Source organism: Phaseolus vulgaris, chromosome 8, assembly GCF_051622355.1.
Source record: "Phaseolus vulgaris cultivar YP4 chromosome 8, ASM5162235v1, whole genome shotgun sequence".
NCBI lineage: Eukaryota > Viridiplantae > Streptophyta > Magnoliopsida > Fabales > Fabaceae > Phaseolus > Phaseolus vulgaris.
The window spans coordinates 10,494,344-10,563,690 of record NC_143505.1 but is presented as its reverse complement, the minus strand read 5'-3'; the positions used below and the strand labels follow the sequence as shown (position 1 = coordinate 10,563,690).

The 69,347-nt window shown below is 30.6% G+C and overlaps 2 protein-coding genes, 1 long non-coding RNA gene and 1 pseudogene across 6 annotated transcripts; 2 read left to right on the top strand and 2 right to left on the bottom strand.

Annotated features, from left to right (window-relative positions):
* Positions 1–29,069: 29,069 nt before the first annotated feature.
* On the top strand, positions 29,070–31,773 carry LOC137826273 (trihelix transcription factor GT-3b). Of its 3 annotated transcripts, none has more exons than XR_011083471.2 (3): positions 29,070–29,705; positions 30,161–30,755; positions 31,432–31,773. XR_011083471.2 is itself a non-coding variant. In XM_068632181.2 (2 exons), the coding sequence occupies exons 1-2, from the start codon at positions 29,382–29,384 to the stop codon at positions 30,692–30,694; spliced, it is 858 nt and encodes a 285-aa protein (XP_068488282.1). In that variant the 5' UTR covers positions 29,235–29,381; the 3' UTR covers positions 30,695–30,821. The 3 variants fall into 3 exon arrangements, 1 of the variants encoding a protein (XP_068488282.1); XR_016515205.1 differs by having other exon boundaries at positions 29,227–29,705; positions 30,153–30,755; XM_068632181.2 differs by lacking the exon at positions 31,432–31,773 and having other exon boundaries at positions 29,235–29,705; positions 30,161–30,821.
* A 21,393-nt stretch (positions 31,774–53,166) lies between these two features.
* Positions 53,167–61,190, bottom strand: LOC150025407 (uncharacterized; annotated as a pseudogene).
* LOC137825950 (uncharacterized) lies at positions 59,304–59,865 on the top strand. 2 transcript variants are annotated; one of them, XR_016515171.1, is made up of 4 exons: positions 59,304–59,363; positions 59,448–59,541; positions 59,625–59,656; positions 59,764–59,865. It is a non-coding gene; the product is annotated as an uncharacterized LOC137825950 (long non-coding RNA). The 2 variants fall into 2 exon arrangements; XR_011083384.2 differs by having other exon boundaries at positions 59,304–59,541.
* Positions 61,191–61,338: 148 nt separating the features above from the next.
* Positions 61,339–62,677, bottom strand: LOC150025406 (uncharacterized). The gene is made up of 3 exons (XM_090294016.1): positions 62,235–62,677; positions 62,024–62,153; positions 61,339–61,968 (listed from the first exon to the last, which is right to left on the bottom strand). Exons 1-3 carry the CDS (start codon positions 62,660–62,662, stop codon positions 61,339–61,341), a joined length of 1,188 nt encoding a protein of 395 aa, XP_090150142.1. The 5' UTR covers positions 62,663–62,677.
* Between the last annotated feature and the right edge of the window lie 6,670 nt (positions 62,678–69,347).

Here is a 69,347-nt window from a genome sequence, read left to right as displayed (position 1 = left end):
AGTATTTTCTAGTGTATATATAGATATATATATATATATATATATAAAACAAAGATTAAATTTATAACTATTTGTCTTGAATAAGGAATTGTTCTAATATTTCAACAGATCAAAGAATGTGGGGATATTTTTAAATTTTATCAAACAGTTAAAGATTTTAATGGTAATTAAAAATATAATCATTTAACAGATGTGTCGTACAATATTAATGCAAAAGAGATTAAATTTAGTACTGTTAAATAAAACATTAAGTTTAAATAAATATAAGGTTAGTCAGAATCATAATGTGTTCATGAATGATTTCCGTTGATGGATTATATTTAGGTAGATCAAAACATAAGTAATTCTTATTAAATGTGTAAATTACTTTATAGAAGTATTTTAATTTAATTAATGGTTTTGAATCTCTGTCTTAAATATGTAGTTATGTTAAGAAAGAGAAGCTTGTTACTTATCACTTATAATAATCATATTCAACTTAAATAAAAGCATTTCAAATTAATGAAATTAGTTTTGATTCTTAACACTTCAAAATGACCCAATTAAATAATCCTATTGGAATTACTCAAAGTTCATTACCTCGTATAAAATACCTCAATAGTTTAGATAATCTTAAAAGAAACTAAATAAGTGGTGGAAACAAAAGATTTTCATAAATGAAAGACACAAATGTTTTTAATTATAATATAAATAGTTCTTATATATTAAAAACTCAACAATAAATTGCTTTCTATTATCACTGTTAAAAATAGAAAGAAAAATTTATGATAAAAGATAAAAAAAAAGTTAAAAAATAATAAAATAATATCTTCAACTATGTAATTATCAAATTAATTTTTTTTGAATATGACCCACTTTTCTATTTCATAGTTTCTTGTCAAATTTATGCCACCTCATTTTTATTAATTTTCATATAAAACAAAATCTTTTGTAACACTTAGATATACTCTTGGAAAAATTAAACTAAAAAAAAAAATTGTCCAACACATACAGTTTCTGCATACTTGCATATTACGTATGCTAAAATTTGTCTTTTATCTTATAAGATATCAGAAAGTAATTTTGAAGTGCATAGTAAATTTTGATGAACCTTCTTTTCTGTTTAGGTTTTTTCCAATTTGCTTGTGACCACATCTTGCAGAACAGTGCAAAGATCTGTTGAGCTATTTGTTTCTTGGTAAATGTTGCTACTTGACATTATCCTACTTGCTGTTATATTTGCCAAACATATGTACTATATAGTTTTCTAGTGGTGAAGAAGAAATCTTATTATACGACAAAATTCAATAATTGAGATGATAGTTTTATGAAATAAAAAATGTTTGATGCACTCAATTAAAAAAGTTGCATTGCTTCAAATTAACAGCAGACATGTTTATTGACTATTGAGAATGTGAATGTGCAAACAACATTCTACCATTTTAAGGAAAATGTTACTTTAATGAACATGTGCACACTTCCCTAAAATAAAGATGGTTTACTGTCCTAAGTACTGGAAGCATCTCTTAAAAATAACTATAAAGTGTCACACACTTGTCTGTATTTGAGACATAAAGATGAACATTGGAAATTTCACCAGGCTCCAATTCACACTAGCTACATGCAACTGTTTAGAAACATGGCTTAAGAAAATATTAATTCATTTATAACTATCAATATGTATATATCATTTATACTTTTTTAACAAACAAAACCAAATATTGTATATGCCCTTCTTTTTTTTCTTTTTGATGGTTCAAAGTGCCTAAAGGGACACCAAACCAGGGAGAAAATAAACTGCTGAAGCTGCAGAAAATGAGGAATACAACAAAAAGTTCTAATATCAATATCCAATTTTGTGTAAGATGTAAGTGCAATCATAAAAAGGAGATTAAAGAAAAAAGTTTAAGAACAGAAGTATGATTAAGGAATAGTTGAAGGGCATGAAGAATAAGATAAGTGATGGGATTAGAGAGCAAAATTGAGGAACAAAAGAAGAGTGGAAAAAATAAGAAGAGAAGATGCCATGTGCTGTCTCTTTAATTTACAAACACATGAAACCAAAGGGACCTTCTTGTCTGTCTTCTTTCTGTGTTTGTTTGTGTGAAAGAGCAAGTGAGTGGGTCTCATGGGGCATCTCTACCAACCAGTTTTTTCTCATTCTATTTCTGAAGTTGCTTGCATTGTTGGGGTGCTTGTTTTAGAAGCTTCACATAATTGTTGCTAAGCCTTGGATCACACCCTGAACAAAGGGTACCAAATTATGAGTCACCCCAACCTTTTCTGTGACCAAGCCTTACTATATTATTGGGTCCATTAATGGGGGAACAAGAGTTATTATGCCTCATTTTGTATTGATTATCTTCTCATTGGAAGCAGAGAACAAAGACAGATATTTCCAAACAACTAAAAGATAGACGACAAACATGGACACAAGAAGGCCAAATACACAAATCCTATTCAGATTTTATGCCTTGCTCAATTTCAGCATTCAAACAACCTTACAGTTTAATCAAAGCCTTCACAAGAATGGAATGAAAGAAAAAAAATATATATATTAGCAAACTAGTGATTTGCAACAGAGCTAGCTAGTTAGCATGCATCATTATATCATGTTTAGAGAACTAGTCAAATAAGGGGATTTTTGCTTGTAAAAGTGCATTTGTAGAAGAACTAAACTTCTCATTTTGTTGAACCTTGGTATTTCAAGCTTGACATTTCATGTGCAGAACTTTCCCTTTGAGTGTTGTCTCTATAAACAGACATCACACATGAGTATAGTGTAGAAAGAAGTAGACAAATTTTGAATTAGGGAAGAAGGAAAAATGAGTAAAAAGTTGATTCAGTGGTCGGAATTAAATATTAATAGGAGCCACCTTTTGGCAACATTGCAGCTTTAGATTAAAATTGTTAAATTGTACTAGTTTTCATTGGTGGCTAGTTTAGCACTTTTTTATAGCCAAACCAAAATCATTAGTGACTTGTTTTGTTAGGCCATTTAGTAGGTGCTGAACATTTTGCTAAATTTGGGGACATCCATGATTTTTTTTCTTGGTGCAATGTGACCTAATTGTCTAGTGGAAAATGGGTTTTCTTCTCCAAGTTCAGAAGTCAAATGATTATTTGTTGATGATCTATTCTCTCTTTTGCTTATCTTGTATACCTAAAAACCAGATCATTGGTCAAAGTTGTAGAAGGATTTTATTTTGAGAGTAATTATGAATTCAATATCTAGAATCATTTTTCTCTCACTTTATTTAAAAAAAGTTGTATCCAATCCATCCACATGAATGAACATGTGTTAAACCCACCAACAAAATGACTTCTTTTATCTACATATATTATGTTTGAACATGTGGTAAAAACTATAATATTTTCTGCATAAAACATAGAAATACAAAAAATTACTTCTAATTTCATCTATGCACGTCTGTTATTCTGAAACTAAATCTCAAACATGCATTAAAAAACTAAATTAGAAAAAAAAAATAGCATGACATAAGGTCAGAAAAAATAGCCATCAAAAAGAAATTTGTTCAGATTACATATTGTTTATCAGAAAGTTGTTGGGTATTAGGAAGTCCTGTATTTTTCTCCAGTACTGTAATGCCATCATTGTGTAAGTTATTTGCATTGTGGTAACTTGACTTCTAAACAATGATTTATCATACTAAAGAATCAAAGTAGTGCTAGAATATCATCAGTCATATTCCTTTAACTTAAAAAGAAAGGCATAAATCAATGCTGTGATGAAACAAATGAATCTATCAATTTTGGCAATCAATCCATAGAATTAGCAGGGTTCATCTCTACTCAAAACCCAACTTCACAATAGTTGAAAAATCTCAAACACCATAAACTTCTTGTTACCTCTGCCATTACCAGTTATGTCTTATAGAATTCTTGTTAAACGTGGTCATCTGCATAACAAAAAATCTCATCAATTCAATAACATATTTTGGAAATCCATAGGAAGTTATTTCTGCAACATCTAGACAATTTCATGTGAAAAAGTGAAAGTCCAAACACTATATATAAGTTAAACTTGAGATACATTCCCACAAATCTAACTCCTAGAATAAAAGCTATGCATAAGCATATATAGGGGCAAAATCACTGCCAACAATTAAAGTTTATCTGTTGAAGAACACAAGTCAATCCCTCCTTTTAACTTGGTGTTGTTTGCAATGATGGAAAATAGAGACCACAGTATGTGCAAAAGGTCCATTTGTCTGCTTTAGCTAACTAACATTTTTAAAGACTATTTGTTGGTTGAAAAGCAAACAGTATAATTGAAAATTAGAGATAGGACATATAATGTTGTTGGTTAAACTGTGGAAAGAAGATCATTTCCACAGTATCAACAGGCTCAAAGTCTTCCCCATGCAAACCACAATGTTGGTTCCAAAAAGAAATTTCATTGCAGACGGTTTCAATTTTCAACACTGCACAATCCATGTCAAAGTAAACAGTGCCTTCTTTACATTCCTTAATGTTGCTTTACATCTACTTAACTTTCAACATTAATTATCTATTCATGTCAGTTTTTTTATTGGTCAATGATGTTTCTGAATTAGGATATCTGAAACTTGAATGCTTGTTCCTCAAAATAGTTGTGTCTCACTATTTGATTATTGTTTATTTATCTGCTCTATAGTTGAATTCCATGCAAATGTACTATCAAAGGACAAACTTGATATCTTTAACTTCAAATAGTTTCCACTGATTTGATTTACACATTTGGGTGGTCTCTCATTATTTGATTTGATCATAAATAACTAAATTTTGTTCTTAACTTGCATGGAGAATTGGTAATTTGATTACTAGCACAATAAATTAAGTGTATTGGTTATGTATGTTTCTAATTCTTGTTTAGCTAGTTAGGACCATGAATATTCCAAGAGTATTTACCTATAGTGATGTTGTTTATTATAGAACAAAATTTATATAAAGTTCTTTTCTAGGAATAGAGGTGAATAGAAATCCAGCCCAATTGTTATAGCAAAGCACCCCAATAATAGAAAATGAAGTGTTGCACTTGCACATGATTTTGAAATATTATTGCATAAAAAAACTATCTAAAGCCCATATATCTAGTCCAAGTATGAAAGGAAAAAAATATAATTGAAATTAGAGATTTTTCTAAGGATAGTTGGTAAGACTTTTTCAAAAATAAATCGTTTGACATTAGATATTTATAAAAAAATGGCTAACAACACCTTCTTTTTAACATGTTTTTTGTAATTATTGAAATTAACAAATTATATACTTTTCAATTAATGATTTTAAATTTTCATGGATTAAATTTATAAATGATTGGTTGTTACTTTGTTACGTATCAATTTTATTTAATGCTTTTCTCATTTAATTGTATAGCTTTTAATAAATTTCAATTAGTAGTAAAATATGTGCTAAAAGAGTGCTACTAACACTTCTTTTACCATTATAATATGATAAAAAAATGATCCTTTGTTCGAATTGGCTCTTAATTGCAGAAAACACAAGATAGCACCCATTTTGGTAAACATGGTGTATATAGTGTAAAAAACAAACAAAAACATACTTTTTTATCCATTTCAAACTATTACATGTATATATCATAAATTTATTAATTTTATTATAATAATTATTTTAAATCTTGAATAATTAATTATGAGGCTCGGATACTTCTCTTAAATGGCGTATCCATGTCGGACACACGTATCGGTATCGACACTCGTAGGACACTTATCGATGAAGTGTTCAATTCAAAAAATATTTGTTGGATTTAAAAATTCTAGCACGGTTTTAACACAATTTTAAAATGTATAAATACAATAATTTTTCAAAACTCAAATTTATTGTATAAATTTTTATTATGATTATAAAAATAAGAAACAAATTCTTTTGAACTAGTCATGAAAAATATCTTCTTATTTCCAATATAATCTAAAACATACTTTTGCACATAAATATTTATTTTTAATTTATATAATTCAAAATTATATAATATATAAATTCGTGTCTTCGTGTCCTACATTTTAGATATTATATGTATTTCTGTGTCCGTATCCGTGTCGTGTCAGTGTCCGTATCCGTATTTGTGCTACATAGATAATTAATAATATTATTTATTTGTTAACAATATAAAAAAATATATTTATCATAACATGCTTAATTATCTAACATTACTCAAGGAGTACTTAGTTTGATGTTCTTTAAAATAGTTATTTATTTTATCATTTTTAAGAAGAAGAAAAATGAAAACACAAGAAGTTCATTCTCTACAATTAATCATTACCAAATAAGGGTCCAAAACAAGTGTGACTTTAACTTAGTGCCCTACTTCAATGAAAGGATTAGAAAATGATGTGACCCATGGTGTTGATGTTAGCAAAATTCACACCAAAGGAAGAAGAAAACAGTGTTCCATGGTCAAACTTTTCACATGTAAAAATGTGCTCATGTTGGAGGAAGATGTACTTTTTTTTCTTTTCTTAGTTTCTAAAACCGTGAGATGTGTGTATGTACAAAATACACACGTATAAGAACCCTAATATTATATAAAATTTTGCATGTGGGAAGATTCTATAAAGATATGCCACATGTTAAGGCTTATCAGAAGGGTAATTTTGAAAGAATTTAGCAATATATTATGTGGAAATTTATAATTAATTGATCTGTTTCATTTCAAAAATTGATTAAGCTAATACGAAGAATTAAGAATATCCATGACATGAAACCTAAAGTCAAAAGCTAATATGAACAAATATTCTTTGTCCTCTGTAGCTTCTCACAGATTCGCGGTAACGTTGATATTGGTCTTCCATTTATTTATATTATTCTGTATTAATAATTAATATCACATTATTATTACATTGTTTAATTGGTATGTTGTGAAAAGACAAAACATAAACATGACACATATACTTTTGCTTTTTTGGTTGGCTTGATTTCTTATACCTTAAATACGTCACTATTAAGGCTTTTGTTTGTAACCGGGGATAAAAAATATTTACCACGTAATTGTATAAAGAAAATGTAATATAACTATATTTTAAACTTGGAAATTTAAGACACTTTTGTTTTATTTCACTATAAAAAAAATAGTATTATATACAAATTTTTACGTATAAAATCTAAATTAGTACATAAATTTAGCATTATCTAAAAATAATATATGAATTTTATTCTAAAACTTAAATCCTAAATTCGTAGGTGAATTCAGCATTATCTAACTATTATTATCTATAAATTTCTATTACCTACCAACTATTATCCACAGATTTCTATTACCTACTAATTATTACCTACGAATCTCTATTACTTATCAACTATTATCCACAGATCTCTATTACCTACCAACTATTCATAATAATTTTGTACATAATATTAAAAATATTGTTATAATATAAATAATTATTAAAATCATAACTAATATTCATAAATAATATTAATAATATTTAATAATATTAGCGGGAACACGGACGTTGTGCATCCGCATTTTTTATTTTATTATTATATGTATACTTATATTTATTTAAATAAAATATAGATTTATGTGTATCTGTATGTATGAAAAACACATAAAGTATGAGAGACACCCAGAGAGCATGAGATTTATGTTATTAAATTTCAAGAGATTTGAGAAAGAAGAGAGATAATGAGAAAGAGAGAAGAGAGAAAAATTGTTATAAAATCCCAAAAATTAAAAATTCAAGTATTAAAGTAGCAACCGACCGTGAAAATTGAATAAATAGAGATATATTTTAGAAAATTAAATTAAAAAATAAATAAAAACTGTTGATAACTGTTTTAATATGTTTTAGAAAAAATAAAAAATGACGCAATATCCATAATATAGTAATAAAATTAATATTGATATAAGGATAAAATAGAAAAAAGAATTGATAGTGGTTAAAGAGGGGAATTCCCTTTTATATATAAGTATAGATTAATAATATTAATAATTTTTAATAATATTTATAATATTTAATAATAATCCTAAGCAACAAGATAATATCAATAAATGAAAATTGAGATAAACCTAGTGAATATCGTGAGCTAATTTTTTCGTGCTAACTTCAATAAAAAAAGTAGCATTGATCAATAATTACTAAAAATATCACCAACTTATATTTTTGAGTTGTATCGGTCAGACCCAAATAATCGAGGATCGGGTCAAATAACATTTACAACATAATAAATATGTAATAAATAAGCAGTTACAACTGGACTTGCATCAGTCAAGGACACGTTCCAAAATATGCGGGTAAATATCTCAAAATAACGATAACCTAAAAGATACACCACCATGGTTTCAGGGAACCACCACACAATGAACCGATTATCCAGCTCACACAGGTAAGGGCCTAAGTCAACCTATAAATAGAACTTTTGGAGGGGAAAAATGTACGTTATTTATATCCTACTAGAACTCACCAAAAATAATAGCACTGACTTGAGCGTCGGAGTGCAATTGCAGGTACCTCCGACCCGCGAAGCACACACAACGAGAGGAAGAACTTCAAGGAGCAAGGAGACTACCGACACGAGGACAAATTGTGTACCCAATGAATAGGTATTAGACTCCAACATTCGTACTGGTACATGAGTTAATATATATTATTTAATATTAAAATAAATTTGTATATTTAGTGGTGATTGAAATAGTGTCAATTTTTTTTCAAAATTAGATGTGTTGGTGCACTCTCACTGTTATCAAGGTAAGCTTATGTGATATTTTTTAGATAAGGGTTAATTAGTATCCTTTCTCATAAATTTGGCACAAGAAAAATTTCGATTTTGTATCTTTATAGCAGTTTATATGCAATGTGATAAAGAAAAAAGATGTTGATGAATTGGTGGTTTTGTTGTGGTACAAGTGGACATATGGTGTGGCTATGGAGTATTAGAATAAAAAGGTATGAATGGGGCCTAATGGGTCTTAGATTGGACCTTTTAACCCTTTTATCTCTCTATGGCTCCACTTCCCCACCAAAACCCATTCATTTCAGACATGCTTTCTTTTCCACTCTTTATTTCATATTCTCATAATTAATCTCTGTCTACGCTTAATGCTTAATTATTAATTATTAATTATTATCGTACCCTAAATAATGTAGATGAAAGCACCAATGATGGGTGTGTTTCACACTTAGCTGTCATTTGTATCAATGTGAGGTACTATGTTAAATCCACACTATTCATCAAATTTTCCAATATTTTAACTTTTAAAACTTCCCTTCCACTTATCTACAACTTATTTCTCACACTTTTTTTATAATTTTCATATCTTTTACATATAACCTTAAGTCCAAGCCGACATAAAAGTTGACATAATATTATTATTATTATTACTATTTTATTCTTTTTGTGCGTCTCGTATGTGTTGGAGAGTCTACAAAACACAATTTTGCATCAGTTTTACGTGAATTTGATTAACGAAAATAACGTTTATACTTAGTCGACATAAATGTGACGCATTTTCTTGTAGGATTCATAAAACTCTTTCTGAATTAATTCATGGAAAGAGAAACATATAAAAATCACTTTATAATGAAATAAATATTTCGTTTTATCACTTTTTTTTTCAATAAAAAATAACTGTGATATGCAAGAAAATTAACTTTTTATAAAATAAAATTGATAATGTATGTCAAATTATTAAATTAATGGCAGTAGTAGTTGACTTTATCTTTTAATGAATTGTTTTTGGAAAGTAATTTATTTTTATAAAGAATTTGAAATATTTTGAAGTATTTTGAAATAAGGTATATTATTTAGAAGAAGAGTTTTAAAAGAAATTAAAATTCTAAAACTTTATTAGAGTAATTTAATTATTTAAAATTAAAAAATCAACTAAAATGTAAGATTATTTTTATACTCTCTTTTCTTCAAATTCTGTTGTTCTTCATTTTTTAATATACATCAATGTTATTTTTCAATTAGTCTGAAGTTAAGATTTTTTTTTTAATACTAATATTACTTTTCTAATGATGTTAAATGCAATTTTTTTGATAAATATTAGAATTGTTTTCAATCAACATCAGTTACAACATAATTTAAGATTATTTATAAACCAATATTAATCAAGGTTATCTTAACAGAACTATCTTCCGGTCAATGTCAATTAAATTTTTTAGTAATTATTTTTTTTTTCATCAATGTTTATAAGATTACATTAATTTTTTTTATTTGATGTGAATGAAAAAACTCTGTCTAAATAAGAAAACTAAAATGAAATTATTTAATCAAAACAAAATATTTAAAAATTAAATAATAATAAATAAAAGTAATCCAAAATCAATACATTTAAATTTCTTACAAATTAAAAAATTCTCCATAGAAACAAATTCACTTGCTAGCTAAATCACTATGGGGAACAAATTGGTGATGTCAAAAAAGCAAATGCAAGGTTAAATAAAATGTTGATTGAGTTTAAGAACTCACATCCCCAACCATAGGATCAAACTAAAGTAGCAAAAGCATCATCAATAATGCAATATATGCACCCTACTATTTCTTGTTCCTATAAAACTATATGTAGTTAGTTTGATACATTTGTCATTTTCTCATTAGGGATGAAACAAGCACATACACATACATGTGTGATCATGGTGCAACATACCCCAATAGTAATACCAATGTTCACACACAGAAATGCAAAAACGACAGCCACCAAGTAGTTTAGGGATAATACAGCACCAAAAGGTCAAACATTATGATAAAGTTTTGCAGAATCTAGACTCTACAAGACACTAGTGACGAGAGATGTACCATTAAAAGGACACCAAAGACCTGAGAAACAAATAGACAAGAGATAGACAAAGACATCTACACTTGACTTCTCATCTACGTTAACCATCTCGTCATACAATTATTGTCAAACACCTCCATGCTCATAATTAGTTTAATGTATTTTTGTGGTGGTTCCAATGTATGCTTGCATTTGTGCTTGAAACACAAACATTAATCAGAGCAAGTGTGGGATGATTACTTTTGTATCCTACTTTTGTTAAAAAAGTTTAGGTTGACACCACTTCTAACCTATGTTTTTATTCGAGAGAATTTGATGCGTGCAAGAGAAACCAATTTCTATGAATTGTCATGGTTTAGATTAGATTAGATAAGACTGCTCTCCATTTTAAGGCGTGTTTATTCAAATCTCTATTGGAAGAAAAACATATATTAGTACCGTTATTTATAAATTCAATATAATCATACATACATAGTTTAGAATCGAGAATAAAAATAATTTATACACATTTTTTTTATCTGATATCGATTAGAGATTAAGAAATTCATTTAACAATATATAAATGAGTGCAAACCTCACTTTATAAGTCAGGTTTATAAGGTTAAATTAGACTTAAAATTCATTTTTTAATATGGTATCAAAGTCATTTTGAGTTTATCCAAGTGAGAGTTTGTTGGACTTATCAGACCACTCACTATCGGACCACCCATAATGTATAATCTCACGCACGAGTTGACAGACACGACGTGAGGAACAATGTGCTGAAGATCTTACATTTACTAGATATTATAATATTTTATAGTATATAAGTGGGTATAAATCTTACCTTAAGCCGATTTTATAAGATTGAGTTAAACTTAAAGTTCATTTTTAATTGTTTCCTTTAATCTTCCAATACACATTTTTTAAGGAAAAAAAGTCATGAAACTCCCAACATCAAAACGAATATTTAATACTTTAAATGTGGTGATTGACCTTAATGAATTTATTTCAAGCAACGATAAATTTTGAAAAAATTTATATAATGTCGATGCATAGGTATATTTAAATATATCTTTTTTAAGATTAGCTATTTTAAATTTATTTAATTTATAATATGTTATTTTTGAATAATTTATTGTATGTATATTTTTATTACATGATTTATTTATTTTAAATTTTAAATATTTTTAATATTGTAATAAATATTTTAGTTTTTAATATTTGTTTTGGAGTAAAATTTAAATATTGATATTAGTTAAGTTAAATTTATTACTTATACTTACTAAATATGACCTTCAAAAGAAACTGACGTTTTCCAAATGAAGCACTTAATAATGTAGTAAGTTTTGAGTCATGAGATGACACATGTGCAATATTCCATATAAGTGCATTAATACAGTTCTCCAATGTACTAAAGAATAGATTCCTAAATTTAGCTTCTTTTATTGTATGTCATTTACATCCTATTAAGCAACATAAATGTTGTACCACGTAAAACAATCTTCATTGCATGAATAATAGGTCTTTGACATGTAGTAATTTTACTAGACTTAGTTCTTAATTATGCCCTTATATGATTTCATATTTTTCCAGAGCATTTCTATATGACACTCTCTTTCCCAATAATAATAAATCTAACATATATAACCGGATTTCGATTGAGTTCGGTATAAAATGAACTTAGAATCATCAGATTTTGGATTATAAGTTCATAGTCATAGCTCATTGTCATTTTGGGTGGAGCATGTGTACTATTTTTTATTGTAGTTAGTAAGGTAAGAGTTGAACTAAGAAATAAATTGTAAAAGCTAAAAAAGAGTATCTTGAACAATTTCAATAACAAGGTTCATTGATATAAATTAAATTATTTTTTTATTTTCGTTATATAATTTTTTTAAAAATTCTATTTGAGTTTATGAAGATTTAATTAAATGTTCAAAATATTATGAAAATGGTAAATTAAATATTTATTAAATTTAGTGATTTATATACTTTTGAAAGAATTTATAAAAATATAAATTTATATATAATTTTTCTTAATTATATCTTGAATTTTAATAATTCATTTAATTTATGTTGGGGTTGGCGTCGGTCAACTGATGCAAAATCCGCACCTTTGTGCATCAGACGGGGCCGACACATACAATGTGATATTTAAATCGCACATTTCGCTGCCCCTTGCTCAGTTCTCTCACTTTCCCAAAATTGAGAAACCCTAATTTCTTCTCACTTTGAAACTTACTCTCCTCGCTCTCCCCCTTTCACACTCACATTCTCTGCATTTTAACTCTCCGTTGTTGTGTCGTCTGTCGTCACTGCTCTGGCTTGTCTTCATCGTCGGTTTGCTTTTGCTTCTCCGTTCCTCATCTCTTCTCTTCTCTTACTTTTGCTAACATTTTGATCTTCATCTTCATTTGAGCTTAAAGTCCACCGTGAGTCTCCCGCCTTCGCTACCTCCGTCGCCTCACCTCTTAGTTTCACTGCCCAGTCTCATTTCCATCATCGTTGGTTGTCTCTTCTTTTTCCCTTTTTCTTCTCTATATCTTATTATTTTTCTTAACTTCTTTTCTTCTTCTTTATTTCAGCTCCAAGGTGCCTTCACCATTGCTCCACCTCCTGCTCGAAATCGTTCTTCCATCCTTCTTCTGGGATAAATTTTTAAAATTGTTGAGTTTTTTATTAATTTTTTATTTGTGATTACTGTTGTTTATGTGAATGTTGTTTTTTATGTGATTGTTGTTGAGGTTATCTGAATGGTTTTACTACGAACATAATTTTGTTTTGTAGTTTAAATCAGAAACTGTAATGGAACACCTTAGAACGTTTATGTGCGTGAAAGTGGGAAGAAGAAACTTGTTGTGTGTGTACCCGTTATCATAATGCATATGTTAATTCTATTAAAAATAAATTGAATGCTGATTGGGATTTGTTACTCTGAATTGTGAATATGTTGTAAATTATTTTATTTATTTATTGGGGATTCTGAATGTTATAGGTAAAAATGACTAGAAAGAAAAAGTAAAATGGTTTTTTAAAGCATTTATGCGATTAAGCCCACGCAAAATATTTTTAATTTTTTTTTCCGCTTCCATTTATGCGTGTGCCAAGCCCACGCAAGTTTTTTTTTTTATTTTTTTCTCAAGATTTCCGTCGGCTTGGTCAACACAAAAAAAATCTGATTACATTTTTATTTTTTTTCTTTTCTTCGTCGGCCAAATAGGCGCATACACGTTTTTTTGATACATCTGTATCGATTTGGTTCACGCATAAGTCAACAATATTATGTCGCTTTTATGTCGGACTTGTCGACGACATTCGCGTTCCTTTTACGTCGGCTTGACCCACGCAAATTGCATTGTTCGTGCTAGACAACGAAAAAAGCACTTTGCTTCCACGTCTTTTTGGTCCGATGCTTGGGCAACGGAAATCTGACGTCTTACATCAATTTTAGTTTATTTGTGTCTGTTTTTTACCCACAAAATACAATGTTTTTTCTTGTAGTGGAGAGAAAAATATATATAAAAAATTAGCCATTTGTAAGTTAAAAATAATTAATAAATTTAATTAAAAATTTATTAAAAAATATTTATATAAATTAGAATAAAGTAATTTTAACTTGTAAAAAGGTTAATTTCATTTTTCTTTTTGTTTGCTAAAATTTCAGAAATGTCTATCTAATAATAGAGTTGCACAAAAAGGCATTAAAGTTGCTACTAGGGGATATCCTGGTCTTACTACTTGTGGAGGTATTTTTCGTGGGAGTATGGGGGAATTTATTGGAGTTTTTTCTGCATTTCTTGAAGTTCATACTGCTCTGGTTGTTGAGTTTTATGGGGTTATACATGCTATGGAGGAAGCTCAAAAAATGGGGCTTACTAATGTCTGGCTGGAATGTGATTCTGCTTTGGTTTGTGCTGCGTTTACTGCTAGGACAAATGTTCCTTGGATGTTTCGTAATCGATGGAATGCTTGTCTTAATTACTGTGAGAAAATTAGGTTTATGGTTACTCATATTTTTCGTGAAGTAAATGCGTGTGCTGATAAGTTGGCTAATTTTGGTATAATAGCTTCCACCTTGTCTGTTCTTAGAATTCTTTATTAATAGGTATAGTCTACCTATGTATCGTTTTTGTTAACATATGAGTTTTGGTCTAGTCCCCCGTATTTTTGTATTTTCTTTCTTTTTTCTTTTGTTTAATAATACTTTTTTATGTGATGGTAAATGATTGTTGTTACTTGAGGTGTCAGTCTAACTCAGATCTTAAGTTGCATAGTGATGCCTAACATGAAAACTTTTATTTAAAAAAAAAGCATTAAAGTTGCGGGCTTTTTTACTGTTTCAATTTTTTCTATGTTTTTTATTTTTCTTCAATATTAAGATTTAAGTATATTGTGATAATAGATTTATTGAAAATTTTATTTTAGTTAATAAATAAATAATTATGTTAGGCTTAATTATGTTTATCATTGTGTAATTTAGTATTTTTTATATTTTGTTCTTGTAATTTATTTTCCTAGCATCTTATATATGTTCAAATTTTTAATTTTAGTACCTGTCGACTTCAACTTAAAAATGTTAAACTATTGACATCATATTGGGTTGCGTTAAAAAGTGAATTATTTTTACAAGGACTGAAATTGTAAAAATAATTTATACAGAAAAAACCATTTACAATAAAAAGAAATAAGAAAAAAAATCATTTACAAGAAAAACGTGTGAAAAAAATTACATTAAAATAAGAAAAATGCATAGACTAAAAAGTCAACATATTTGCTAGCAGAAAAATAATTAAACTTTAAATATAATGTATAAGTTTAATTGAAAATTAGTATAGAATAATAACTTTCAATGATATTATAAGAATAACATTTTCTCACATTTTTTCCTTTGTTCAACACTAATGTCATATATTAGGTTTTTTAAGAATCTTTTGAAGTATAAAAAGTTTAATGATGCTCTCTCAATATACAAGTTAATTTTAAATAAAAACATACATGATATTTTTCAATTAAAAATACACATTTCGAATTAAATTTACTTAACATACACACTTTAATGCCTTTTCTTCTTACTTCAAATGGTTTTTTAAAAACCAAATCTGATCTTTTCAAAGAAACTTGTGCGACCATGTCAGACTTTATCAGTGTTAGGTCATGGGCTCCTGAAAATTATATTTGACTTATCTTCATCTTCTTCTTCTATGAATAATGATAAAAATGAGAGAACATAAAAAAGTATGTAAAAGTATTGAGGAAGGAAAAAAAATATTCATTAATGCGATCATGTCAAGAGTTTCTAGAATGTGTATTTTTTTTATGAGGCAAGTAAGTATGAGAGACAGGATTATTGTATGATTTGTGAAAGAATATGAATCCACTTACCATTTTAAAACACTAAATAAATTTTTAGTTTTTAAATTAATTTTTATTATTATTAAATGGTTTCTAAATTGGTATCTAATTACCAATTAATATTTTTCTACCAAATTTAGAATTTAAATAATTGGTAGTTAAGCTAATTATATATCAATTTAGTAACTATTTAACAATAATAGAAACTAATTTAGAAATCATTTTTGTTTAGTTTCTAAAATGGTCTCTAATTTAGTTACTATTGTAACTAATTATTTTGGTATCTAAAAATTTATTTTTATTTGATGATTTTTTTTGTAGTGAACATTCATGTAATACATGAATAACCTTAAATGTCTCACAAAGAAAAAAAGGATAAAATAAAGTTTAAAATGCAATGATTATTTAACTTATTAAATTTATATTATATATTAAATTTTCATTAAACTTATACATTATATTTAAGATTTAATTATTTTTCATATAAAATAAGTAAGTTTTTTTTTATATATAAAAGTTTTCATGTTATGTATCATTATGCAATTTGACATCTTAGCTAGGTTGACTACTCAAGTAACAACAATCATTTGCCATGGAAAAAAAAAAGTAGTTACTTTTCTTTTAGTTTATTTTTAAAATAATCATCCCTTATTTTTTTCTACCACTTTTAGTTCATTTAGAGTGTGTTAATGACTTAGTTTGATTTGTGTTTTTAGTAAATAATAATTTAAATTAAAAAAAAAATCAAATATAGCGCAATTTAATTTGGTATAAATTTAATCTAGAATTTGAATCAAATCATATTAATGTTTTATTATTTAAGAAGAAAAGTTCATTAACACAAAATGTATAAACAACGAATATTTATTTAATGCATTTTTATGGTTAGTTGTTGTCATTCAAAATGCGGTGACATTTTTGAAATTATCTTCATTTACGAATGCGGCTATTAGTAATAGCCTCATTCTTAAATCACACGTTTTAATTTACGAATGCAGCTATTTACCCTAATTTTGAAGCGCACTGGTTACGCTTTCATACTTTCTTTCTTCTTGACGTTTCGTGTTTCTTTTTTTTTCTGCTCTGGTGTTCCTCTTCTTTTGTGAGTTTCATTGTGTTCTCGTGTCATTGTAAGTTCGTTTCGATCCGCTCTCTTTCTTCTTCACCAATGGTTTATAAATTTTTTTCGTTTCACTTATTTATTTGTTTTCTTGCATTGGCGAATGGTTCTTTGGCGCTTCGTTTTCTCTCTTGTTTATGCTCTCGTGCTTCCTCTCGTCTTCTACGAGCCTTCATTGTCTTCTTTATGCCATTGTAAGTTTGTTTCGAGTTCTCTTTCTTCTTCACCATTGGTTTATATATTTTTTTCGTTTCTTTTATCTGTTTGTTTTCTTGTATTGGCGAAGGTCACCACTGCTTCATTGCCTACTGTTTGGGTTTTTGCTATGTCGTATTTGCTCCTTTGTTGTTGTCGCCTCCGCTGTTGTTGCCTTAGGGTTTTATTTTTTATTTTTAAATTAAATAATAATGCGGTTATTTATCATAGCCGCAGTTATAAATCCCATTTACGAATGCGGCTAAATAGCCGCATTCTTATCTCTTCGATTTAAGACTACGTGTACAACAAATACGACTATATAGTCATTGTTGTAAATATAAAATAGTCGTCGTTGTAAACCCTTTCTGCACCAGTGGTTTAAAAGAAAACATTAATAATATGAAGGAAAAATAATACTAGAAATACGAAGGACATTAGAAGAAAATGTATAAAATATTTCTCTCAATATTTTCTCTAATTTTTCCTACAAATGAAAATGTACAAAATATGTTTTCTTTTTTTAAAATAGAATTGTAAGACACTTTAGTTTGGGCATAAGGCTAGGTGTAAAAAATAAGAATATTGGTTGGCAAATCATGTGTAGCAACCAAATAATTTTTAGACTTTTCATATTTCATGGAAAAATTTGTTCAACAAATACTTTAAGTATTTAGAACTATCAATAGATAGAGAAGATAAGAAAGGAGAATACCTAGTAGGATAGACACTATTTAATTTCAGATAGGTCAACATTATCTTTTTGATTTGTATGGTGAGATGATAAGACCGGTTTTGGTTTTATTACTTTCCTCACTTTTTTTCATTTTCTCTTTTTTTTCATTTTTATTTGATCCTTATTAACTTCTTTTGGAGATAGAGGTTCATGGAAGTTGAAAGAATTTTTTTTTGGTATGACCATCATTTAAATTTTTCTATCACATTGTCAAGGCATTCCCAAAAGAACATGTGTTGCTTCCATTGGCACAACATCACACCAAACTTCATCCTTATATTTCCCGATGGCAAATGTTATGAAGACCTAGTTGACCACAATTTCACCCTCTTCACTAAGCCATTGTAATTTATAGGGCTTTGTATGAGAGATAGTGGGTAATCTAAGTTTCTCCACTACTATTGTACTTGTCACATTAGCACAACTTCCCCATCTATGATCATGGAACATAACTTGTTGTTGATAAGGCAACGGTGAGTTTCATCAAAAGGTTTTTGAATTTTTTTCCAACATTCGTCTTACCACTAACAAATCAACTTCACATGGTAACTTGGGGTTTTTAAAAAGGAATAGGAGTTAGATCTAGAATATTGTGAGTTATGATCACTTACTGCTACCCCCCCCCTCTTGACCATCATGGTTCTTTTACTAGAACAATTTGTAGTAATGTGTCCAAAACCTAGACATGTAAAACATTTTGTACTTGAAGTTTTGGTAGAAGATTCAGGAGTGCAAGTAGAAGGGGTGTCCTTAGAAGTTCTATCTTGTGGGGTGGATTCTCTTAAAAAATTGGAAGGAGTAGTTTTCTTTGGAAATGTGTTTTTATCCTTCCAAGACGATTTGTAAAAGCCATCATTATGAGTTGTGGGGATTAGTGAAGAATAAATGTCGTCTGGAAGCATCCATTGTTGAAAGATACATTTTAGAAGAAGTTATTGAGTTCTGTTCTGAGTACATGTCAAAAGCAAAATCTATAGGAGTTCCTAAAAAATGTTGACACTCTCGTAGATTGATAAGTAAATATTCAAAAAGTGTACATGTCATAAGAAAATCTAGAGAATAGGTTCTACAAGCATATTTGTATATCCTGAATAACACTGATGAGGTGTTACCATACTTAGATGCACACAAAGACATTGCCAAATATAAGAATCCAAGGCAATTAGAAAAATGGGTCTTAATCGAGCATAACAAACTTTCATGTCATGGTTTAAGCAACAAATCATGAATGATCCATCTAAAACATTAACATGGCTTGCAAACGATCTAAAGTTTGATGTTTTATGTTGTTTTGGCTATGAAGTAAACAATTTTTTGTTTTACATAAAGTCTCAAGATGATAAAAGTACAGTGCAAAATAGTGGAGTCACTTTAGAGGCAGAGTCCATACAATTTTCAACTTAATAAGATCAAAATCCTATTGTGGGATCAATGCCTTATTATGGTGTCATAGTAGAGATTTAGGAGGTTAATTATACTAAGTTTTATGTACCTATTTTAAAATACAAGTGTTGATATAGAAACTGATTTTACCTACGAACTTTATTCACAAGTTGAATGCCAATGTTAGAATGTCATTAATTTCATTATGTTATATTCTTTTTAATTATTGTAAAAAGTTTTATAGAAACATATTATAAACATAGTTGGTTATAATTTTTTATTGTATTTAGAAATTGTTGATGTTAGACAACCTTGCATTCAATGTCAACACTATCAAGTTGAACTCTGATATGAAGAAAGAGCTGAAAAATTAAAAAGATTAACAAAAGTTGAATTCTCTATATGTTACCAAAAGGAAAAGGTACAACTTCCTATATTACAAAAACCTCATTTACTTGCAAGTTTATTATATAGTGAAGATCATAGAAACAAACACTTTTTACAAGACATTAAAAGTTACAACATCATATTTTATTTTACTTCTATTGGTGGTAAGATTCATTCTTCAATCAATGAATTTGGGTCTCCTTATTTCATTCTTAATAGATAAAATTATCATTGCAATGAAATTTTGTTGACCGAGAATTACGAAGTTTGAACATTTTTATATATATGATTCAAAAAATGAGATGACTAATACAATGGGATATGCTAACACATTTTCTTTTTATAGTTGTTACAAGAGGTTTTAGTGGTTTAATGAGAGAAACTATGACAAAAGGCCTGTATAAAGGCTATAAAATGGGTGATGGAGGTGTTAAAGTCAATTCAGTGTAGTTTGATGGCAATACAATCTTGGGGGAAACTTATTTCAATAATGCGTTGGTCATCTATGTTAAGGAGTCTTGAGTTTTCATCAAAACTCAAAGTAACTTTTTTAAAATCATGTGGGACAATTCGAGTGGAGGAAAAGAAAGAGTATTTGAAAATGTGTAGAATTGTAAGATTCTACCTTTTTTCCCTTTTTGTTTACATTTGAGAACCTCTATAAGTGTCAACTTTAGAATAACTAAGAAATGGAGTATAATCATAAAGAAGTTTGAGAATAGATTCTCTATGAAAAAATAAAGGTCTTTCTTTTGTTGGTAGAGTTTACTTGATAAACTATTTTTGCATCTTTACCTTTATTTGTCATGTCCTTCTTTAAAATTCTAGGTGAGGTGGTAAAAAGATAATGAGTATATAGATTGCCTTCTTATGGGAGACAAGAGTGATGAGAGGAAGACTTCTAGGACATTTATGATTCTAGAAACATGAGAGAGTTAGGAATGAAAGATGTTAGGATCTTTAACAAAGTACTACCAACAAAGTAGGCATAGTACATGTTTTACTATAAGGATATTTCATGTGGTGTAGGGTGTTAGAAGCAATGTATGGATGCAGAAAAAACATGAGAAAAGAAGTGTTAACAACTTTACAACTAAAGAGGGACAAAGGAGATTCACAATGTGAGATAAAAGCTCCTACAAACACTTTAGTGTGACATCTACATACTAGTTTATGTATATGATTTTGTGGGGAGTTGAACAACATGTCATACGTCTATTATTCAAAATTTAGAACTTAAAGATCCTCTTTAAGGCCCTGTTTGGATTGGGGTGGAGATTTGTGGGGAGGGAGTGGATTACAGAGTATTAGAGGAGATGTGTGAGGTTGTTTGGATTAAGGGATGGTAGCATGGATTTGTGAGGATTGTTTATTGAAATTTGTGAGTGATGTGATAGTTAGAAGATAATTTAGAAATTATTTTAAAAATATAAAAAGTAAATTTACAAATTTATCCTTGTCAATAAAAAATATTTTAATAATGAGTTATGATATTTTTTTTGTGAGTTTGAGTTAATTATTTTTTCCAATATATAATATTCATAATTACTCTTATTTTGTAAAAAATAATAATTTTGTGTAAAATTCAAATAAATTTATATATATTAAAAGTATAAATATAAATATAATAAAAGTATAAATATATTTTTAAAAATTAAAAAAATAAACAACAAAGTATACAAATATAACAAAACAAATGTAAATACAGTTATTAAGATTAAAAAAGTAAACATATAAAAAAACATAATATATATATATATATAAATTATAAACAATAAAACATAGAATGAAAAACTAAACAACAAATACAAAATAATAAAAAATATAAAAACAGTAAAAATATAATAAGAAAATAAAAATAAATTTATAAAAGTTAATAACAATAAACACATCAACAAATGTAAATGTATTTATAACAATTTAAAATAGTATTAATAAAATTAAAAATAATAAATACATAAAACGTATTAATAAAAAATGACATTAAACACATAATAATGTAAAAAATAAAAATAAATAAAAATATTAAAGTTATAAAATAAAAACTAAACAATAAATATAATAATAAAAACTGTAAAACCAACACATAATAATGAAATAATAAAGAAAAGTAAATACATTTAGAAAAATAAAAACTGTAAACAATAAACATATATAAAAGAATATAATTATATTTATTAGAAATAAAACACAGTAAACATAATAAAAAAAAATAGTGACTACACTTAATAAAAAAAATTCTAAATAGAAAAAAAATATTAAAATTTTACGTGAAGGATGAAGGCACTGGAGAAGAAGACTAAGAACAAACTGGAGAAGAATAAAAACAAACTAGAGAACAAAAAGAAGAAAGTTTGTGATGAACAAAATCAACCAAAGAACCATTGTTCCAAGATGAATCTGAAAAATCGATTCTGCGCCATTTGGAAAAATCGAAAAATCGATTCTGCACCATTTCGAAAAATCAAAAATCGATTTTGCACCAATTTACAAGGATAGGAAAATCGATTCTGCACCATTTGGAAAAATCAATAATCGATTCTGCACTAATTTACAAAGAGACGAAAATCGATTATGCACTTCCAAAATTCGGAAAGAAGAAGGAAATTGTTGCATCAGTTGTAATAAAGAACCCTAAAACTCACTGATGCCCACATTGTTTAATATTAGAATTGATGAAAGGGTAGCAATGTAAATGTCTATTTGTGCCTCTACAATCAGCGCAAATCTTCTCAATTTTGCGAGAAGTGAAAAAATTACTGAACCCGCTCGCTCGTCTGCACCCACGCCCTCACATACCCTGATACAAACAAAAGTTCTTCCCGCTCGCCCCTTCCTCATCCGTTGTCACACCTAGAAGCAAACAGAGTGTAAGGTTAATCATTTTGTTTGGATGTGCGTACAAAATAAGATTCTTACTAAATAAAATATGTACTAGAGAATGATAATGAATAAGGATGAGGTGAAATTTTTTGTATGCCTAGAAAGATTCAATGGCTCACATTTTGTACACTTGTGCTAAGGTGGACAACAACATATGGAAGCTTTGTTACACATGGTTGGATAGGGTGTCTTGTTTTTCATGTGACATCATTATCACTTTAGGCAACATGAATTTTTTTAAATCAAAACTTTCATGTTAGACATCACTATGCAACTTAAGATCTCAGTTAGGCTGACACCTCAAGTAACAACAATCATTTTTCATCACATGAAAAAAGTATTATTAAAAAAAGAAAAAAGAAAGAAAATACAAAAATACGGGGTATTAGACCAAAACTCATATGTTAACAAAAACGATACATAGGTAGACTATACTTATTCATAAAGAATTCTAAGAACAGGCAAGATGGAAGCCTATTATACCAATGAAAAGATTCTTTAAGAAAAAAATTCTAAATTAGCCAACTTATCAGTACACACATTCCCTCTACGAAAAATATGAGTAACCCTAAACTCAACATGAATTTGAAATGCAAAATAACTCCATAAAGAAAATATGGTATGTGATTTGGTGTAGATTCATATGTTTATATGGAATATGAGAAATGAAACAATGTCTAAGAATAAAATATGGGATGAGGAGAAACTTATACAACAACTCGGCATGGCAATGAATTTAGATAATGATAAAATCAACTTTTCTTTTATTATATAAAATCTTATGATTTTTAGTTGATTAAAAAGGCGTATGAACCAAGGAAAAAAATAAATAGTTTAGAAAGTTTAAATTTAGTCATAACTTTAATTTATGATAGAAAATGTACTGATAGGCTAAAACCGAGAGGTTTAGGCCGAGAATAACATGCTAAGTAACCAAGAGATGATAAGGCTAAAACCGAGAGGTTTAGGCCGAGAGCATAAAAGATATACATAAAAGAATAAAACAAAATATAAATATTATTATAAAAATGAAACCCAATTAAGATAAAAACCTGCATGAGGGGTGTGTAAATAATAAAAATGTGTAGAAAGAAAGTCCAAAAGTAAAGAAGAAAGCCCATTAGAGAAACCCTATAAATAGGAGTTCAGAGTAAAGAAAAAGGTAAGAGTGAATTTTACCTGATAAACATTATATCGTTTCTGACTTTGGCATCGGAGCGACTTGCAGGTACACCCCCCATCTGTGGAAAGGAGAAGCTGAGAAGAACCTAGCAGAGTGAGAAGCCGAGAAGAACCTAGCAAAGTGAGAAGCCGAGAAGCACCCAGCCAAGTGAGAAGCCGAGAAGCACCCAGCCAAGTGAGAAGCCGAGAAGCATCCAGCCGAGTGAGAAGCCGAGAAGCACTTAGTTGAAAGAGAAGCCTAGAGTACCCAGCGTGAGGAGAGGTCCAGAGTATCCGGCCCACGAAGAAACAAAGAGTCCAACCCAAGATTAAAAGACTTACAATTAATCTTGTCAACCTGCTTCGAGTGTTCTTGGTCCCTGTTATAAGAACAGAAAATAATGAAACGAAACTTAAAAAAAAATCTTGAACTAATTTAAAATATCTACTCATTTTTCATGGCTTTCCAATTCATAATACATTGTATTCTTTCTTTTATTGTGTGTGAAGAAGAAAAACTAGGTGAAGTATAGAAGATTCTCTCCCAAAAAAAAAACTCAAAAGTAAGATCGGTTAGATAACTAATCAATACAAGTTAAAATTATAAAATGTATTCTTTTTCAAGCATATGATATAAATCATAAATATGAGTCTCTTTTTGCTATTACCTTTCAAATCGACCTTTTTCAAAGTGCTTTATCTATTTACTCTTCTAAACAATAAGTTCACACGATCCAGCACTGTACCTTATTTAAACTATTCTCACCACTCATCGCCCAAATAAAAATTATGCTTTGCATGTTCAGAATCTCATACACCAAAACATACCTATATATGTATAATCCACTATCCCTGTTCCACGTGGCTTAGGATTCTCACATACGACTTTTTCAATCTTCAAAGCTAAATTTTTGACGAACTCATAAAACATATTCATTGTTAAAGCTATAAAAAATGAGACATGCATATATGTTTCAAACTTTGGAATCACTGTTTCTTTAATTTTCTTGGTTTTGCAGCAATGGTCCAAATGAACGTAATCAAAAGAATGTCATGAATGAAGCTGCAGGGAAAATTACGTAGAAGAATGGGTCAATCACGTTGTTACCAGCTGGTCCTCGTCAACACAAAAGGAAACCAAACAACTATTAATCTCAATTTTCTCATCTTCATTATCCACACTTATCTTTCCTTTTCCTAATTTATAAAATAATTTTTATATTAATATCTCACCATTAATTATCAAGATTTTAATTACTTACTATTTATATTAATAATTAAAAAATAAATAATTAATTTAAATAGCAATTTAAAAATTATTTTATACGTTTTTATAAATTTATTTTACTCAATAATATTAATATTTTTTTTAGTGTTTTACGAAATTTATTAATAATTTTTAAAATAATAAATAAAAATATATTTGATGGCATGAAAAATAATTCTTTCAACGTTATGAAATAAAAGTACCTTATGTGTGGTGCGAGAAGCTTCCATATCCAATTCGTGTAGTAACGAGCCACGCGTCAATCTAACAATGTGACAGGTGTTTCACCAACCTTAACCTACACACCCATGGAACTCCAACGTGTCGTCTTTTTATTAGTCCAAAGAGACGAGGTAGCTAATGTACTTCACCTCCTACAAATTCTACCATGGTCTACGCCACAATTAATGCATTTTTATTTTTATTTTACTATTCATCTTTAATAACTTAGGTTTAAAACTATTATAAAGGGTATTATCAGGTTGGTTTATCAGAGTGTATGAATTGTTGTTGTAAATTTTTGTTTAATTTTGAAGAATAAAAACTTATAAATTTCTCAGTCGAAATATTTCATTAGCAACTATAAAAGTTTATTTTTGTTTGTTTGTATCATAATTAAATGCAAAAATAAAGAAAAATAATATTAAATTTCAAGTATTAAAAATATTAGCGTTGGATAATAATTTAAGTGATGAGTAACTTTAAATATCATTGTATAATTTTGCTTTATTACATGTCTTCATCATTGAATATTTGGAGGAAAAATTAAAGTAAAAGTAGAAAATAATTCGACGATAACTTATAAAACAGGTATACAAGAAAAACTAGTGATTTACTTTTTTTAAGATGTCATTAGTATCTTTTAATTATTTTTATAAGGATTTCCCAAACTATTAAATTATATTAAGACGAAATTCTCCATTGAGTCAATATTTTAAACATGAATACAGAAAATCAAAAATCAACCCCATCCATAATAATGATTTATTGAATCAATAAATTTAATTTTTTAATATTAAAAAATAAATTTGAATTTAATTTAATCTTATAAAAGAGATTCCTTTAAAATATTTGTTCTAAATAGTTTTAAAAATTAATTTAAGTTTAATTCAATTTTACACATGAGGATTTAAATCTAGTTATATATTATAAAATGTTTTATTTTTAATTGATATGAGATTTTCAATATTTAAAAATTATATATATATATATAATTAATGCTTTTATTTTTTTTATATTGTGAAACTGTTTATGTTTTATAAATTTAAGCAATGTGCATTAGGTTTTATAGACCATGAAAGGGAACTTGTTCAAAACATTGACCTAAAGTGTACTATTACATGAACTAATATTTTTATTTTAATATTATGTATTAATTTATTTATGATCTAGCTAGTTCATTGTTACGAAAGTTACGTCAAAATAAAAAAGGTTAAAACGTTGAACCGATCCGAAATTCTAAAGAATACTGTCTAAAATAGCTGAATACACTTTATTCTCCATGTAAATGGTTATGATTGGTGTAAATATTTTTTTATCGATAATAAATAAAAGGATAATAAATAAAAGTATTTGAAGGATGTTTTTGATCTTATTACGAAGTGAACTTTAAGCCTAACTCAACCCCATAAAACCGGCTCAATAGGGTGAGGTTTGCACCCACTTATATACTATGAAAGACTCAAATCTCTAGTCGATGTGGGATCTCCAACAAACTTTTCACAAAAATTTAGGTGAGCTTACAAAGAATACAAAACAAAGTTAAAACGAAACTTCAATATGTAACCATATTAGAAACATCAAACTAAAATATATATATATATATATATATCACTATTAGTATGGATATAATATGATTAATACTGAAATAAATAAATAAATAATAATGGGTATCTAAGGTTTGTGCATTCATAATACCGGATAATCAAGAGTTTAGTTTTTTCATTTTGGGTGTTTGTAGGTGAAAGGATACTTGGACTTAGTCTAAATTAAGTTGGTTATTAACCTAAATTATTAACCTAAATTCCCTTTAGTCACTTCACAATAGTGTGCTAATTGCTAGTGTCTTTTCTTGGTAATTTTTTTTTAAAAAATTTAGTAGATAAATGAATGATAATAATTTATACACATTATTTTAATGATAACAAAATTGTATATAAACCTAGAAAATTGACAAAAATGCCATGGTTTTCCATATTCATGACTATATATATAGTGCAAAAAGATTAAAAAAATGGATTTAATCTAATATTTCGTAATGATGTTTGTATTCAATGAAAACCTAATTCTTCTTAATTGTTTGCAAGTTTTACTATTGAATTGTAGTGATATTATATTGAAAAAAGAATTAGATTTAATTTAATTAGATTCAAAATTTAAATTTGAATTCGAGTAAAAATATTAAGTGTTATATTATATTTGTAATTAATTTTTAAATATTTTACAGATTTGAGTATTTTTTTTATTAATTTTTATAAAAAAAATAATCGAGAGTTCAAAATATATTTTATTTTCGTTCAAGTACTTTGCTGTTTTATTTTTACCATTAATAAAACGATATGATTATTATTTTTATCTTTCCGTTTTCAACTCGTGAGTTAATTTGTATTTTTTTTTATATTCTTCATCTTTAATTTTTTTTTAACTCGTCAATCAACTTGCTTTTATAAAAAAAATAAAAATGAACTAATCAATAAATTAGAAGAGATAGAAAGAAAAAGAAGTGAATCAATCAATAAATAAAAAATAAAAAAGATAAAAATTTTCATTTTTTTTCATAAAATCCTAATTAAATTATATAATTTATGAATTTCTTAAATTTTAATTAAGTGAATATGAAGTTAAAAAGAAAAAAAGAAAGGCGCGGGGTAGTTAGGAAGGAATAGTTTTTGAATTTAAAGTGAAACTTTAGAATTTTGGAAATCCATGCAAAAAATAAAAAATAAAAAATTGTATGCTAAATTTGAGGGTTAGATCCTGCTATTACACTCGCCAACTCCTTTCTATGTCACCATCCCACGAGGGCCAAAAAAGAACGCGCAGAAAGTTATATAAAGCATTACACAAAACACAATAAAAGCAAATGCAAGAACCTTTAATATTATTTCTTTAAACATAATTAAATTAAATCTCTCATTGCACAATAATACTACAAATATACATTAAATAAATACCATCAAATCTATCATTTATTTCTATTACGATAAAAGGAAAACTCATTATAGGTTTTCACTCTTTTTTCATTTTTACATTCATTTTATAATTCAAACAATTATTGTTTTATTAAAAAATAAGAAAAATGCATTTTTCCAATTTCTTAGTGAATAGTAAATATGTATTAAATAAGCCGCGGAGGGATACTTTTGGTGTCAGCGTGACGAAACTTTGACGCAATGGGAACGCAATAAAATAAAGAAAGTTTAATATAAAGCGAAACAGAGACAGTTTCCGCGTAGAGAGATGAGTCTCATAGAATTCAAATTAATAAAATAAAATTAAAAAGAAGAAAATTTCATTTTTTTAAGCATCACACGCCTAATTAATCGATTAAATATCGATTATAATAATTTTTTGTGAGATTAGTAAGTCCTTTGAAGAAAATGTTCCTAGTTTATAATAATTTTTTCTAATTAATCAAGTGTTTTGAGATAATATTGTTAGATGATATCAGTTTTAAAATTTAAAATTTATGACGAGTTTGTTCTTAAAAGATATATTAATTAATTAAAGAAAAAAATGTATATATAAATTATTATTAACTTTGATTTTAAGGCATATGAGATTATTAAAAGTGATATAAGATTATTAGAAGTAGCTGAAGCAATCTTGGTGTTATTATTTAGGAATAAAAAAACAATATAGATAGCTTTAATTTTTTGATTTCTAAGATTTCGTCCTTGAAATAAAGAAACACTTTGGCTTGGACAACTAAGCTAAAGAAAATCTCTTTGTTTTTTTTTTCTCTTCTTTATTACGCGATTCACACCTGATGTTCACACCACACCTATACCTACATATATATTCTCCTCATCTTTTTCTCTCTCATCTTTTGCTTCTCTCTCTCTCTCCTCCATAACCAAAATACACTCTTCAATAACTTTTTTCTAGATCATTCAGAGCCACCTCTTCTCCTTCTTCCTCTTCTGTATTGGATTTGAGTCTCTCGATCTTTAGTTTTTGTTTTCGTTTTCAATTTTTCATGGAGGGTCATCATCTCCATCACCATCACCATCACCGGCAGCAGCAACATCAACAGCAACATCAACAGCAACAGCAGCATCACCACCCTCACAACATCACAACCAGTGCTAACGTGGATGCCACGGATAGGTTTCCCCAATGGAGCATCCAGGAGACAAAAGAGTTCCTCGTGATCCGTGCGGAGCTGGATCAGACTTTCATGGAGACAAAGAGGAACAAACAGCTTTGGGAAGTCATCTCCAACCGGATGAAGGAAAAGGGTTTCCATAGAAGTGCAGAACAGTGCAAGTGCAAGTGGAAAAACCTCGTTACCCGCTATAAGGTATTTTTATAACATTCATCCATTCATTTATACATGTCATATTAATCACATCAACCCAAATAAAACTCATGTTCTTCTTCTTAAGAATCGCATATCTTTGTCCTTTTCTATCCTGGCCTATCACGTGTTTATAAATTCTAATCAGTATCTGGTTCAAGACTACCACATGTTCACGATTCTGATTAATATCTGGTTTAAGACTACCACGTGTTCATGATTTCGATCGTTGTGTGGTTTAAGACTATCACTTGTTTATGATTTCAGTTGATATATATCTAGCAGGTGGGGATTTTCAAGAATTTAATAGAATTCATTTGATCGCTGGTTTAATTAATATATGTATATTTTGATTCAAAAATGTGTGTTGGCGATGTGGTTTTTATACATGTTATGAGTTTTTCTTAATGGGGTTTGTGTAGTGATAGTACTACTTTTTTTGTTGTTGAGATTTAAAGGGGTGTGAAGCGATAGAGACAGAGGCGATGAGGCAGCAGTTCCCGTTTTACAATGAGCTTCAAGGGATTTTCACATCAAGGATGCAGAGAATGTTGTGGGCAGAAGCAGAAGGAGGGTCGAAGAAGAAGGGGGTGCAGCTTTCATCGGAGGATGAGGAAGAGGGAAATGAAGAGAGTGAGGGAGATCAGAAGGGTAGCATGATGAAAAAGAAGAAGAAGGGGAAGATGGTAATTGGAGGTGGTAGCAGTAGCAATATGGAGAGTTTGAAGGAGATAATGGAGGAGTTCATGAGGCAACAGATGCAGATGGAGGCACAGTGGATGGAGGCGTTTGAGGCGAGGGAGAATGAGAGGAGGATGAAGGAGATGGAGTGGAGGCAAACCATGGAGGCATTGGAGAATGAGAGGATGATGATGGACCAGAGATGGAGAGAGAGGGAAGATCAAAGAAGGATTAGGGAAGAAGTTAGGGCTGACAAGAGAGATGCTCTAATCACAGCTCTTCTCAACAAGCTCAGAAGAGAAGAGATGTAGTATATTAGCTCTAGCTTTTATTGTCTTTCTTCTTCTCTTCAACCAAAGCTTAATTTAAGAGGTTTGTTCTAAGAACTCTCAATTTATATATCTTCACCATTAATTTATATCCATACTTTATGCTTCTTGTGCTTGGCTTTACCATGTTTATCATATATATATATATATCTCATATTCTTTATTTCAATTACCTATTCAAGCCAAAGTAATGAAAAGAATCAACAACAAAAAGAAGAAAAAAAATTGGTTGTAGGATATTCTTGCTGTTTTTATTTCGAAATAGGCAAATAATTATGTGTTACTTTTTTATTTGTCATGCAATATAATTGAGAGAGGACCAATGTTGATCCCATAATGATGCTTTCATAGAGATTCTATTCTTGTAGTAGGTGTAGAGAGATAAAAATATTTTATATATATATAATTTGATGTTCCTAACTATAACAACCGAAAACGGGAAAAAGATTCACAAAACATGTCACAAGATAACTCATCATAATGTCTATCCATATATGTGGAGAAGCTCAATTTCAAGGTTTGCTTAAATGAGTCACTATTACACAAAGTGGTTTTCATTCACTTTTGGCTACTAAACAAAAACACTAAAAAATGGTTTTTAATATATAATATATATGTATATGTATGTGTATGTACGTAAATATATACGTGATGCTACTCTCCCTTATACATATTTACACAATGGGTGTGAAGCTGAAGTAGGGTTTTTTTGATTTAAGTGATGAATTGTTGTGAACTCGTGTTCATGAGGGTGTCGGTGCAAGCATTATAGCCCAGCCATGTGTCCCAGTTAGCTTTGAAAACGACGTTATGGTTGAGATTGATCTCAGAAAATGAAGAGAGGTAGATATCTATGATGATTGAATGATTCTTGTGGCATCACCTCACATCATAGCTACCAAGGTTGATCATAACACGAAATTGTACAAAATATGTGAAGCGTGCGTGAGTTATGTAAATCTTTTTCATTATTTTTCCAAGGACTTGATTGTGTATTACTGATAGAACATACAGACAGAAACTACAAAAACAAAAACAAAAAATCAGTTTCAGTTGAATCATGATCATCTTCAAGTTATGGATATGGATGTGAGATTTTGCATTGCTAATTAAGTAATTGATGTTTGCATGCAAGAGTTCATATGCGAAAAGGTTACTCATGACATTGACCCTATGTGCATGTGAGAGAGCTAGCACATCATCATGATCATGTTAATTAGTATGCTGAATTTCAGGTTGGGTATGAACTTATGACTTTAAAGTGGTAACATTCTTTAAGCCGTGTCTTCTGTGAGAGTTGATTTTTTTATTAATAAAATAATTTAAAGATAACAAAAGGAAGATCACAGAGATCAGTAATAAAAAAGGAAGTGTTTGTTCAAAATAGAAAAGCTAAGATTGCATGATAACTTTTTGTCTACAAATTTATGTGCGTGCGGTGTGTGTAGGGTATATGTGTTAGATATCTATTAAAACACTTTTTTTTTATGTGGCTTTTATTCTGAATGACATGTGTAAGTGTTATTTAGTTTTTTAAATGAGAGTTTGTAAATATAAATATAATACTCTCATATACTGTTCAAATATGTAAAAGCTATAGTTGAAATTTAGTAAACGATAAGTGCAATTATATTTTATATACATCGAGATGAAATAATTAATTACAAATTAAAGAACCAAAAGCTATTAAAGCATTTTTTTTTTCATCTCACAAAATTTTATTTGATCGTTTTACAACTATGTGTGATAATATTAATTTTGATTGCTAGAGTTGAACCAGATTGTTAACCTATCTATAACTTTCTCTATAAATATTGATATAAAAATATTTAAAATATATTATTATTTTTATATGTAAGTTAAAATTAGTTTTATATATAAATTAATTGATATAAGTTTCCTTATATAAATTTTAAGAAATTAACTTTTAATTTTTGGATAAATTAATTTTAATTTATAAACAAATAATTTAAATGTAATAATGATTTTTTTTATTGACAATAAAAAATTTAATAAATGAGAGTTATAAGGATACTCCGAACCGCACAAAAAACATTCAAACCATTGAGTCATAACCTCAAGCTCATAAAAAAAATCTTGTATCTAAGCTTAGGTGTCTTTATACAAATAGGAGATTTTCTCAGTATAAAAACATTAACAAAATACGCTTCTAGGAGCAATCCTCGCCCCACAACAAAAACAAAATTTATATAGAGACAAAATAGTTAAGAAACATACTCACAAGATTCTTCCAACACATAGATGATGACCGGATCAACAAAAAAACATGCAAAAGTCATAGGGCTAGGCAAACATAACTCATGAAAACATAGAATTATTACTGGTTCCTTGCACATGAACCTGAAGAGGAGCCCCTGATACAGCACAAGACATCATGTACCCAAACAAGGTCCTCAATACACAATCTTTAACACAACCTGCAAAACCAAAAAGCTACCACAAGCATAATATAATCAAAATACCCAGGTTTGGAAGCATAGTCTTGCCCATCTTCCTGACCAACCACAAGGGGCAGCCAACTACAGAGTCGAACGAGAGCAGAGCATAACCTATCTAAAAAAGACATGAATGACCCATACTAGCTCGAAGAATCACCTAGAAACCGCACCAATGGATTACTTCATAGATTTTAGACATTCTATAGGATTAAGGCATCATTCAGGATAGGAGAAAAATGTATTTGGGTATATGTGCCACAATGAAGTTTTCCTCTCCTTCTAAAAATGAAATTGTTTATGTGATTCCATATTTCCTGTATTACAACAATGCACATGCATCTCCAAATTTCGTTTTCTTTTTCCCTCAGAACACATATATTAAATTGATTAAAGTGTTGATTTGGCATATTGTTATGCGTAAAATGTCTACCTATCCACTTATCACTTAGTTGCCACACGTTGGCAGCAACCTTACAAAAAACAAACAAATGACTTCGATTCTCCAACTATGTCTTACATAAGAAGCAGAGCCCTTCACCTACCTGAATTCCCTAGATTGTAATTTATCATAAATGACAATTCTACCTATAATTACACGTCATATAAAAAAATGGGTTGAGAATAGAACTTTTGATTTCCAAAAATCTACAAAAGAGAACTCTTGCTCCTGGGGATATTGTAAAAGAAACTTTAAATATGCATATTTAACTATATATATTTTAGAATTGTCATCATCCCTTCAAAGCCATTAATCATTCCCTTGATTACTCATTTTAACTCTTTCTAGTTTATTCATAAATAATGTCACCATCTCATGCTTCCATTCAAACTACTCTCTTCTCCAAACTACCTTCCATTGTTAATGGTCATCACCCCCAAGTTCCAAATTTGTCTACTGCCCTTCTTTACTTACCGAGTATGAATATACCCTAAGGTAGCTATCTTTTAATGATTCATCACCTAACCACAAATCTTTCTAAAACCTTATTTTGTTCCCACTTCCAATTTTTCAGCTTCTATTGATATCAAGCCAATTATTTGAGTCACCCCCACACATCTTTCTAATATCTCTCCACCACCATGAGTCATGACTTGAATCATGTGGTTCCTCAAGCCCTCTCCAAGAACCATATTTGGACTCAAGAATAAGTTTCCATAAACTTTGTTCCTCCCCTCCTAGTCTCCATTTCTATTTTTGTAATAAAGCCATGTTAAAAAATTTTAGGTCCTTTATTTGTAAGCCCCCTCTGATTTTGTTTGCACAAATTATCCCATTTTACCTAAGCAAGTTTTCTCGTTTCGTATATCCCCAACCCCATAAGAAATTTACTCATATTCTCCTAATCTCTTTGTACACGCCAATTGGTAATTTGAACAAAGACAAATAATAAAGGAGTATAACATAAATTACGGACTTAATGAGAGTGACTTTGCTAACAAAGGGAGGATGTTTTCCTTTCCATAGGGAAAATTTCTTTTTGACCTTGTTGACCATTTCTTTCCAAAAAAAAACTTGGATCTATGATCCCCCTTACTGGTACCCCCAAATATTTAAACATTACTTCCATAGTGATGTAGTTTAGTATCTCAGAATACTTGTCTACTCTCCTATTATCCATGTCTGTAGCAGTTATTTTATTTTAATAAAGTTTACCTTAAGGCAAATTCTAATCCAAAGCATCTCAATGTGCATTTCTTTTCTTTTCTTTTCTTTTTTTTAATAAAAAGCTATCATTAGACATCACTATGAAACATAACATGTCAATTTGCATGTAATAAGCATAATATTCTTTACATATGCCTTACAGAGAAAGATGAGATTGTTTGCAAATTGTACCATACTAACATTGACTTGATTAGTTTCCCTCCCCAATTAGTTGGTAACTAAAACTTTGGCACCTAATTAAATATCAATTTAAAAATTATTTATTATAAATAACACTAGTAAAAAATATCAATAAGACGACTCAATATATAGACGGTTTTTACAAAACCATAGTTAAAAAAAGTGTGGTGGCAAAGTTGTAATTATTTAGTTATTTAAACAACGGTTACTCCTTGAACTATCGTTATAAGAGTGTTTGGGTTTTTAATGACGGTCCAACCTGAACCGTCGTTAATTGGTTGATTCTTAAAATCTCGCGCTCCCACTTCTTCGTTTGCGCCTTCATTCTTCTTCACTCCTTCATTCTTCTTTGTCTCGCCTCCTTTCTTCTTCACGTCTTCACTGCACCTTTGCATGCTGACAACACCTAAACACTAAACCACTATAGAAGGTTAGTTAGAATTTTAAATTTATTTTATAATAAATATTTGAATGTTATGTGTTGATTAGTTAGTAGTTTAAGGTATGTATCATCACTAAAAAGAAAGAAAGCAAGACTCATTTGGTTTGCATAATTGAGACAATATTGTAAAATTCATTAAAATAGGTAGAAAGTGATTTTTGATCCAATTTTTTTTGTGGAAACTTCATTTAGTGGATATTTGATGGAGGAGTCCTAACATTGAAGAGAAGAGTAATATATTTGGAGTTGGCAAAAGTTAGCATAAAGAAACTTCAAACAACCATAACTTTTGATATAGAAGTTGGATGGAAACGTGTAAAAAATGAAAGTTGTTCAAAACGAGGTAACAAATCAAGTTGTCAATTCATGAGGAGGATTAGGGTCGACCAAAAATCCAAAAATCCACCATTTAGTATTGTTTTTTTAAATTTTTAAGTATTATTTAGGTCTTTTCAGGTATTTTAAGTTTTAGTTCTCATACTTTCACTTGTAAATTCTGAAATTTTGCATGATTTCCTAGTATAAATTAGAGATTTATCAAACTATTATAATTATGATTATATTACATTCACAAATTTATTATACATTACATAATGTTATCTGTGTGTTTTAACATAAAATCTTATTATTTCAGTGTTTATTTTTTATATAACATCTTTAGTGAAAGGAGAAATGCAACTGCAAATGCAAGGAAACTCATTTTGATGCACCTTAAGGTAACCATATATAACACTTTAGAATGACATAAAACATTTTCATATAGTTATAGAACTTTTTGTACACATTTATATTTAAATTATGATATTACGTGCATTATTGTTCTGAAAAATTGATGTTTTATGCAGGATTAAAATGAGTATACAATTATAATAAATTTTTTTAAAAAAATACACTTATAACGACGATTCTCACTCGAACCGTCTTTAAAAGTCCGTCATAACCATTTATAACGACTGTTCCAAACTTATAAGTGTGTTTTTTTATTTGTTTATTTGTTTGGCAAAATGACAGTTTTTACACGTGTGTCGTTAATGTGGGTTTATAACAACGGTTATAGAATCGTCATTATAAACAACTTATTTATAACGACACCCGCAATAACGATGATTCGAGAACCGTTTTTATATGATCTTTTTAACCGTCGTTAATGAGCTATTTTGTACTAGTGTAAAAACTACTTTAAATACCAACAATATTGTTAATCTCTAAAATAATATCTAATTTGGTGAATATAATAACTAATTACTTTTTGTTTCTAAAATTAGTTTCTATTTAATGATTTTCTTATAATGTATATTAATTATAGTAATTGATATATATACACTACAAAAAAATCATCAAACAGAAACAAATTTTAGAGACAAAAAATAATTAATTGCTATATTAACTAAATTAGAGATTATTTTAAAGACTAAACAAATTTTTGGTTTCTAAATTAGTTTCTATTATTGTTAAATAGTTTCTAAATTGACATCTACTTAACTACCAAGATTTTAACTACCAATTATTTAGATTCTAAATTTGGCAAAAACCCGTTAATTAGATACCAATTTAGAAACTATTTAACAATAATAGAAACTAATTTAGAAAAAAAAATAGTTTTTAAAATAGTATCTAATTTAGTCAATATAACAACTAATTATTTTTTGTCTCTAAAATTGATTTTTATTTAATGATTTTCTTGTAGTGATTTATTTAATGTATATATATATTATATATATATTATATAATACTTAATTAATCTCAACTAATCTTTTGGAAAAAAAAATCAATTTAATAACATATTCTGACTTTTTATAAGTATATGTGGCAGTTTTTGCCATTAACAATGTGATGTTCTTTTTTTAACGATTTTGTTTTAAAAATTAAACCGACCATTTATGAATAAGAAAAACATGGACCATTTAGATAAGGCAGGTAGATCGATTGGCTAGTAATTCATTAATTCTCTTATTTATTACGTGGACCAACATAATTAAATTGAGCTAATTGAAACGTGTTTTAACTAATTAATAAAGTTTTCTGCTGAGAATGATTTTAATAAAAATATTTATTTGAAAACATTACAAGTTTGAATGTGTAAATACCTTAATTAGGTTTTTTTTTTTTTTCAATTTTGGTTTGATTTTATCATGAAAATGAAGAACTTAAATGAAATAGAAAGAGCGTGGATTTGTCTCTGGACTATGTGTCTCGTCTAGATCTGCCAAGTTTAACTTTAAATTGAAATTGTGGGATATATTTTTCCCTTTTTCTCCAATAATAACTATTTTTCTGCTTATAGTGAAGTCCTTTTACTATAAATAAAGGCATTTTTCCCTATATAAAGTACTTTTTGGAATAGTTTTATAATGAACAAGGTTTTTATAGTGGTTAAAGTTCTGCCTAGATTATTTCCCATATGAGATGAACACACATCTAAAAGCAATATCAATTATAGATGATCCTGCCGGCAACTCGAACGGGGAGGAATCGCTTCGTAGCACTCTCTGCCCTGTCTACGCGACTGCGTCTTCTGCAGAATCACCCTCAGGACCTTCTCTTGCTGTTCCAAACGTGACCTGCAAAACACACAGACGGCGCCTCTAGCGGCCGTTTGCACTCTGACGATCAAGTTAGTCCACAGAACCACCAAAGACTAGAAAACTGGTAATGTGTGTGTGAAAAACTCTTGCACTCTGTTTTTCGTCTCTCTTTTTTTTTCTCCTCACTCTCCCCTGATTCTCTCTTTTATCTCTCTTTCCCTGCTTCTGGGCATAACAGGATTCTGTTATGCTTTTCTGGCATGTGTCAGAACCCTGTTATGCTTTTCAGAGAAAGCGTACCTTCAGAATCAGCAGTGGGGAGCGTGAGAGTCTGCGCATGTCTGCACGTCTCTGCGCTTGGCTGCGCCTGTCTGTACCTTCAGTGGTACAGAGTGCTCTTTTGTCTGGACCGCACCCCTCTCAGATGATGACACGTGGAGGCCTGCAACTCACATCTAACCACACACGTGTCACTTACTGGAAGGGCTCTAGCGCCTCTCTTTGTGTGCCTAAGTTACGCCCTTGCGGAGTAACTCAGGATGTTTCTCTTATCTGGGTAAATCGCATACTCTTAGGAAAACGTCGGGTGTGGCTGGTCTAGGCACACTCACCAAACGTTGCTTCTCTGCGTAGGCGACTTACCCTTCACGATGCCACGCACGTAATGGGTTGAGGGAATCACCAATCACTGATTGGCTTACTAGTTCCCTCAGGCCACTCTCGTGCATGATTCCCTGAGGGGTGCTCATGCGAGATCCATGCGTAACGCTCTCGCTGGGAACCTCAGTCCCAGTTTAACTGCGTGTAACACGAGACCCCGATGACAATACACCCGATGACTGATCAGTGTTTATTCGCTTCTCGCGCTCTGCCTCCAGGCGCGAGTCTGGGAACTGGTCTGCTGGTGGCCACTTGGCTACTGACCACCGATCACCATTCTGGGTGATCTATCCCCCGACCTCTCTGCCGCCTGATCTGTCGGTGGTAACTTGGTTACTGACCACCGATCACCGCTCTTGGCGATCGTCCCCCTGACCTTTCTGCCACCTGGTCCACGTGTCACCCTTCGAGTGGTCCACGTGGTTCTCTGTTGCTGACGTCATCGACCACCGATGACCGATCGGATCACAAGCCCCCCAGTCTCGAGTCGAGAACTCGTTCTCAGCGAAGAGACTAAGTGGTCGTGCCCTCAGTCCACGTGGCAAGTGGGGCCGCCTCACGTGCCACCTCATGTGCTGCTTCTTTAACGTTTGGACTTCCTTTCTTAATTTCGCGACACGTGGCCCCATCAACGGCCAGCGCTGTGCGTCGCTAGCGCTTCTCTTATTCAAATAGGCGCGCGTTTTCACTGCTTCATTTTCTTCTTCAACACACATAAATGTGCACATGGTTTTGCTTTTATCTGCTGTGTAATCATCTGATATAACTGACTAACTCTTGCTTTGAAGAAATCGACTTAGCGCCAACTGGTGCTTAGCTCTGTGAAAATCAACTTAACTAGACAAACTATTAGTTTATAACAATAACATTCAACGCAAAATCACTTACTAGGCAGTAGGCGTGGGTCAGTCTTAGTATCTTAAATCTAGCTCGCCTGATCTGCCAAGTGACATGCGCACTTCTATGTCATCGCCTCAAAATCTGCTAACTTAGTTCTCGCCGCGTACTTCTTCTTTCGAGTTTCAATCACAAAGCCGTGGGCTTCTTTGGATGCTATTTTCCTTTTTATCTGCTAAGGCGTCCTCTGGGGAGCGGCCTCGTTCCTTGAGCTACCAATTCTACTCATTCTGGGAGGAGAGTTGCCTTTAACGGACCTCCCTCTGCCTCCCCTGAGCCTTTAATTTGAAACAACTTGATCTGGGTAGTGAGGCGTCTTTTACGAACCTACCTCAGCCACCCTGTGACTTCTTCCACCCTGATAACTTATCTGTTGTGCGATCACTGAGCAGTAGGCGGGAGTCATTTTTAGTATCTGAAATCTCGCTTGCCTGATCTGTCAAGTGACATGTGTATTTCTAGGTCATCGCCTAAAACTTTGTTGGCCTGGTTTTGCACTGAAAACTTTCGAACTTGCCTCAATTTGCTTACGCAAAGAGGTCTTGTATTCTGTTCTGGCCTGCACCCGCTCTAGGCGAGGATAATTTATCTCATAACTATTTAACTGACCTCAGCTTCGCTCGAGGGCGAGGAGGATTTAACTGATAACTATTAACTGACCTCAACTTCGCTTGAGGGCGAGGAGGATTTTCTCTGGTGCCTCAACCTGCCCAGGGGCTACATCCTCTTCCCCTGGATGCACTGAAGACTTTCGAACTTGCCTCAATTCGCTTAAGCAAAGAGGTCTTGTAAACTATTCTGGCCTGAACTCACTCGAGGGTGAGAAGGACTTTCTCTGGTGCCTCAACTTGCCCAGGGGTTACATCTTCTCTTCCCCTGGATGCACTGAGGACTTGCAAACTATTCTGGCCTGAACTCACTCGAGGGTGAGAAGGACTTTCTCTGGTGCCTCAACTTGCCCAGGGGTTACATCTCCTCTTCCCCTGGATGCACTGAGGACTTTTAATCTCATCTCGTACCGGGGCTAGCTATTCATACTTGAGGAGGGGGCGTCCCGAAGGAATCCCTTAACCCCTGCTCAAGGACTAGACGCCCGGATTTTAACTGTTATCTTGTTCTGAACTCTCGCCTATACTCGCTCTAGGCGAGTAGGACTTCTTAATATGTTCTCGCCTACGCTCGCTATAGGCGAGGAGGACTTCTCTTTCTCGCCTGCACTCGCTCAAGGGCGAGGAGGACTTCTTCTCTATCTCGCCTGCACTCGCTCAAGGGCGAGGAGAACTTCTCTTTCTCGCCTGCACTCGCTCAAGGGCGAGGAGGGCTTCTTCTCTATCTCGCCTGCACTCGCTCAAGGGCGAGGAGGACTTCTTCTCTTGCCTCAAAATGCACGAGAGCGCTGAGGGCTTTTTGCACTACTGGTACCTCCGATCGCCAAAAGACGATGAGGTCTCTAAAACTTTTAACTACTGCCACCGATCGCCGTAAAACGATGGGAACTTTAAAACTTTAACTACTGCCACCGATCGCCGAAAAACGATGGGGGCTTTGAAACTTTAACTATGGGGACTTTAAAACTTTAACTATTGCCACCGATCGCCGAAAAACGATGGGGACTTTAAAACTTTAACTACTGCCACCGATCGCCGAAAAACGATGGGGGCTTTCAAACTTTAACTATTGCCTTAAATCTCATAAAAGCGAAGGGGTCTTTTTTCTGGAAACTTAAAACAATATAAGCATGCGAACTTAAATAACTTGGAAACTTTGATAAAACTGTTTTTACTGAAACTACTTCTTAAAGAGTGCCCCTCGAAAAATTGCTTTAACTGAAATTACTTCTAATTATTACCTTGGCAATCTGGTCTTGTGTTTCGCCCTCTAAAGTTTCCCCAACTTAAAATGTCTTGTCGTTGATCTCCTTCTCAAGCCACATCTTGACTGGCCGAGGCCTCTTCTTGCTGGTTGACTCTAACGGTAGACTTTAGCCCTTCTATCTCCGTCTGTTCAAAGGCTTGATCCACACCGGTGGTGGGCTGCGATCTAGGGTGCCCATGTCCAGATTGCCTCTGAGCCAAGGGTCAGTGCACATGAGTTGTAATGTACCTTTTAGAGGAATTGTCCTGATGGCTTGACCTTTCACCGAGAGGCTTCGTCGTCCAACACTTCTATGACCCTTTTCTGGGCTGACCAACATCTGAGTTGAGCTCACGACTCACCTCTTGTGCCCAATCACCGATGACCTCCCCCGAACCCTTGGGTCGAGCTGACGGGCTCTCCCGCATGGTACTCATGCCCCTGTCTTACCTGGCACTAGGTAACCATTTACTCACGGGGCGGCTATGCTCGAGTGGTTGCACTGACACTGAGCTAGGCTGACTTTACTGAAGTACAACTTAAGGTTTGCCACATTCCACGCTCAAGGAATGGCCTTAACTGGTCAGCCTTGGCTTCTTCATTCACTGATTGAAGGGCTTCTCCACGATTTGACGTATGGTCATCTCTTCGCTCCTAGTGCGTGCGGGTCTCATGTTCGTGGTTTCAGGAAGCCCCCCTTGACTATCTGCGATTTGAGGGCTGGAACTAGGTTGGAAACTGCAACTGGAACTGAAAAACTTGTGTGGTGGGACTGATGTTTTATATCAGGCCCCACGGTGGGCGCCAAATGATCCTGCCGGCAACTCGAACGGGGAGGAATCGCTTCGTAGCACTCTCTGCCCTGTCTACGCGACTGCGTCTTCTGCAGAATCACCCTCATGACCTTCTCTTGCTGTTCCAAACATGACCTGCAAAACACACAGACGGCGCCTCTAGCGGCCGTTTGCACTCCGACGATCAAGTTAGTCCACAGAACCACCAAAGACTAGAAAACTGGTAATGTGTGTGTGAAAAACTCTTGCACTCTGTTTTTCGTCTCTCTTTTTTTTTCTCCTCACTCTCCCCTGATTCTCTCTTTTATCTCTCTTTCCCTGCTTCTGGGCATAACAGGATTCTGTTATGCTTTTCTGGCATGTGTCAGAACCCTGTTATGCTTTTCAGAGAAAGCGTACCTTCAGAATCAGCAGTGGGGAGCGTGAGAGTCTGCGCATGTCTGCGCGTCTCTGCGCTTGGCTGCGCCTGTCTGTACCTTCAGTGGTACGGAGTGCTCTTTTGTCTGGACCGCACCCCTCTCAGATGATGACACGTGGAGGCCTGCAACTCACATCTAACCACACACGTGTCACTTACTGGAAGGGCTCTAGCGCCTCTCTTTGTGTGCCTAAGTTACGCCCTTGCGGAGTAACTCAGGATGTTTCTCTTATCTGGGTAAATCGCATACTCTTAGGAAAACGTCGGGTGTGGCTGGTCTAGGCACACTCACCAAACGTTGCTTCTCTGCGTAGGCGACTTACCCTTCACGATGTCACGCACGTAATGGGTTGAGGGAATCACCAATCACTGATTGGCTTACTAGTTCCCTCAGGCCACTCTCGTGCATGATTCTCTGAGGTGTGCTCATGCGAGATCCATGCGTAACGCTCTCGCTGGGAACCTCAGTCCCAGTTTAACTGCGTGTAACACGAGACCCCGATGACAATACACCCGATGACTGATCAGTGTTTATTCGCTTCTCGCGCTCTGCCTCCAGGCGCGAGTCTGGGAACTGGTCTGCTGGTGGCCACTTGGCTACTGACCACCGATCACCATTCTGGGTGATCTATCCCCCGACCTCTCTGCCGCCTGATCTGTCGGTGGTAACTTGGTTACTGACCACCGATCACCGCTCTTGGCGATCGTCCCCCTGACCTTTCTGCCACCTGGTCCACGTGTCACCCTTCGAGTGGTCCACGTGGTTCTCTGTTGCTGACGTCATCGACCACCGATGACCGATCGGATCAATAGATATAAATAAATTTTTAAAGTGATCTAACTTAATTATCAATTTTAGAATCTAAATTAATTAATAGCTAAATAGGTATCAAATTAAAAATTAATTTATAAATTTATATTTATAATAGATACTATTTTATATACTAATAATTTTTTAGTTGATAAAATAGTATCTAATTTATTAAATATAATAGTTAGTTATTTATGTTCTATAAAATTAATTTCGATTTAATAATTTTTATCCGTCGTATTTTCACATAACGTTTGTTAATTATGCCATATTAAATTATCTGTTAAAATAGTTTATTTATATTTAATGAGATTGGTTTTTATTTTTAAACTCTTATTGATTATTTTTATTAAATTAAATAGTATTTTATAAATTAAAAAAATTATTAATGTTTTTATTATTAATAATTAGTTATAAAATTTTAGATACTAATTATTTAGAATTTTAAGATAGTCTTTATAATAATTAATTTAGAATATAAAGTATTTAATAATTAAAATCTTGATAGTTAATGTTAAATATAATTTAAATTTTTTTATTAATAATAATAATTAGTTTTTAATTTATAAAATAATATTTAATTTAATTAATATAATAACTAAATTTTTTCATTTTTAATAATAGTAACCGCACTCGTTCTATTATTTTGATGACCATACGCATTCACGAGAAAGATTATAAAAAACATTATAGCTAGTGCGAGAATAGAGGTGCGGCTGTGTATTTTTACCATTGAAATATGTAACATCATTAATCAATAAATTAAAAATTTATTTTTAATTATTTAATTAACATTAATTATCAAAAATATTATATATAAAATAAGAAATATTTAATTAGTTATAAGAAAATATACTTATCTTTTCTTTGTACCCTAAAGAAACTTAGTCAAATCGTTTTTATCATTTATCACTATCAATCATTTCCCCTCCATATCCTCCATCACCATCACTCTTCTTATTCTTAACCCTCCCAATCAAATATCAAAACGTGAGTGTTTCGCTTGTTTGTTCTTCCCTCTTTCGATCTGACCTCTCTTACTTCCACCGACACACTTTTATCTGGTACGTTTTATTTTTACTTTTTATTCAATGAACAAAATCCTACTATTATTTTTGTTGTTGTTTTCTTTAATAATTTTGTATAAATTTGATTAAATTGTTGTCTTACAATGTCAAAGACATACATAAATGAATAAAAAAGAGAAGTAAATTGAAACATTGCATTTTCATATTCTACTTTTTAATTGAAAAACAACACTTACTAGTTGATTTCGTCGTTCTGGAAGAAAATTATGACTTTTCATATTTTGAATTTTGTCTATGAAAATAGAAAACGAAAAAGGTGTTTAATGGAATAAAAGTGAAGATGATCTGGAGGAAAAAATGTATTGTGCAATGCTCCTCAACAAGCCTCACTTTGCAATATTTAATTTTGAATTTAAAAATAATGATATCTTTTATGTTATTTTTTTAAATATAAAATTAAAATTGCTCATAAAATAATAAATATATCTTTTCATCTATTTTTAAAATAATAAAATAAAATATAAATATAAATATAAAAGAATCCATATATATTTGTATATGCAAAATTTGTTATTAAAAAGAATGAAAGAAAGCTTGTGAAATAAGTTTGAAGCAATAATTTACATAAAGAAAGTGGAGAAGAAATTTGTGTGTGAAAGAAGCATTTAATTTATTGGAAATTGAGTTGTTTTATTTTATGACAATCCATTATTGGTGTTTGAGGAGAGTTTGGATGGAAAAGAAGAATTGCGTTTGTGCGAGTGGCTTAGATGATGAGATATTATAGGAAAAGAATGTGTGGTACATGCGCACCGACACAAAACACAAACACATCCCTTCCAACACGCAAAAATTAACTTAATTACATTCGCCACCACACTACTCATCATCATAACGTCTGTTACGTGATGTCTCTAATGTGCTGTGCCCAAGAACCTCTTCCTATTCCTATTTTATTACTTCAAACCAAACGCGTTTCTCACTATTACCCATATATTTTTATAAATTTATCACCGACTTCACATGAAAACCAAACCTATAATTTATCATAAATTACAATTTTGGACTTTTTAAATTAATTGGTTGAATTTAGGTTCTTATTTATAAAAATTTAACTTATATTCTTAGCTTTTAAATCGTCTTAATTTAATTAACAATTTAAATAAAAATGAAAATTCGACATGTTCTTCTTCTGCAATGTTTTAAATAGTCAACCAAGTTCAGAAACGAGGTTGAGGGAAGTTGCTTGATTAAAACAAAGTAAAAGTAAAAGCAAAATGTTTGTGATGAACTACATTTTTGAATTTTCTTTGTTCCTACTAATGCTTCTTTTCCCCCCATTTTGGTTGAACCATATTTTGCTTTTTGAAGCATATGAATATTTTATGTTTGATTGTACAGTGTTGGAACTAGGGAGGCACTTGTCATTGCTGACCTTTCGTTCAATTCGTCCCACAATGTCTTAACAGTGTCAGCTTTTGAAAGGTAGAGAACATGGGGTTTCCAAGTTCCAACATGCTACAAAAATTCTTCTTTTTTTCCCACAATTCATGTTGTTTACAGCCAATAACCATTCCCAAAAGTCAATTAGAGAGGTGATGGAAGAGCTTGAATATTATATGAGACAAGAGTTAACTTTCAATCAACATGATTGAAAGGTTATGAAAAGTTTTTGTGGCATGTGATAGCTGGAAAAGTATTTGGTAATAATAAGTTTTTTTTTAATTTTAATGTATTTAAAATACATGAAATAACTTAATAACATAAAGTCATAAAAAAATATTGAAGTTTGCATCTACTTATATACAATCAATGAAATATTATCGATCTCCAGTTAATAAGGGATTTTCAATCGTATTTATTTTATCATAACATTTTAATATCTAATAAATGTTTATATTTATTTTATATTTAATATGTTAAAATTTTATGTGTAATAAACAAATATTTCATAATACATCATGAGAATGAATGTAAAATTTTATTTTATAAATTAATTTTATAATATTAAATTAGATTTAAAATTTATTTTTTAATATAATATGAAAATTATTTATAATTTATTATAGTAAAGATTGTTGAATTTATTAGACTATTCCTTAATTGTTCCTTATCATTAAAAATATCCTTGAATATTTTATAAATTCAGCTGTGCATAGTTATTTAATAGTGATGCTTAAAGATGGCATTGCCAAGAGAAGTAATTAAAAAAAAAAAACCTTTCTGCCAATATTATTTGATGGTAATAATTGGACCAACTTTTTGTCACTAATTGATCGAATAATTAAGTCAAAGACATTCATTATTCGTCCTTTTCTTCTGTTTGTTCTCCCCACATAATGGTGAAGCACTAAAATAGATTCAAAATTAAATTAAATTGGTCTTTCTCATGTGATATTTGATATAGGTTAGAGATCTTATTTCGTTTAGACATGATAGAATAGAAATATAATGTATAAATGTGTAAGTTTCTCTAAATTTAAAATAAGTATTTCTAAAATAGTAATATGATTTATTTAAAAAGAAGATAAAAAAAATTCTTCTTAAAATAAACATTGATGTTGAATATCGAATTATTTATGTTGGAACATTATTTTATATAAGTATTATAATATGTAAATTAAACTTCCTTTCCTTTCTGTATTCCATTTTCACAATCAGCATGCATGATTTGGTTTGTTGAGGAAAAAAATTGAATTAACAATGGCCTCGTCCTCCATTTGTCTAATTATATTAAAAAATCCATAATATTATATCATAGCAATTCTGAAAAAGAAAAACAAAAGTTTATTCCCCATATATAAATGCAAAGAATCGAGAATCTCAAAAAATAATGTTAAAAACGATGCTAAATGAGCCGAAAGTGAGATATTTCTTCTTGTTCGTGCATGAGATTCCACGTTTTCAGTGGAATGAGTATTATAATATCTATAAATGCATTGTTCTATTATGAGCAAAAATCTTCTACTTTTTAAATTGATTCCATAATCATATTGTAATGATAAACACATCCTTGATTAATAATTACGAATAACATGGAAGATTTATAAACAAATGAAGAAGTAATATATAAGAGATGTTATAGAAAGAAGATGGAATCGTAAAAAGCAGGAGTCATAGATAATAAAAATAGTCAAAGAAAGAAGACCAAGATATGAAAATAAGAGTACAGATAAGAATAAAAAATTGATAATAAAATATTATTTTCCATAAAATATTAGATCCATGATGATCAAAGTAGGTACTAGAGTTAGAGTTTGTAGGTGTTCAAAAGTCACCTCAAACTTTACAATTTCATTTATTTACATAAATATAATTTTGTTAACAACTCTTTCCAAAATGCTTTTAGTGGTTTTCGTATTGCACGTTCTCTTTTATTCATGATTTTCAACTGATATTATATGCTATATTCAAAATTCTTTTAGTACTTTATTTTGAAAAAAAAATAAAAAATCTTCAACTATTTTGTTCCTTATGCAATAGTGTCATCTTATAATTTTTAAATCATTTTAAATATAGATATACACTCCAAGAAAATCAAAAAATAAAAACCAATTTTTAGAGACCAAAATAATTAGTTGCAATAGTAACTAAATTGGAGATTATTTTAGAAACTAAAAATTTAAAATTAGTTTCTAAATTAATTTCTATTATTGCTAAATAGTTTCTCAAATGGTATCTAATTAGCAACCAAGATTTTTGCTACCAAATTTAGAAACTAAATAATTGGTAGTTAAAATCTTGGTTGCTAATTAGATACCAATTTAGAAACTATTTAACAATAATAGAAATTTATTTAGAAACCAAATTTTTGTTTAGTTTATAAAATGGTCTCTAATTTAGTTACTATTACATTTAATTATTTTGGTTTCTAAAAATTGGTTTCTATTTCATGATTTTCTTGTAATGATATATTTCAAATTTTGTTAGAACAATTTTATATTAATATAATTTCATGTCATTTTATATGAAAATTTATATAAAATTATATATCCATTTTGTTAACCATCTTTATCTGCGTTCAAATAGTATGACACATCATATATTGTGGAGCTCTTATTTGTTGTTTCAATTACGGCATTAGATGTTGTGTTGATAATTGTTTTGACACTTTGTTTTGGTAACGATTGTTGTAAACAGAATCAGTTTTGTAAAATAAAAAACTGAAAAACAAAGATGAAGATAAACCCTAATCTTTCGATGCTTTGGTTGGAGGAACTCACGGAAGTAGAGTGAAGCGGAGAATGACTCCAAGTTTGAAAAGCTAACGTTGCCCTCCCCACCTTGGATCGTGTCGCACGACTTGGAAGTTCTGTGCCTCCACATTGCTGGATTTTCGGAGGTTGAAGAAGCTGTGTCGTTGGAACCTGGAATCGCACCACCAATGACTGCTGGAACGTGGGTAGTGGCCGTTTGGGGCTGTTACCTTTTTCCCTATATAAACAAGGGTTCCCCTCCTTCAGAAAACGCATCTCACTTTCACCTTCTTCATCTTCTTCACACCTTCTTTTACTTTTTCACTTTCTCTCTCCTCACTATTTTATTATTATAATATTTATGAGTTCTATTTGGGTATTACTCTTTTAAAGAGAAACTTGCTAGTTCTGATCCTCGGAAATTATTGGGAAGTTCCTGTTGTATCCTGGGGGACTTGCGCAATACACCGCACATAAGTCCTTACAGACAGTGATTACTCACGCATTGGGAAACCAATTTTATTCGTTTTAAAGCCTATTTTACTACAACAATAGCCTTTTTGTTCCTTAATATGGTCTTTTCTATAGGGTCATATCATAACTTTCGAATCAGCTTTATACATGTATTTGTTTAAAATAGTTTATTTTTGGCTAAATGTATGAATTATTACCTCAAATTCTACTAATTGAACATAAGTTTGGAATGTAATTATTCAAATAATTTTAATGAATATTTGAATATACTCAAATACAATTTTTTGTTCCTTTCTTAGCTCTTATTTCATTCAAACATATTCAAATACTATTTTTTTTCACTCTTTATCTTCAACTCATACTTCATTCAAACATATTTGAATAACCATTAACTCTTTTAAAAAATTCAATACGAATGAATCTCTAACTTCAATATTTTTTGACAAGATAGTAGGATGGATTAATTATTATTGTAAACCTTTTGAGTTTTTTTTGCATTTTTTTTTATTCTTCCTTTCTTTTCTTTCTTTCACCTAACCCTAGCTCTCTTGCCTTTAGATTTTCTTTTCTCTTTGCATTCTTTCTTTGATTTAGAGTAAGTTTTTTCTTGCTCTAAAATCTTATTCTTAATTCTTTGGTTCTATATGTGACTATTTCAAAGTTTTAATAATTTTTTTAGTTGGGGACTTGGAATGTTTGGTTTGAATTTAGTGTCAGTGTTTTTATTTAGTCTTGAAATGATTCATTCGAGTTGTATTAGATACTATTTTTTTATTTTATTCCAGTAGTAGTAAATTGTATTAAAAATTGTGTGGAATATGTAAAAGTATTTTTTAGAAAGTAACTATGTTCTACCTCTCTATAATGAATCTTTGGAATTGTTTTATTTTCTTAATGAGTAATAACTCACCTAATCAATCTCAAATTAAGAGCAATAATATAATTTTCTATTTCAATTCACTTAGCAAATTAAATCTTGCTTAACTAATTTAATCTTGCACAGTGAATCTGCTTTATTCTTAAGGGTATGTTTGATTTGAGTTTGATGAGAAATCAAAGAGGATTGATCTGATATTTAGTTTCGATAAGGATATTAATGAGTGATAAATCAAGGGGTTGGTTGTCATAGGTTACCTGATAAGATCATATTTAGGTTCTTATAACTCAAAACTCATAAAGTTCTCACAAAAGAGAAAACTCAATTTTATTTCAAAATTTCGATATCCTCTAATTACATTAGGTATGTAAGTTACTCTAAATTTTGTATTAATTCTCACTAAGTAACATTTAATATCCACTAATGTGTTTTAATTCTCACTATATGCATAATTATTTTTCACTATGACCATTCAACTACTTAATTAAAAACATAATAAAATTAGAATACAAAATTATATTAATCTTCTCAAAATCATATCACTCCATGTTTCGACATTCGTCCTTGAATATCATAAGTACACTTCCATCAAGAGGAACATAATACCATGATCAAAGATCATCCTTTTATTAGCTTTCCATTCCAGAATTGGAATCTTTTATTAGCTTTCCATTCAATCCTTTTATTCACTTTCCATTCCAAAACTAGAATACCTACAAACACTATACCAAATGATGTGATATTGAGACAACTCATTAAAAAAAAAATTCTCATATTATTGAATGGACAAAACAACAATATCTGCACAAGCATAGAAAATAACTTTATTATTATTTTTTCCTACCATTTTGGTTGGTTAGTTCTTTTTTCTTTATTTCTCCTTTTCTCTTTTATTCTATATTCACTATAAGAAAAAATAATTTTGTGACTGATTTTAACGACCGAAATAAATTGGTCGCAAATTGACTCCGAAATAGAGATCAATTTGGTTTTGGTCTCTAAATCAGTGAAAATTAGTGATCGATCTAATTCTCATAATTAATTTACACTAATTTAAAACCAAAATTAAATTGGTCGCTAAAACAAATCTATCAATACAAATTAGCGACTGATTTGATTTCGATCGCTAAATCCCTATAAACCAACAACAACATTTGGTGCTAATTTACATTGATTTAGAGATCAAAATCAAATTTGTCGCTAAATACAAATCTATCACTACAAAAAGGCGATCAATTTAATTTTGATCGCTAAATCTCTATAAATCAACGATTGAATTTAGTTTTCGTCACTAGTTTGCACTAATTGAACGATTGAAATCAAATTGGACACTAAATACAAATATATCACTACAAATTAGCGGCCGAATTTTTGTTTAGGTCGCTAATTCGCATTGATTTAACAACCAAAAACAAATTGGTTGGTAAATACAAATATATTACTACAAATTAGAGATCGATTTAACGACTTAATTATAATTATATTATTATTATGATTATTGTTTTGATTATTATTAATATAATAATAATAATAATTTTAATAATAATAATAATAAAAATAATATTAATATAATAATAATAGTAAACATAATACTTATTATAAATAAATAAATAAATAAATAATAATAATAATAATAATAATAATAATAATAATAATAATAATAATAATAATAATAATAATAATAATAATAATAATAATAATAGTTGTGTCATCACATAAATTTTTTGTGATGTAGACTATAGTGTCACAAGTTTGATTCTCTCTAAGACATTGTTAACATTAACAATAATAATAACATTAGTAAATAATGTTAACAGTAATAAATAATAATATTATTAGTAATAATAAAATATTAATAATAATAATAGTTTTCAATTAGTCATAAAAAATTATTTAATTTTAATTATTAAATTTAATTTTATTCGTGATCGAGTTTCTTATTAATTTTTGGTTTTTGAATTGGTCTCCTAAAATTGAGGTGAGCAACACTACAAGAAAATATGGTTTTAACGAGAGTTTATTTTTACATTATCCAGGGTTAAAACTTCCATTAAGTCATTTACCCAGGGTTGTAGTTTTCTCCGCTAAACCATCTCTGGGGAATGTGTTCCCCAGGGTTTTTTTAAACCTCAGGAAAAGCCTTTAAAAACTCTTGTTAAATATCATGCGTTTAAGAACTTCCGTAAAGTACCATGGGTTTCAAAACCTCCGTAAAATACCATAGGTTTCAAAACATCCGTAAAATACCACAAATTTTAGAACCTCCGTAAAATACCATGGGTTTCAAAACCTCCATAAAATGTTTTAGAACCTCCTTAAAAAATACCATAGGTTTCAAAATTATGAAAATTTGTTTTTTTTTATTCATTTACCATTTAGGCATTCATGTGTTTTTTAATCCACAATTATTTACATCTATTGTATTTATTTATCTATGTTTGTTAAAGTATTTTTTTCAATAAATAAAAGAAATAAATGGGACCAAGCTTTATCTTCAGCAAGTTAGTGTTTAACAAGCTTTTTATTTATTTCTTTTCTCGCCAAATTTTAACATTAAACACCATGCATACAATAAATCAACAACTCGACGATGATCAAGATCAAGTATACATATCGGTCCAAAGATTTATTTTGTTCTGCTTTATTAGTTCAAAAAGATTACTTATATCAATAGACTACATCATTCTTCAAATTTATCCAAAGAAAATTCAGTTCTCCGAAAATTAAATTCATAAAAACTTGAAGGACTAGACTGATATTAAAACAATCTTTTGAGAATCAAAATATTAATCTATTGTAATAATTAACTTTAAGCACAATACTCCATTCAAAGGAATTTGTTCTGAAGTCGCACTTATTTTATGGCAATGTACTGTATTGGGCTTCAGCATATTGCAAGTTTTACTAAACTAATCTTGACTAAAGCATTATCAATGAAATAGGATATTTATCTATCTTTTTTTGAAGTGGATTTATTTATCTTACAGTAGAAACTTGTGAGTTATTTTAAGCTTAAGGTATCCCAATTTCTAACCTTGACCAAATTGAACGTGGTCACCCCATAATATCATGTTGAGCAAGTCCCAATAATTCTAACCCTTCCTCCCCACAAAAAAATCCCCTCCCAACCTCCAAGTTTTTTGCTACGAGATAAAGGAAAACTTGAAAAAGAATCAATTCATGTTTGACTGAACAGTATCAAACGCACATAAACCCCACGGGTACAAAACCTTGACTAGAGAACCTCCAAACTACAGCAATAGTAATGCATTAAAAGATTCAATGATCATTAGGCATTTTAATCTTATCTAATAACACAAAACACCTAATAAAAGCACTGAAAAACATTTTAAGCAATATCTTCCCCACTACCGCACACAAGAAGATTGGACAAATCATTTTGACCCTAAATGGAGGAGCTTTGTAGAAAGAAAACAATAGTTTGATCCAAACATACTGCCAATATGCCATCATTCCAAACATTTAACAATATTGCACTATGGTACAAAAACAAATTTCATAATTGTTCATTCCTTATATAATCATTATGCTCCTTTCACAAACAGGACATAAAGCTACTAAGTATTACCTTGCCTACTGCTCCTAAAACTATTGTTGCATTTGAACACCCATAGACAGTAGCATATCTCAAAGGTGCTAAGATGTATATGGCAGACTCGTGGCAATTTAGAACCTGTAACGATCAAACAAAATTTTTATTAGCATACTACATATAGTTATCAACCATAATCTGAAGTGACCTCTCAATTTCCAAACACACATGATTCAAGCAGAAAAAACATATATTCACTCAAACAATACAATATCATAAAATGGTGACATATCCTTTTTAAGGAACTAAATGTTAAAAAGTTTACTATAGATGTTCAAAAACTAAGCACGAAAACCAAACTTAACCCAATACAAACTGATTAGTTGGAAATTTTATGCCCTCGTTTCAAATATGGCTATAACACATCCAATATCAATCAGAGTTGTTAAATAGCAGCCATAGTGATGATATAGCTCAACTGCATAGCGGTATTTCTTGGATCCACAATTGCGAATCCATCTTCAATTACAACCTCTATCATTGTTGTGGTTACAACATACATCCTCTAGTCATCTTTGGTGAAATTTAGGGGGGAACTTGGTTTAAGTTATATAATTGTAATACCAGGAATAACATTACAGAGAATTTTTAGTCAGAATCTTATTCCTATGCATGTCCAAAAATATGCTTGGTTCATTTTTCATATTCCTTGGAATGTTTTTAAATTTTAAAATGATTAAAGATATAAAAATGGAATGGAAGTTAAACTAGAGTTAAAAAACAACTTCCTCATTCCCATGGAAATGTACCTTTCTCACCTCATTAGCACGTAAAATCAGTTCAAATAATGCAACTTTCCCAGGAATATAAGATACTGAGGAATATTTTGATAACCTCCTAACAGGTTTTGATCATGTTCTAATCCCACATGAATTCTTAATTTGTTGAATGAGTGTGTTTGGTGCATTATTATTATTATGGTTTTGGTTTTGCCTTCCTAATTTTTTGGCACACTTCCTTGATCAGACACCTACAATATAACCATATATCACAATTAGAAATGTAAATCTGAAAAATAAAACAAGTAATTTAAATTTTTTAAACATTACCGATGAACGATTGAACAGAGTCAACTCAGGAGGCAATTGACCTTGATAACTTTGAAAGAAAAAATTCATCATTATCTCAAATCTTTTTTCATGTTCTTGATATCTTTTTTCACGTTCTTCATATATTTTATTTTGTTCATCCAATTGTGACTTTAATGCAATAACCTATATTAAAACACAATTTATCATGAAAAAGAGTGAGAAAACCATACACATTAAAAAATAACCAATTTATCAACAAAAGCTATACTAAATTTCCTATAATTTTGTGTGAATAATATTCAACACAACATTTCCAATCTTGGCATGATAATATAAAGTAAACAACACCAAATTGCTACATAAGAAAATGCATGTTCAAAAACCTGATTCTCCAATTCTCTATAAGAAGTAGTTGAAGATATCCAGTGCGAGAATTTCTAGTATATCCAAACACATGAGAAGGGAAAGGTCCCAATCCCATCCCTCGAACACGACCACAATGTTCTTCACTTCTAAAGGCATGAGCTAGTGAATCATCAATTGATATAACATGTGAGAGGGAAGATGTATTTGACTCATATGCTTGAATCTTTTCCTACAAATAATGAAAAAAGTTATAAATGAAGCTCACATCAAATTTGGTTGAGTTTTCATCTTTACAAAAATGATACTTACCCCAATCTCTCTTGCCCCATCATTCACAAATTCTCCGTTAGCATGTTTATGTGTTGCTACCCATACTTCTCCCCTACTAACTTTGCGACCATGCTCTTTCTCCTATAAAATGTAACAAAAGTATATGAATCATGATATATGATATAACAAAAATTATAGGAGAATCAAGTTACCATCTCATCTTTCTTCCATGCAATGCTCTTGGATCCACCAGTATGAGGAACTGTTTGCTTCTTTCTATTATCCTTGTTCTTTTTGGCAATTTCCTAAACATACATGTAGTAAAAGAACTAAATATAAATAAATCAACACTTTAAAGAATAAAGTAGTTTTTATTACCTTTGTCCTTGAATTTAAACGGTAGTCAACAAAAGAAGCCCAATGGTCTTTATTCATTACTTCTGGACACATTGCAATAATTTCATCTCTATTGTGTGTTCCATCATTTCTTTGTTGCCATAGCTGTTGCCTATACTCAGTCCACTTTGTGTTAAGTGATTTGAAGATATATCTTACATGAGTAAATGTAACGATAATTGCAATATAATATCAATTAAAAAACATAAAAATCCAAAAATCAATTACTTGAATGGTTTTCTTAAGTATATCTTCTTTGTAATCTTTGGGAATCTTCCTCCAACTTTGATAGCTAATAGGAAATGCATTACACTACAAAAAAAATGTGTAAAAAATGGCGGTTTTAATATGGCGGTTATTAATAACCGCCACAAATTTCAGCATAATACGTCATTTCATTAACCGCCACAATTAGCTTTCAAATTATGTCATTTTTAACTGTCATAATTTTCTTTTAGAGAAAACTTTTTATTCCTTTATTCTTATATTTACATTTTTAACTTGATTTAAAAATCCTTCAGATTTTCACTTGAAAATTGATTTTCTTTTTGAAAACTTAAGAAAATAATTTTTTTTTGAATTTCAGTTTGGAAAAACCCTAACTCCTAACACTCATCACTCTCGTCCCTCTCTCTGCCTCACATGAACCCTAACCCTAACGCTCTCACGAACCCGCGCTCTCTGCCTCCACACAAACCTAGCGCTCTTCACCTCAACACGAACCCTAGCACTCTCTGCCTCTACACGGAACCGATTTGAAGGTAATTAACCTGTTGTGCATTCCTTATACTTATGATAGTTTGTCATTGTTAAATCTAGTTTTTCATATGCTGCTTTGTCCTTTACATTTTAGGTTTTATGCAATGAACCCTAACACTCTCTTCCTCCACACGAACCCGCGCTCTCTGCCTCCATACGAACCCGCGCATCATTCTTCTTGTTGAGATGTTGCAGGTAACATGAATGCCAGCTCCTCCTGTGGTTTCTATGGTCATATAATATTTAGTCTGTCTGTGTCTGGTTGTGAAATTGGAGGAAGCGGAAGCGGACGACGGCGAGCCGAACGGGCATATCCGAGTGTCGTCTGATGCAGCCAAGTACTCCTCGCAGGCAGTTGCGAGTCCGTTGTTCCCCGGGGTTGAGAAGCTCTTGTCGTTGTTCAAGGATTCTTGCAAGGAACTGCTTGAGCTTCGGAAAGAGGTTTTCCTTCCTCTACCGATTGGTAATTTTAAATTTTTTTGGGAATTTAATTTGTTTAAGGTCTTGATTTTATTGTTGTTGTGTTTTGGTTGGAAGATTGATGGGAGACTCTACAATCTTAAGAAAGATGTCTCAGTTCAAGACTCTAAGCATCGAAAGACACTTTCTGAGGTGAGTCTCGAATCTACTTGGTTTGTGTTATGCTAAAATTTGCAATTGTTCTTGCTGAGCATTTGGATCAATGGGTGTGAGGTTGTTGTAGGTTAATTGGTCTTCTAGAGTTTGAGCCTTAGGTATATTTTGGTTGTAGAGGAAGAACTTTATCGTTCACTGTAGTCATATTAAACATGGTCTCAAACCAAAATAAATTGCAATATAGTAATTATTTCTTTTAAAAATTACATTTGTTAGTTCTAAGCTCCTTCTTTTGTGCTTTATTATTTTTCTTTTTTTCAGAATGAAAATCTTTTATACCTTGCTATCTAACTAGGTGAGAATAATAATGAGCTTTATTATTATGTTTTATGTTTTATTGGTAGATCAATTCCTCCTTTGTCTTTGAAATATAATCCCAGCGAGAAACAACTAGTCAAACAATTGAGTTGATAAAAGTATTTCAGTTGATTCGTGTGGTTTTTACCATTATTCATGTTAGGAAAGTTTACCAATGGTTGGTTATTTCTGCAGTATTTAATGGAGTTCAATAGCAGCCCATGTGATTTGGTGGAGCTTTCACCTCTTTTTTCTGATGATAGCCGTGTTGCTGAGGTTGCTTCGGTTGCCCAGAAATTACGTAAGAATTGATATGCCTTTTAATTTATATAATGCTTTAACCTAATTATGTCAACACTATGCTAATATTGTTTACTTTCAAGGTCATTTGCTGAAGAAGATATTGGAAGACATGGAATACCTGTTCCATCAGCTATGGGAAATGCAACTGCTAGTAGAGGCTTAGAAGTTGCAGTTGCTAATTTGCAGGAATACTGCAATGGTAAATATTTTTTTTTTATGAAAAACAGGGACATGTTTATTCAATAACTTACATTGAAATAACTTTAATTTATTAAATACATTTGGACTAACTTCTTTTCTTTTTTTGAAGTCTCGATTTTGTTTCAAAGTAAATGAAGATTTGGCTAAAAGAGATGTTATTTGTTGTGAGCATTGGTGAAGCTTGTGTTTCCTGGAATCCTTTATTTTATATGCATATTCTTGTTGATTTTATGGCTATTAAGAGTCATACTTTTTGTTTTAGAAAATTCTTAATGTTTATATGTAACTTGATTGTGGAAATAAATCAATGGTAAATATATCAGGATAACTAGATATTTTAGAGACTAGTTTGCTAGTGATATCTTTTTAAGTTCAACCTCTTTTCCCTCTGTAGGTTTTCTTTCATTGGCTAGAATTTTTTTTTTCTGTTGGTTTTGTTTTTGGTTTTTAGTTTCAATCCCTTGGATTATAAATTATTGATGTCTGTATAGCTAGGTAAAGCATGAAATAAACAACCGTTCAACTCTCATAATTGCTTAGCTGCTCCTTTTCTCTTTACTTTGTTGATCTTATTATCTGCTCCATCCCCTATGCATTGGTTCCTTTTGCAGCTAATTGATGAAACAGTAGAAGTAAAGGTTGAGCTGATATGAAGTTAGTTGCTGAGATTTGGAGCCATGATTTTGGGAAAATACAATGCATCAAAGGAAGGCAAAGGCAGAGATGGCCAAACATTCAGATGCCTTTATCACCTTACCAAGTTAGCACGAACTGATATTGCAATTTTTTTAAGGCAAAGATATTTTAAATTCCTTATTTAGTTAAATCCTTCATTTCTTCTTTGTATGGATATTTTTTGTGGGCTCATGTGTATGATGTAATATACCTCATGCAAATGGAGTTGCTAGTATGGAATTGGAAAGTGAATGGACACAAGATATGCCTTAAGTCTTCTAGAGATGTATTGTCTATTAGCTATTTGAAATTATTGTGAATGGAGTTTACTCTTATTTTTCCATCTAATATCAGTTTTTATTCTTTATGGACTTCCAATGATTTTGTAAATTAGTCAATTAATGTTATTCGGAAGGGTGAAATGGTTTAATATTTTTCTTAGCATCAATGTGAGAACTTAATGTTGTTAATGCTAAATTGTTCATCTTTTCTTTGTTCTAACCCCATGCATGTGCATCCCTTGAACCCAACTATCAACCTCTTGTGACATTTGTTGTAGTTCAAAAGCGTCATCACCCAAGACTCTTTGCTAGCAACCATCATGACAAGAGTTCTGTTGACAAGAGTGTGTTGACAAGAGTGGCAACATATTGCTTGGTATTTACTTTAGTTCACTATTTGGTGCCATATCCTTTAAAGAAACTTGTTTAACTATGGTGGTTAATAATTTTACTTATAAAATATTGCAGACGCAATTGTTGATTTTAAAATCTGCCATCCAACAGAGTTTGACTTTTATCTTCATAGCCATGCTAGAATACAGGTGAGATCTTTTACTCTTTTTGCTCATAACTTGTAATTTTATGTTAAATTACATCCTCACTGATGTAAACCATGTGTTACACAGGGTACAAGCCGTCCTGCTCACTATCACGTGTTGTGGGTGAAAACAATTTTACTGCAAATGCTTTGCAAACTCTTACTAACAACCTTTGCTACACGTAAGTTCGTTTGCATTGCTTTTCAAATTCCCGTGTTCCCATTTTTAGACAGGATACTAAATTTGATGTTTTTGTTTTGTTAGATATGCTAGATGCACTCGATCTGTTTCCATTGGTGAGTTCCCCCTTCTTATGTCTTGTTTAATGGACTCTTAATGTTACTTTTACATATATTCATTACTGTAACATTCAAATTCATTTACTTAAAATTATTTATTTCAGGTATCAGACACTAGAAGTGGTGCTCCATCACCTAATCAAATAATAGAATCAAGTGGTGGAAGCAAAACTAATTAAGAATATGTATTTTAATTTTAAACTTGATTAGGGATGTATGAACTTTTTATGTGTTTTAATTTTCATTTACATATAAACTTTTGAACATTATTATGTGTGCTTTAATATTCAATGAAATAAATGGATGATTATAACTTTATACATTATTTTATTTTATTATGAAAAAGTGGTGGTTAATTTTTATAATTGTATGAAACAGATTATAAATGTGGTTAAATTTTATAATTGTATAAAATAGATTATAAAAAGATTAAAAAAAATGGAGGTTAAATTTTATAATTGTATAAAACAGATTATAAAAAAGATTATAAAAAGTGGTAGTTAAATTTTATTTATTCAGAATTAAAATTACGTCAGTTAAAAACGTCACTACTTACTTATATTATGGCGTCAGAATCTTCTTCAATGAATGTAAATTGCGACAGTTATAACTGACACTACTTACATATAAAAACCGTCACTATTTACACTATGTTTAAAGTGGCGGGTGTTGCGGCAGGTAGACTAAAACCGCCACATTAAACTTTGTGGCGGCCAGTTCTATGGCGGTTTGGAAAACCGCCACAAGCGTATATTGTGGCGGTTATAAAAGCCAGTTTATACGAAAATAACCGCCACAATATACACTTTTTTTTTGTAGTGTTAACATTTCTTGCAACATGACCTAAAAACCTATTCAACAATGCTCCACTGTCATCAACTGGTTGGTTCTCGTTATTCCAGTTAACAAGAATCCTCTCACCAACAGATAAAAACCAGACATCATTTGTTGTTAATTGTTTCCTAACCTTTTTGCCTTCATTATCTGTCAAAATTATTGTTAGTTTAAGAGGACGAACATAAAAAACAAATACAATGTGAGTTTGCAATGTATTGATTCAAGCTTACCAATGACATCAACAAGCCATGATCTTTTACGTGATACATGCTTTGATTGTTCAGTTTGCATCTCAATACCCACATTTTCTTCCCTTTCTTCATCAGATTGTAACCTTGGTGTAGGTTTAGATGTAGATTCATGGACAGATTCATTTGTATTATCAAATTGAAATTCAGGTGCATAAGTGTTCTTAACAGTAGAAATCAACCTATGAGGTGCATGTGGGGGAGGAGGCTTCTTATTATTATTCTCTATAGGATGAGAATTCACATGAGGTGCTGCATAATAATTAAATGAATACATGTGAAAAATAATATATTTTTAAAGAGAATGCCAAATTAAAATATAAGTACAAACATCTCACTAAATGGAAGTTGTGTATGAACTTACTTGAGTTATTAAGGGCTGCAAGTTGGTCAAAAGTGTTATTGAGGGTATCATGTTCTGTTGCTCTAGTCTTCTTAATGGACATTTTCTTTATCTTCAGGTATTCTTGAAATAATAACATTAATACAAGTCAAAATAGAAATTCAATAAATCATAATATAATGCATGTATATACAATAATGTATAAGTAATAAGGATGATAATTTAAACAAAAATAATATACAAGTGTTCAATTAAAAATAGGACCTTGTTAACGATATACTCCCTTCTCCATTTACAAATAAAGTTTCAAAATTGTTTTGTACAAATGCTTCACATTCATGAAAAGTGACATCATTATCTTCTCCCATGTCATATAAGTCTCGTGGCTTTAGATGCACAGGAATGCTCCAATCTTTAGCTAATTCATCCACTACATAATAAACCATTTGTGCTTCTTTAGCTTGGATGTATGGTTCATCATCATCATTATCACCAATGTGTATCAAACGTGTAAAGTTTACTAGTGTAAATCCAAGATCATCTGTCATAATCCCTCTAGAAGTAGTTGTATTAGCCCACATACATTTGAACAAAGTAACAGAAAATCGACCATTATAGTTTATCTCAATTATGTCTACCAATTTTCCATAATAAGGCACACCCCCAAATTGCATTTGATTGTCGATGCTACTTGCATAACTCCTTGTCCCAAAAGTACCAAATATCCCATTGTTTTGTGTTTTAAGTCCTTCATCTCTCTCCAATGTACGGAACTTGAAGCCATTTACATTGTAAGCATTGTAACGTTTTGCACAATCAATTGGCCCCATAGCTAAGAACTTTAAATCATCTGAGTAAGGTCCATTCAACTCATTTCTTATCTAAAAAAGAGGAAAATATGATCAAGACAATTCTATATATTCAATATAATCAAACCTCAACAATATAAATTATACATACACGACGAGAAAACCATTCTGCAAATTCTCTATGAACCCTCTTATCTATCACAGAGGATGATCGTGTACGACTTCTTAATTGTCTTCGTATAATGTCTCTAAATTCTCTAAATTAAATAAATAATAATTACATGGTTAATGTTCAATTGCAGATGAATCATAATAAGTTATAAAGTCAAAGTACTTACTGAAGGAAAGGGTCAACTTGGGCACAATTAGTTAATATATGACGATGTGCTTGTAACTTTTCCTTTGCTGATAAAAAGAAGTAAGTAAAAGACCCAAGTGGTTTTCCAACAGGTGGAAACAAAGTGCTTGCACTAGATGACATAGTGTCTGGTTCATCATTAACACGCCTTATTCGATTAAATACAGTCTCAATTTCATTTAAATATCTTGAACAAAAGGTTAAAGACTCTTCAGCCATGTAGCCTTCAGCTATTGAGCCTTCTGGTTGTGCCTTCTTACGCACATAAGATTTCAATTTTCCTAAATATCTCTCAATGGGATACATCCATCTATACTGGACAGGTCCTCCAAGCTTCGCATCTTCCACCAAATGCACAATCAAATGAACCATGACTGTAAAAAATGTAGGAGGAAATAATATCTCCATGTGACATAATGTGAGAACAACTCTATTTTGCAGTTGGTTAAGTTCATCCACTTTTAAAACTTTAATGCATAAGTTTTTAAAAAAATGAACACAAATCAATCAAAACATAGCACACTTCCTTAGGGAGTGTCTTTCTCATTGCTAAAGGTAGAAGTTGCTCCATCAAAACATGTGAATCATGACTTTTCAATCCTCCAAGCTTACATTGTTTGACATCAACACATCTACTAATGTTACTTGAGTAGCCATCTGGAACAGTGATGTTCTTTAGTGTTGTCAGAAATGTATGCTTATTTTCTTTTGTCAATGTATATATAGCAGGAAGATATTTATTATTTTCATCAGGCCAAAGATCAGGTCTAACACCCCAATCTTTTAAGTCCTTTCGTGCCTTTAGGTTATCTTTTGATTTTTTACCTTGGTTCAATAATGTATACACCACATTATCACATACATTTTTTTCAATGTGCATAACATCTAGATTATGGTGCAATAAATTGTTTACCCAATAAGGAAGTTCAAAAAATATACTTTTTTTTCGCCATTGTAGAGGGCCATCAATAGCTTGGTGATCTCTGCGTTGTCTTTTCCCCAGTTCCTCAACTTCTAGTTCTTTCCCAAATATGATATTGACATTCTCAACTTGTCTTAAGACATCTGTTCCTGATATTGTCAAAGGACAATTTCTATTTTCCACACTTCCATCAAAATGAATTCGGGCTAATCTAAATTTGTGTCTTGCATTTAACCAACTTCAATGATTCATGAAACAAAATTTACCCTGAATCTTCTTAGGAGTAGTGTCAAAATTACACCTAGGGCAAGCCAACCCAGTATATGTATTCCACCCAGATAAGGTTCAAAGATCAGGAAAATCACTAATGGTCCACAATATAGCTGCATGCATATTAAACACTTCATTGCTATATGAATCAAAAGTTTTAAGTCCATTGTTCCATAGCTCTTTGAATTCTTCAATTAATGGCCTTAAATATACATCAATATCATTTCCTGGTGCTCTTTTATTGGGAATGATCATGGAAAGAATGAATGAACTTTGCTTCATACACATCCAAGGAGGAAGATTGTAGGGTATGAGTACAATAGGCCAAGTACTATGACTTGTATTCAAATCACCAAATGAATTGAATCCATCGGCAACCAAACCAAGTCTGACATTTCGAGCATCTGAAGCAAATTGAGGATTCATTAGATCAAAGTTCTTCCATGCTTCCGAATCCCTTGGATGCCGTAGTATGTCGTCATTTGTACTTCCTGAAGCATGCCATTGCATACGCTCAGCTATTTTAGAAGACATAAACATTCGTTGTAAGCGTGGCTTCAATGGAAAATATCTTAAAACTTTAGCAGGAACTTTCTTTTGCTTTTTCATAGTACCATCAATAGTCTTGTTCTTCTTTCTTCTTTTCCATCTAGATTCATTACATTTCTTACAAACTTCTTTGTCTTTGTCTTCTCCATAGTACAACATGCAATCATTTGGGCAAGCATCAATTTTGGTGTAATGAAGGCCAAGCTTATTGATGATTTTCTTAGCTTCATAGAAGGAACATGGAATTTTAGCATAATCAAAGGCATCTGCTAACAACTCCAATATCATTGACATTGCCTTGTCAGTCATTCTACATAGACATTTGATGTGGTACAATTTGAGCAAGAAAGAAAGCTTAGAATACTTGCCACATCCTTCATACAAACTTTGTTGCCCATCATGCATAAACTTCAGATACTTAGCAATTTCATCAGACATCATTTCGCTTGATCTAGGACGCATATCCTCATCATCCTCCACGTTCAAGTGATCATGTGTTGCTTCTTGAGTTTGCCATTTTTTAAGATTGCATTTCGGACATAGGCAAATTATCTTACCCTCAACGCTCTTATTAGCAAATGCAAAGTCCAAAAATTTATTCAATCTGTCCATGTACTGACATGTATTTCGAGGCATATTAATCCAAGACTTATCCATATCTAAATGGAATTGTTTGATAAAATAAAGTAAACCTAGCATGAAAGTTTAAAAAAAAAAACGTGTCAACAAGAGCATTAGAATGCATAAAAGAATAGAAGTGAAATAAGTGTATAAAGAAGTTGTACAAAGTGTATGAAGAAGATATGAAAGAGATAAAAAAAAATATTTTATTTCTATTTGAACTCAATTAATTATTAATTAGTATCCGAATCTCAAAACTCTCAATTAAGACATGACCAAGATTGATCTAAAAAAGATTAACATGAAATATTACATGTGTGGACATTCAATTATGAAAAGCACACATCACAGGTGCAGTTAAGGGTGAGCAATGTTACAGATGAAAAGCACAATTTAGTGTGTACAAACAAAGCATATGTGAAGTTAACACCTAATGGTGTTAACCAAGGTAGTTGAATTGACACAAGTGGCTCCAAAAAAACATGAAAAATATAGAAAACTGCAGCATGCACTTGTCTGTGTGTATCACAAAATGATATATATATATATATATATATATATTGATGAATGTAGTGATTAAGGTTAAACTGACGTTTTTGGTTGCGGAGTTGAAAGCCTCCCAGTGGTTGATATTTGGATTACTAGCCTTAATCCTTTAGATTTCCTCCCTACAAAATCAAACACTTGAAAATACTTGCTATTTGTTTTTACTCAATGGAATCATCTTTAGTCTATTTTCATGTTTCTTTTTTAAATTATTTTAGAATTATAAGAGATTATTTTTACTGGACTACGTACTCCATATATTTTAATAATTCTTTTATGTCTTAATCATTTCTTATCATGCAACATTTGAAACTTATTTCTCTAAAACTAAAAAAAGACAAGGAAAAAAGTTGTCTCATCTGAAATTGTGAAAAATAATAAAAAATTGGTGTTATGGTACTGAGTTTGATGATGGAAGAATTGACAGTGGCACTTTTACTTCAATTGTTTTAGACCTGTTGGTGATGGAGGACTCCAACACTGACCTAAAGTACATATAAAAAAGATTGAGACGATCACTATACGCTAGATTTTTCCTCTATTAATTAGAGTTAATCAAGCAAACTTGCAAACTCAATGGCATAATGGTATAATGACATTAGTTAGAAGATACAACAATTATAGTATTAAAAGCATCTAGTAACAATGAAAAAGCTAGACTAATAAATGTCAAATAATTTATGTAAAGCAGGTTTTTCATGTGGTGGTGCAGGGGAGTTAGTCTAGGTGGTTAGCAATGCTGAAGGGAAGGTATTTGATGTATAGGACATGTTTAAATCACATCAAATGGGTTATAACAAAGTTAAATGTTTAAATCCATTTTTCATTTTAGAAGTTGTACTCATTTTGTTTTACATGTTATGTTAGTCAATGCAAACACAAGTCGTGAGAAAAAAAAAGTAGCTTCATTTCAACACAGGTTGTTCAAGACGTGTTAGACACAAGTTGCCAAAACTATGAACACAACGTTTTGAATATTTTTTTGCTCGGAATGTCACCAATCTTGACTTGAACCCATCCAAATGGATTTAAGCATATTCAACTTTTCAGCGATAAAAAAATTAGTTCAAATAGCAAAAGGGTAATGGATTGACAAAATTCCAACCACTTACTGAATGTGAGAACTTGTTGTGCTCAAAGCTTCAACAATTGTGTCTAGCTCACCATTAGTTAGTAGTAATGTATCCTGCAACATTCAACAACCAGTTTGTAATAATATCAGCAAAATTGCTTTCTTAATGGAAACTGACACAGTTTGTAATTAGCACACACAGGTCTCCATCTTATATTGTCTAAAGGACATTTTTGTGCCGAAAGAGATGCCTTTACACCTCCTAAACATAAAACATGAAACATGGTAAATTTAACATGATTGACTGCTTTTCTTTCGCATCCTAATCAAAACACAAATTTTCCTTCTGCCATTTGATCTAGCCTTCAAAAACGGAATAGAAGACAAACTACACAAAGTTTAAAAAAACCCAAAAAAATCTTCTAAGAAAGAAGAAACACCCTCTACAGAGAAATCAAACAGACTATGCACACTCATCCAACCATATCAAATGACTAGGAATATAATAACATGATATACAGCTTGAAAGAACCATACATGTTTACTCATTATTTAGCAACATATAAAAGAGCAACTACAAACCAACCAAAGCACTTTCACCTCGTGGTTCAGCTCGCAAAATTCAATCAGAACTTAGGAAGTTCTGTCTATACCAGGTAAAAAAAATACCAAACCAAAGAAAATCATTACCATTCCATATTATACCACAACTCTTGTGAGCCGATAGCTAACTGGCTCACAATAATCTGAATATGCGATTGCAATTTAGAACCTTGGATCATTGATTAATCCATTCTCATTCTTCTTCTACAAAATTTAGAACCCAACAATCATCATTCTAATCAGTGATGTATAAAACCTTGAATCATTGATCAATTCACCACCCTTCTTCTTCTGCAAAATTTAGAATCTGACACACATCATGCTCCTCAGTGCTGAAATAAGGCCTCTTCCCAACCAATTCAGCAACTCTCTTCGAAGCACCAAAGTTTAGTTAAATGGATCCTTACCAAAAATAACCTAATTTAATTCACCAACAAACCAAAAGAAAACACCAATTCATTTTTTCCAAGTAAAATGCTAAATTCCTCCTTAATAAGACCTATATGCACAAACTAATGAGTTCACGAAGAAACTTCAACCCTCTCTTCACAATAGCAGCCTTAATTCGAAAGTTTATAGGTCTTATCATAACTTAACTTAGTGGCCTCGTATTTGTTGGACCTATAACAAAATCGTCAACATTTTTATTTCGGTCAAGCGTCAGGGATTATGCTTCAACTACTGATTCAAATAAGCATTTGCGAACACGACACGAGCAACTCAGAAAATTCAATGCCAACTGAAGAAATCGACAATGGAAACAGAGAAAGGATAATGAAAAAAAAGAGCAAAATCGATGATGATGACGGTGGTGTTGCGTTCGTCGGAGAGAACAATGGTGGTGGAGCGTATAGGGGTGTGAGAGAGAGAATATGTACTGAGAAGAGGAAGAAGAAACCAATTACCGTGGTGAAGCAGCAAAAGTAGGTCCGTGGTGGAGGAGGAGAAATAGGTCCGTGGTGGAAGAGGAGAAGCTCTGTGGTAGAGGATGAGAAGTAGCTCTAAGATGGAAGAGGAGAAGTAGCTACGGTGGAGGGGGAGAAACAGTAATGGTTTTTTAGTCAAAAGTTTGAAAAAGTGAGTATTTTCCTAAGGTTTGAAAATAAATCTTTGGAAAAGTTTAAAAAAGAAGATAATTTTTCTTTTTTTATTAAAAATATTTATATAAAATAAATAAATTAATTAATTAATTTTAATTAAATAAATATTTAAAATTAAGAATATTTTTAAAAAAATTTATATGTTTAAACTTACACATTCAAAAACTTTAAGAATTTAGTTATCAAATATATTAAAATTATTTTTTAAATTATTTTAAAAAAAAAATTTAATTATATTTATTTTATTGAAATTTGAGAAAATTTAAAATATTTTATTGATGTTTTACAATAAACATTTCAAACTTAATGAAAATTAAAAAAAAATCCATTATTTTGATGAGATTTTAGAATAAATTAATGAAACTTAACAAAGGTTAAAAAGTCTCAACTATTTTGCGGAGGTTTTAAAATAAACCTTTGGAAATTAACTAAGGTTAAAAAATCTCCGTTATTTTGTGGAGGTTTTGAAATAAACCTATGGAAATTAATGAAGGTTAAAAAAACCTCAGTTATTTTGCGGAGGTTTTAAAATAAACCTTTGAAAATTAATGAAGGTTAAAAAAATCTTCGTCATTTTGCTGAGGTTTTAGAATAAACCTTTAGAATTTAACTAAGGTTAAAAAACCTCTGTTATTTTGTTGACGTTTTAGAAAAAAACCTCATTAATTAAATCAATTCATAGGGTTATGTTAACCTCCGCTAAATAACCTCCACTAAAACCTTTTTTTCTTGTAGTAACCCTCTCACTCTCACTTATGAAAACAGTGGTTAAGTGGTTTGTGACTAGGGTTTTTGCTATCAACTGTTTCGATTGCAAATTAATTTAGCGACCAGTTTTGGTGGTTGTTAAAAGATAATCTTTTGTAGTGATTTTTTTTCTTGAATTTCCTTTTTCTTCAACTTCTTTTTTTGTTAACTCCTTATCTTTTCTTTTCTTTTCTCTCAACTCCCTCTCTTTTATTTATTTTTCTCTCAACTTTCCCTTTTTTGTTTATTTTTCTCCCAATTCCTCTCATTATAAAAGAATCATTAAATATAAATCAATTTTAATGATAAAAATAATTAATTAGTATATGGACTAAATTAAATATTATTTTAAAAACTAAAAAAATTATTGGTATTTAAAGTAGTCTCTATTACTAATAAAATTTATAAATTAATTTCTACATTGATATATAATTATTTACTAATTTTAGTGGTTGTTAAAATTTTTTTAACTAATTATATATTAATTTAAAAATTATTTATTAACAAAAGAGGGTAGTTTTATTTGATTTTGAATTTTATATTAAAATCAAATTTACTTTTATATTTAAATATGATGACTTTTTAATAAAAAAATCAAACCATGTCACGGATAATATCCTGGTACACTTTAGATTTATTGTCATCGTTAATTTTTTTTTCACG

Bases quoted from the DNA above. Each gene is read 5' to 3' on its own strand.
- LOC137826273 (XM_068632181.2), top strand. From the start codon at position 29,382: ATGGAGGGTCATCATCTCCATCACCATCACCATCACCGGCAGCAGCAA. The intron at 29,706-30,160 runs GTATTTTTATAA...TGAGATTTAAAG, and splicing joins ACCTCGTTACCCGCTATAAG to GGGTGTGAAGCGATAGAGAC.
- LOC150025406 (XM_090294016.1), bottom strand. From the start codon at position 62,662: ATGGAGATATTATTTCCTCCTACATTTTTTACAGTCATGGTTCATTTG. The intron at 62,154-62,234 runs GTAAGTACTTTG...TATTTAATTTAG, and splicing joins CAAGTTGACCCTTTCCTTCA to AGAATTTAGAGACATTATAC. The intron at 61,969-62,023 runs GTTTGATTATAT...CCTCTTTTTTAG, and splicing joins GTATAATTTATATTGTTGAG to ATAAGAAATGAGTTGAATGG.